The sequence below is a fragment of the Rutidosis leptorrhynchoides genome, chromosome 8 (genome assembly GCF_046630445.1).
Source record: "Rutidosis leptorrhynchoides isolate AG116_Rl617_1_P2 chromosome 8, CSIRO_AGI_Rlap_v1, whole genome shotgun sequence".
In the NCBI taxonomy this organism is placed as follows: domain Eukaryota; kingdom Viridiplantae; phylum Streptophyta; class Magnoliopsida; order Asterales; family Asteraceae; genus Rutidosis; species Rutidosis leptorrhynchoides.
This window is the reverse complement of record NC_092340.1, coordinates 286,542,568-286,614,656: the sequence shown is the minus strand read 5'-3', so window position 1 is coordinate 286,614,656 and position 72,089 is coordinate 286,542,568. Positions and strand designations below refer to the sequence as shown.

Here is a 72,089-nt window from a genome sequence, read left to right as displayed (position 1 = left end):
GGCCTTGGATTCAAGAACAATACCTCGAATAATACCCAATATTTCCTTAGCTTAAAGCGGTTTGAAACCCGAATTAAAAACACCCTCGTATATACCTTATTATTATTAAACTTAAATTTAAAATTAAAATTTTAATATAAATATAAATATTGAGAGATAAATGTGAAAAAATATCGTCGAACAAACTGCGTATTTATATTACTTTTCGATTTACTGTAGCTCATGCGATCGCATGAGTTTTCAGTGTTTTTGCCATGCGATCGCATGGCCGCCTTTTCCGTTTTTGTTTGCTAGTTCGTCGACATCAAATAGTGTTACTGTAGCAAAATAGTGTACTGTAGCAAATAGTGCTTACTGTAGCAAATAGTGTTTACTGTAGCAAATAGTGTTACTGTAGCAAATCACTGTAACACTGTAGCAAAATACGGTTCACTGTAGCACTGTAGCAAAATACGGTTTCACTGTAGCGAATAGTGTTTACTGTAGCAAATAGTGTTTACTGTAGCAAATTGTGTTTTACTGTAGCAAAGTAATTTTTACTGTAGCAAATAGGGTTTTACTGTAGGAAAGTCGTTTTTACTTGTACATATATATATACATACATATAATTGTTCATGAATCGTCGAGAGTAGTCAAAGGTAATTGTATATATGAAACAGTTCTAAAATTTTGAGACTCAATCTAACAGACTTTGTTTAACGTGTTAAAATAATAAATCGTATAGAGAATTGGTTTAAATTAGTCGAAATTTTTCGGGTCATCACACCACGCAACTCAGCATTTAATTCCATAGTTTTCGATAGCTTATTGTCTTGAAAAATCTTTTCGAGGAACGTCCAAGCAGCATGAGAATTAGCCGGTTCAGAGTTGAGTACTGGTTCAAGGAGTGACTCAGAAATCGTGTTGTATATCCAAGTGGTGATGACGGCATAGGCCTTTTTGCCATTCAGCCGTTGCTTGTTCTTCTGATGAGGACGTCCCAAGAATGAATTTTGAGATGTCAAACCCTTTACAATGCGTGGTAAAAAGGCATTTCCAATGAGCATAGTTAAGTTTCGAGAGATCTAGCTTGACGGGGTTGAGATGAGATATGGAGGTAACAGTATATATCTTATCATATGTTGTAACCATGATGATGATTATGAATAAAAAAGAAGAGCAGTAGGGTTATAACGAAAATAAAAATATTGATGATGAGAAACAGTAGGGTTGTGATGATGATAATGAAAAAGAGATATAGATTGATGAAGAAAATACAGTAGGGTGAGAGATTGAGGCGTAGGAGTTTGCTGCTGTTTTTTTTTTTTTTTTTTTTTTTTTGATCGATAGATTTAGGGTTAGGGTAAGGAAATCGCCTGACTTGATACCATGTTGAGAGTAATATGTCGATGTATTTCATTCCTTGTGCAGTGCAATATTACAAGACATATATAGGCATAAACCTAGCAGCTAGGAATGGGCTAGGCCCAATTATAATAATACATGGACAATGCAAATAGGCTAAATACTGACTAACATATATAATTAATTGTGTTTCTTGTAATAGTGTGGTGAATTGAAACTTCCTTTTAAGAAAAGGTGGCATCAATTATTTGGGTGGCTCTGCCGGCCTGTTTTTGGAACTCTACACAACCCTTATTTAAAGAATCTTTGTCGATAACTATCTTATCAATCATTTGTTTGCCATTAATTTTCTCTCAGAGTTCTTTCTCAAGCTAATTTTAGTGTGTTGATACTCTCAATCTGTTCATCAAATAAACTAGTGTTACTCTCACTTTTACTAGTCACCATTGTAACTCTTCTAAATGGTCAACATGTACCATCTTCTAATGATTTAGGTATATGTTTATATCACTATCAACTCACACTTACACACATTTTATGATGTTTCTACCAAATTTCATGCTTTATATAATTGGATCTTGATCTAGATATGATCCAATCTAATAATGTCTAGATACGCCTTTTGATTTAAAAACTGTATACTTATCATTTGGCTTATTAATTATCCATGAAATCTGTCCATCTTGGTGGATCAACACGTTGATTGTTCATGATCCATTTAGATCGACCCGTTAAAAGAAAGTTAAACAACCCAAAAGGGCTTCCGGCCTAGCGGTATCAATGGAACTTTTTATGAAATGTCCCGTTCATATCGATTATAAATGTTCCATATTAATTGATTTCGTTGCGAGGTTTTGACCTCTATATGAGACGTTTTTCAAAGACTGCATTCGTTTTTAAAACAAACCATAACCTTTATTTTATCGACAAGGTTAAAAAGACGCCACCTAGATTATCCAGAAATGATAATCTAAAAATATCACACTTACACACTACCAATACATATTGGTTTACAATATTAATATGTTACAACAAAATAAATCTCGAATGCAGTTTTAAACAATATTATACAAGCATGCTGATACCAAATCTTGTCCATATATTAGCATGCAACAGCGGAAGCTCTTAATAATCACCTGAGAATAAACATACTTTAAACGTCAACAAAAATGTTGGTGAGTTATAGGTTTAACCTATATATTTATCAAATTGTAATAATAGACCACAAGATTTCATATTTCAATATACATCCCATACATAGAGATAAAAATCATTCATATGGTGAACACCTGGTAACCGACATTAACAAGATGCATATAAGAATATCCCCTATCATTCCGGGAAATCCATCGGACATGATAAAACAACATCGAAGTACTAAAGCATCCGCAACCATGGATGGGGTTCGTTAGACCCAATAGATCTATCTTTAGGATTCGCGTCAATTAGTAGATCGGTTTACTAATTCTTAGGTTACCAAAAAAAAAGGGGCATATTCGGCTTCGATCATTCACCCATATAATATAGTTTCATTTACTTGTGTCTATTTCGTAAAACATTTATAAAACTGCATGTATTCTCATCCCAAAATATTAGATTTTAAAAGTGGGACTATAACTCACTTTCACAGATTTTTACTTCGTCGGGAAGTAAGACTTGGCTACTGGTCGATTCACGAACCTATAATAAATATGTACATATATATCAAAGTATGTTCAAAATATATTTACAATATTTTTAATACGTTTTACTGTTTTAAGTTTATTAAGTCAGCTGTCCTCGTTAGTAACCTACAACTAGTTGTCCACAGTTAGATGTACAGAAATAAATCGATATATATTATCTTGAATCAATCCACGACCCAGTGTATACACGTCTCAGGCTAGATCACAACTCAAAGTATATATATTTTTGGAATCAACCTCAACCCTGTATAGCTAACTCCAACATTACTGCATATAGAGTGTCTATGGTTGTTCCAAATAATATATATACATGGGTCGATATGATATGTCAAAACATTTTCATACGTGTCTATGGTATCCCAAGATTACATAATATATTAGAATACATGTATAATACAATATGAGTTAGCTAGGATATGATTAATATAGATTTGTTACCAATTTTCACGTAGTTACAACAAGCAAAAATATCCAATCTTGTTTTACCCATAACTTCTTCGTTTTAAATCCGTTTTGAGTGATTCAAGTTGCTATGGTTTCATATTGAACTTACGTTTATGAATCTAAATAGAAAAAATATAAGTTTATAGTCGGAAATATAGGTTACAATTCATTTTTGTAAAGGTAGTCATTTCAGTCGAAAGAACGACGTCTAGATGACCATTTTGGAAAACATACTTCCACTTTGAGTTTAACCATGATTTTTGGATTTAGTTTCATGTTCATAAGAAAAATCATTTTCCCAGAAGAACAACTTTTAAATCAAAGTTTATCATAGTTTTTAATTAACTAACCCAAAACAGCCCGCGGTGTTACTACGACGGCGTATATCCGGTTTTACGGTGTTTTCGTGTTTTCAGGTTTTAAATCATTAAGTTAGCATATCATATAGATATAGAACATATGTTTAGTTGATTTTAAAAGTAAAGTTAGAAGGATTAACTTTTGTTTGCGAACAAGTTTAGAATTAACTAAACTATGTTCTAGTGATTACAAGTTTAAACCTTCGAATAAGGTAGTTTTATATATATGAATCGAATGATGTTATGAACATCATTGCTATCTCAAGTTTAGTAGGTAAACCTACTGGAATGATGAAAAAATAACTTGAGCTTCAAAGGATCTTTGATGGCTTGAAAGTTCTTGAAATAGAATCATGACACAAAAACAAGTTCAAGTAAGATTATTACTCGAATTAAGATAGTTATAGTTATAGAAATTGAATCAAAGCTTGAATATGAATATTACCTTGATTTAGAAAGATAACCTACTGTAAATAACAAAGGTTTTTTGATCTTAGATGATTGCTTGGAACGGATTAGGAAACTTGGAAGTAAGCTTGTAAACTTAGAAGTGTTCTTGATGTGTTCTTGAGTAATTGTTTTTATGATGATTATAGGTAATAACCAAAGCTTGTATTTGATGATTTTTGCTGGAAAAATAGTAACTTAGACGTTCATGGAAGACTTTGTGTGTTTTGAGAGAGAATTGGGAAGAAAATTGGAAGTGAAATGGAGTAGGTGGTGAGTGGTGAAGGTGAGTGGGGTTAAAAGGAGTTCTTGTTTTTATTTCCTTGCTCATAAGTCATGCTAGTTGTCTAATTGTTAGTTCCACATGTTTGTTGACTATCTAGGGCTGCTAAGAGCTAAATTATTATGTGTATATACCAATAGTATATACGTCTAGGAGCTGGGTATTGTATGAGTACGAATACAGTTGCATACGAGTAGAATTATTGATGAAAATGAATGAGAATGCAATTGTAAGCATTTTTGTTAAGTAGAAGTACTTTGATATGTGTCTTGAAGTCTTTCAAAAGTGTACTAATACATCTAAATACACTACATGTATATACATTTTAACTGAGTCGTTAAGTCATCATTAGTCGTTACATGTAAGTGTTGTTTTGAAACCTTTAAGTTAATGATCTCATTTAATGTTGTTAACCCATTGTTTATTATATCTAATGAGATGTTAAATTATTACATTATCAAAATATTATGATGTATGAATATATCTTAATATGATATATATACATTAAAATGTCGTTACAACGATAATCGTTACATATATGCCTCGTTTCAAAATTCTTAAGTTAGTAGTCTTGTATTATAATGGTGTATCCTATCGTATACACGCATAAAAGGCATAATGGTTGCATAAAAGTAGCATCAGGAAGGCTGGAAACAACAGTTTTGTGGAGTTAATCATCCAGCGTTCTCCGTTGTACAGGCTGCTCCGTCATGCGTAAGCCCTGAAGGCCGCTTAGCGCGTAAGACCTGGCCGGAGAACGCCACCTTCAGCGTAAATTTCGGATCACGAATAACAGAACGTATCATCATCTGACACGTGTCCCCAAGTAATCTGGTGGATCTGACACTATAAATAGACCCCTTGGGTCGTCATTTTACACAGTTCAGATAATCTGACAACTTTGAGAGCTGAGACTTCACTTCTCTCTCTCTCTCTCTCTCTCTCTCTACTTTCTCTTACTAGAAGTCATCCGGCTAGCACTCTTACGCTCTACGGACGACAGATTGATTAAGCCACCTCACAAGTTTCTACACTTGTGAACCGGGTCTGCAGGGATTATTTCCCGAGGGTAAAAATCAATTGGCAACACTCCGCCCTTCCAAAGCTAGATTACTTCTAGTATCTTGTTGGCACACTAAGCCTTACCTCATAAGGAAATAGATGTTAACAATGGAACCATCCACTAATGCAAAGAACACATGAAACGGAAAAGGAACAAAAACAACTGAAGCTCCATTTGTACTTGAAGCAGTCAACAATCCATCAACTGACGACATGATAACTGTTGAAGATGTACCCGTTCAGCCACTAGATGGTACGATTGAAGAAACAGTTGCTGAAACTGCAGAAAGGCTTAAACATTTGGCAACTAATTCGGAGAAAAGGCCAGTAATCGAAGAAACGACAGCCAAAAGTACAGAAAGACTTTCAAATTTTGTTACTAATCCAGAGCGACGACCATTGATGCAACCACGGCGATGTCCATCATTTATACCTCTTCGGCGGATGGCGAATGGAAAAGACAAGCAAATAATGAAAAGGCAATCTATATCAAAATACAAGTTATCCAGGCTACTCGACAAGCTGGGCAGTCTTATTGATGATTCTGGGGATGATAACGACCTGAGCTATGATAATAATGACTCTGATGATGAAATTGACAAATATGAGTTCATGACAGAGAAGCAGGCAGTGTTGCTATTGAATGACATTCTTAAGCAAACAGCTCCGGCAAAATATAAGCAACGCTTAGCGCTGCCCGCCGTCCGTGCTGTGGCCGTGGACAATTTCTTTGCCCTCATTACTGGAGAGCAAGCCACCAAGCCACCAGCAATGGCAGAATCTACACAGTGTTTCATTGATCGAATTGCTAATTATCCATTGCCCAGAAATCTTGCTATACCAACAATTGGAGTTTATGATGGCACAATGGATCCGGAAGATTTTCTGACTATGTTTGAAGGTGTTATGAGGTTGCAGCATTGGGAGGATGAAACTGCGTGCCATATGTTTCCTATGGTACTGCAGAAAATGGCATGCGAATGGTTTGCTAGTTTGCCGCCAAGGAGTATTACTAGTTTTCTTGACTTGAGAGCAAAATTTGTGATGCAATACCAAAATCTCCGGAGCTGTACTCTGACACATCTTGACGCACACGAGATCACAATGCATCATAACGAATCTTTGAGCAATTTTATGAAGCGTTATACACTTGAAGCACAGAAGATCCCTGATTGTCCAGAATCACAGCTTGTATCTGGTTTCATTTTCTGTTTGGACCAGCGACGGTTTAGTGCACTTGTTCATGCATTACGGTATGACTTGCCAAAAACATTGCATCAGGCGTTGGAGGTTGCACAGAGGCATGTTCGAGCTAGTGAGCGTGGGTTGAACAAGTTTGATACTGGCAGTAGTAGCAAGCAACACAACGGAGGACGGTATTTTGACAGAAATCGGAGAAGGAATGACAATTCAAATGGAGGATGGAGAGGAAACAATCACCCTAATGATTTCCACCACAACAGAAGACCAATAGAAAGGCACCCGTTAATAATGGCGCTTACCAAAACTCCGAAAGAGATTCTCTTCACTGAACCAATTCGGACCACTTTCAATGCTCCAGCACCTATGGAAGAAAGGGAGGGTCCAAAGAGTGAGTTGTGGTGCGATTTCCATGAAGCTTGGGGCCATGATACGGACAATTGCAAATCTTTGATGAGAGAAATTATAGCGAAAATCAAGGCAGGAGAACTGAATCATTTGTTGCCTGGCAAACAGTACAGGAGGAATGATCCTCGCAGAAAATTTGCGTGGCAAAGGAATGATGGCAACAGAGGACGCCGTGGAGAGAACAGAAGAGAGCAGCATGGTGGAAGAGATAATCGGAACCAACCGCAGTACGGAGACCGGAACACGGAGCGCGAGACAACTCCAGAAGTTGTAATCAGGATGGTTTGGATCAACGACAGTCATTATGAAGAAGGTGAATCATCAAAATCAATTTGGACAGCTGGAGATATGCTCCAATTATCTTTCAGCCAATTCAGAATTGGGCGTTGTCCGTCCAACCAGTGATCATTTCAGCAGAGATAGCAAATAAGTTTGTTAACTGTATCTACACAGATGCGGGAAGTGAAGCTGACATCATTTACTGGCATTGCTTGAAGACTTTTCCAAGGCATGTGCAGAGCAGAGCTAGGCAAACGAGGTTGAAAGTTTCTGGATTAACGGGAGCACCGGTAAATGCCATGGGACAGATTCGTTTGGAAGTTGTTATGGGCACATTCCCATTGTTGAGAACAGAAACAATCGATTTCACAATCATAGATGGAAATTCTCGATTTAATGTCCTTTTTGGAAGGGCAGCGTTGGCTAAATTCAGAGCGATAACATCGACAGCTCATGCAGAGATCAGGTTCCCAACTCCTAATGGAGTAGCCGCCATACATTCGCAGTATGTGGCACCAGCTAGGGAGAGATTCACATTTGTGAACTTACCAAAAGGCAACATAAACTGGAGAAAGCATGATCGGTTGTTTAGTGATGATGAAGTTCAGGAGTTTTTCATTCCATAATCAAGTGTGTAGGCCGGATAGCGCTGGGCGCTCGGCGTGTGAAGAAGCAAATCTCAGCATGTTACCAAGTACAAAAGTTTATTATCAGAGCAGTTTTTTAGCATTTTTACGAAGACATTGTCTTTTACAATCATTGTATTCATGCCAAAATACGCATGTTTGGCATTTGAAGAACATATTTTCTCATTATATGAAGAGCAACGTTTATCAATTTACTGTGAACCATTGTGGTTATTTTACAGTGCATATGTTAGCAATTGCATACATTAAACATTCATGGCGTACTAATTAGGCTTGATCCACCTAAATTCGTCATCAATCGTTTATGTACTGCACAGTACCGAACAATAAATTTTATATTTTTCTTAAACAAAGTGCTGCCCGTGACAAATGTAAAACATTACATTTATAACCTGCCCACAGAAGGAGTGTATTTTTAAAATACCTCCGATGGCGGAAGCTTTTGTGCCGGCCAGTAAAGGCACAAGGGATCGGCTAGAAAACGTTTAAAGTTTTACTAGAACGCACCGAGGCATGATACAAAACTCAGATACTTGTCATGACAAACATTATAAAAAACTTACTTCACAGAACGAAGTTCTATATTTTATGTATGAAGGCAAAATAATTAGCAATTCTTCCTCATATACTTTATGACGGAAGGCGTAAGACGGAGAGTCTATTGATTTGTAATTATTCTTCTAAAACACTTCATAATTCTTCCTCATTAATTTTATGACGGAAAGCGTGTAACAGAATTTAGACATCATATTCATTTAGCAAAACTTAATACTACAAGGCGTCTACATATGAATTACCTTATACACTTTTTAAAATGATTTGCTCAATTATACACTGCACAATTGTGTATAGAAATTTTATGCTCAGGTGCATAATCGATTGGTTTTAAAGCATTAAGCATCAAAATATTTGCAACAAGCATGTAAACACACGTAGTCATCACAATAAAGTCAGTATGTATATAATGTCAAGGTCAGAAGAAAATTTATTACAAAACATTGTTTGATATTTTTACAAAAATCAATCAAACTGCACGCTAAGCATATCTTGAGCAGATGAATCTTCTTTGCTGCATACTTCATCATAAATGTTTATCTTCAAATTTATCAATTTGTCTTTAGTCTCATCAACCTTTTCCTGAGTACCAGGAGGCATAAGTTTGGTAATAGTAGCAGAAGGGGTCTGGTTGGGAGCAAGGCATTTAAATAGCTTGCCGGTCACATCAGCAATAGCATGGGAGCAGGCAGCATCAACATAATCATTGTAGGGATTCCCTACAAGACTGGATCCAAGCACCTTAGCTATCAGACCTGGTATACCCTTCTTAAGCTCAGCAAAATTACCTTCGCCTTTCTCCGCCCTCCGGAGAAGCTCAGCAGACTTTTTCCTCTCTGCATTCAGCTGCTTCTCCAGCTCACCCACTTTCACCTGCTCATCTTCAAGTTTTTTCTTCTCAGCATCCCTTTCCCCTTGCAGAACAACAACGACATCTTGAGCACTTTTTAGCTCAACTTCTTTAACCTTTATTATTTTCTGCGCATCACTTAAGGCACGCTCAGCATCAGCAGCTCTTTTACGAGCATTTGCACCTTCAGCTATGTCTTTACGGGCTATAGTAAGAATAGACTCTTGATGCTTCTGCAGTTGCAGCACAGAGTCCAGATGATTGGTTAGCAGTACATGAGCTGCCATAGTTGATTCCCTGAGTTGATCAGAACGGAGAGCGGTGAATTGGGGTTTCAGCTCAGGGATAACACAACCCTGTACAAGAAAAAATTTTATGAGTAATTTCAGGCAACTCACATCAATAAGTTACAAACGTATACATGCAGAAGGTCTTATCATTCATACCTGAAGAAGAGTTGCAAATTCTTTATCCTTAGTGGCAGGGTTTACAATGATGGCCTGCAATGCCTTCACATGAGCAGGAAGAGTTGGCTCTTGCACATTGGAGGATGTGATAGCTGGGTTAGTGATATTAGGAGGAGGAGAATGATAAGCAGAGTTGCCTTCTGGCCTATCTTCATGAAATTCAGATTCATCGAATGGAGTAAAGTTTGGGTCAGGCGTTTTCTGGCCCTTCTCTCCTTCACTTTCAAGAATCTCCTCCGACCTCCGTTCACCGCCCTCCGCGGCCTTCCCTTGGCTATCATCCGACTCTGCTAAAATCACTAACGAGAACAAATTAGCATTATGAATAAACATAACGGTTGTAAGCAAAAACATTTGAATTTTCAAGAAAGCACAGAATGGACATACTTCTCCTTCGTTTCTGCTTTTTGCCCTCCTCTGTACTCTTCGCCCTTTTAGAGCCTATGCTCTTCTTTATTGTCTTTTGGGTTGGAGGAGGAGTGGGGTTAGTTTCACCCGTGATGTCAACTGACCCCGATGTTTGTTGATCGGCAGTGGTGGTATCATCCGCTATCCGCTCAGTGTCTGTATGTTCAGACTCGGATTCACTGATTGAGCTGCTCACAGCAATTTCTTTCCCCTTTTCAGCAGTAGCAGCAGCATCAGCAGCAGCTTTAGTTTCAGCTGCAACTTTCTGCCTCTAGCTCTTCAGCAGTTTTGTCATGAGCAGTGACCTCTACATCATCATCAAGATCAGCGGATAAAAGAGCAGAGCGAACCTGCATCACGGAGTTGGCTGCAAAAATTACACATAAACAGCAATATAAGTAAACATGACAAACAATAGACACAAATCTATATATATATATAATAGGATGATCATATCACATCCTACCCTGGTTTTTCTCACGAAGTACTGGCACAGAATTTCTTGGCCATTCTTGACTCACTTTGCACAGCACAAGAATTCCCTCATACCTTTCGTATGATCTGGGCGGAAGACGGAGCTCTTTCAAGCTATTTACTATCCGCTGCTCTGAGGGAGAAATCTTAACGCCCTTTCCTATACCAGCATCAATAGCACCCCATTCCCGGACAATGGAGTACTCTTCCGGAATAACGGTCTCATCAACAAAGAAAAATGGACTTTTCCAGTCCTTCAAATTTGAAACTCTATTCGGACCAACAAAATGGTTATTTTTCTTACTATCAATAGTAAGCCAGCAATCACTAATTGTGCGAATTCTAAACAAAGAGATAAAAACTTTAATGCGAGGCTTTATATTAATAGCATTGCAGTACATTTCAAAAAGGATGATTTTTTGAAGGTCGTGGGGATGCATTTGACTAAGACAGGCCTTATAATATCTAAGAAGGCGAAGAAGAAAGTTAGTAAGGGGAACACGGAGGTTGCCGTGGGTAATTTGTAAGGTGTATAAAGTAATTTTCCCCTCAGGAGGGTTGTCAGCAGTTTGTCTATTGGTGGGAAGAACAGGGTTGTATTGATTGAGATAGCGGAAGGCAATCTTTAAGCCATCTAAATATTCACTTGTCAATGATGAAGCCATCGTACTAACTTCTGGAATGTCAGCGGTATTTGACGAAGAAGGCTTAGCATGCTCTTGGCCAGTACTCCGTGTAGAAGCCATGATAATACAATAAAAGATATCAACAAGAAGAAAATAGCAGTAAGATGAAGTGTACTGACCTTGGAAGACGGTAAACCTTAAAAAGTTGAAGATTGAAGAAGGCAATGAAGATTTGGGGGAGAAATATGCTTTTTAGATCTTGGCAAAAGTAAAAAAGTGATGGTAACAGGGTTATGACGGTTTTTATAGGGGTTCATCGGTGCAATTTTTATGGCCATGATTGAGACACGTGTATGGGTAAGTTTAAACGAAGGGTACGAAATAACACTTTTTACAGCTGGAGGCGCGTGGATGATCTCAGCCGTAAAAAATTAATCATAACAGCGTCAGTAAAATTCGTCTGCATTTAATGCCTAAAATGTTTTCCCCGATGCAAGTGGGCAATGAACAGGCTGGTTTGGCATGCGTTTTCAAAAGTTTAACGACTTAATCATTCTTCAAATGCTTAAGTCATTAAACTGGGGGGACTTAATGGTGTATCCTATCGTATACACACATAAAAGGCATAATGGTTGCATAAAAGTAGCATCAGGAAGGCTGGAAACAACAGTTTTGTGGAGTTAACCGTTCAGCATTCTCCGTTGTACAGGCTGCTCCGTCATGCGTAAGCCCTGAAGGCCGCTTAGCGCGTAAGACCTGGCCGGAGAACGCCACCTTCAGCGTAAATTTCGGATCACGAATAACAGAACGTATCATCATCTGACACGTGTCCCCAAGCAATCTGGTGGATCTGACACTATAAATAGACCCCTTGGGTCGTCATTTTACACAGTTTAGATATTCTGACAACTTTGAGAGCTGAGACTTCACTTCTCTCTCTACTTTCTCTCACTAGAAGTCATCCGGCTAGCACTCTTACGCTCTACGGATGACAGATTGATTAAGTCACCCCACAAGTTTCTACACTTGTGAACCGGGTCTGCAGGGATTATTTCCCGAGGGTAAAAATCAATCAGCAACACTCCGCCCTCCCAAAGCTAGATTACTTCTAGTATCTTGTTGGCACACTAAGCCTTACCTCATAAGGAAATAGGTGTTAACATTTTACATATGTAGTTCGTTGTTAACATACTTAATGATATATATAATTATTATTTTATCATGTTAAATATAGTGTAACAATATCTTAATATGATACATATGTATTTAGTAAGACGTTGTAATAACGATAATCGTTATATATATCGTTTCGAGTTTCTTAACTTAGTAGTCTCATTTTTATGTATATAACTCATTGTTAATATACTTATGGAGATACTTACTTATCATAATCTCATGTTAACTATATGTATATCCATATATATATATCGTCATGTCGTTTTTACAAGTTTTAACGTTCGTGAATCGCCGGTCAACTTGGGTGGTCAATTGTCTACATGAAACTCATTTCAAATAATCAAGTCTTAACAAGTTTGATTGCTTAACATGTTGGAAACATTTAATCATGCAAATATAGTTTTCAATTAATATATAATCATGGAAAAGTTCGGGTCACTACATTTTAACCTTGAAATTATGAGTTCGAGTCACGTTGTAGACAAAATAGTGTATGTGTTTATTGTTAGACCATCTTTATCCCCGATGGGCGTTTTGGCGTGTTGCTGGGTGGGGGTGAGGTGATTGATTGGCGTGTTGCCGAGTGGGGGTGGGGTGCTTGATTGGCGTGCTGCCAGACTGCTGTGTAATGGGGTGGGGTGCTTGATTGGCGTGCTGCCAGACTGCTGTGTAATGGGGTGGAGTGTTTAGTGACGTGTTGGGTGATGTGTTAAAATCTGATTGGAAGTTGGGTGAAAAGGAGGATAAAAACTAATTAAAAAGAGGGGGGATATCAACACGCTTGACGAAGAGTGTGTGTTGGGTTGAAGCACGCGTCGAGAATTCACCCCCAACACGCCGCGCTATTGCGTGTTTGCAGACGTGTTGGGCCAGCACATGCTGCAACACGCAGCGATAAACATGGTCTTAAAAAAATCAAACAATATGTTACGTACATTTTTTATTGGTAAGAAGGAACTCTCCTATAAACGAGCACATTGGCTTCCCCATAACAGGTAAACTTCGGACATCGAAAACCCATGGTAAAACATTTTCCACTGTAAATCCACAATTAGGCTTAAGAAGACATATGAATATCACCCGCGGGAGACGGACACGGGTCCTAATTACCCGCGACCCGCCCGCCAAGATTTTTCTTTACCCGCGGGTACCCGTTTACCCAATAACAGATAAATTTTTCTGACTGTACGCAACCCGCAGGTACCCGCGACCTGTGGGTAGACCCACGGGTAGATCCACCGATTTACAAAATGTGCACTCTAACTGACTTTTAGTCACGGATACCCACTACCCGCAGGTTTTACCCGTGAAGAATTATAAAAATACATTAAAAATTTTAAATTATACAAAATATAATTAAGTATATGTATGCGGGTAAACGAGTATACCCGTGGGTAGCTCAAACGATCATCACAGATTCACGGGTCGGGTTTTACTCGCTACGGGTGTATAATACCCGTGACCCGCCAACGGGTACAAAATTTTACCCGACCCGTGCCCACATGTACATTTTTCATAAATACCCGTCGTCACGGGCACGAGTACCCACTGATCACGGGTTTTTTCCCGTCCATTGCCATACCTAAGAAGACATTATCAAAGATTGAACCCGAGACGTTCATTAGGAGTCCTGGTGGCCACCTGAGCAAAGCACAAGTGGTTTTGAACAAGTCTAAACTATTTGGGTTAAAGATAATTTTAGTTTAAGCCTCGGGGTTTTATTTATCATATTTTCATCTTTTGCAGAGAATGATCATGAGCACTGAGCACATGTTAGGTTTTCATGCAATTCCAAGAAAGTTAAAGCTTGATCAAAAGGCAAGTTTATACTTAACACTAAATTGAAAACAAAACCAAAATAATATTATTAGCATATTGATAGCAATTTATGTTACTTAGGCTTTAAAACGAAACCAAATACTCGTATTAAATTAGGTAATTTTAGCCCAACTAGTTTACAAAGAAAAGGTGAAGCATTATAGTGTTATATAAAAATGTCTTAAAATCCATATAATTTGAGAAAGTATGTCTTGATGCATGACATATTATCAAAATGTAACAGTTAAAGTATAACTTAAACTTTGATCAGTGATGACAATACATGACTGTTTTTCTTAACCTTTTTTCATATGATTTCAATTAAATATATGGTTGGATTGCATAGGTTCAAAGCATAGAGGACAAGGGTTTAGTGTCTGATTACGAGGTTTTATCAGGTACTCGGTTGTAATCGACGGACTTTTTATCTTTTGATGAGTAGTTCGTTCAATTTTTAACATATTTATGTTTTTTCGGGAAAAAAAAAGTGCTCGAAAAAGCGACAAAACTAATGCCAATGAGTGACCTCTGGTTTTTAATGTTGAGTCTAAGTTAACTAACTTTTTTCATTTTTAATTTAATTGTAAACTAAGACTCAAAAGAGAACTGATTCAAATTATTTTGTGACAAAAAAAAAAAAAAAGGTTTTCTTTTGATCAGTTCCCTCCCGAGTCTCTAGTTTGGTCCACTTCCGTTGCATGTATTACCTTCAATGTCGTTTTTGTGTGACCTTGTTCGCTTTGTATTTTTCAGCCCAGAAAATGTTAAAACTATGTTTCGATAAGATAAAAAAAATCAAGCTTCACTTTTTAGATCATGCCCATATACAAAAGTATTGTGCGAAATCTACGAACTTTCATATACGAACTATCAAGTTATTTTAATTAACGTAATTGTAGTCAATGTGTATAGGTGAATTACACAATAGAGGAGGAGGAGGAGGAGAAAAAGAGGAGGAAGAAGAACACAAGATGAAGAAGAGACATATAGAGTGACTCGTGTGTTACACGATTTTTTTTTTTTTTTTTTTTTTTGAAAGGCAAACTCACACACCCACCTAAATCTAACTCGAATATATATACCACGAATTGTCCTAAACATGACTCGAACCCTCAACCTCAATGTTGTAAGGGTGACCTCGATACCGCTAAGCCATTGGCTCTTTGGTCTCGTGTGTTACACGATTACACTTCCCCCAAGCATCGGTCGCCTACACTGCTACACACGGCCTATAAATTGCAGGAGTCCAAGTGTGATTGATTCCCGCTTCTCTTCATCTATAACTTCTTTACAAGAACAAGACTTATTATTTACTTTAACGTTTAAATTAATTTTGTCTCAATATAGTAAAACAATATTATTTCGTAACAAACTTGAATTGCTTATATGGCATGTAATGAATTTTGAGCTTCAAAGTAAGTTAAAGGTTATAAGCCTATAACAAAGTACTAGCTCAGCTCAAAACCTAAAAATTTTTCTTTCTAATTTAAGGCGATCTCTATCCGGGAAAGAAGATTTGAATGTTGTGTTGGTTTTATTTTATTTTGTTTTTGGTTTTCTTACTGCTTTTCTTTTCGTTGGTATGCATGTCTTTCGATTTTGTATTTTTTCTTGTTCCGGTTATTTTGTTTATCGTTTTGCTCTTTCATTGTGGGTTGGGTTGCTTGGTTGTGTTAGTTTCTAAATCTATTGTCTTAGGTTTAGTTTCTTTCGGCCATATGTGGTTGTTTATTTTTGGTCCGGTCCCACGTTGTATTTCTTCTGCTTTTTTCATTTTTAAGTAAGTTCCGGGTGTATTTAAAGCTTTATATGTTCAAAAAAAGGGAAAAATAGTGAATGGGGTACGGCTAGTAGCAATGATTCCCAACTCTAGAAGTCAAGATAGGGTGGTTTCATGTTATGTTTAAAACAAGCAGGGTGGTCAGCCGCGCGTTGCGGCGGCCACCCCTCGTTTACGTAAAACTTTTTTGTAGCATCCAATTATATATTCTAATAAAAACATATTGAAGCAAAGCAGTTAACGTAACCTATAAGACAATAATTCGTTTTAACATATTAAACATGTGATACAATTGCAAAGAAACATATTGTCATATATTACTATATGAGTTGTAACAAATTAATTATCCTGAGCTGTTCAAATTATATTGTATAATATTTTTTTTTGAGATGTATCAAATTAATTGTTATAAATAATTATTATATAACACGTAAATAAATTTTTATACACGTAATAAAAATTACTCCGTATAAATTAGAAGAATGATTTAATAAGTTTTGAAAATTTAAGTTAGAAAAGAATGACCCAATTTTGATGTAATTTATAATTGTAATTATAATGTAATTTGTGTTACACATTAAAGGAATATTTTTATTAATGACTCCAAGTCTTTAATTGGAGCAAGGGCTATATCTATGTAGCCAGTATTAAAAAAAGTCATTTGGAAATCTACTCATCTCATTTTGCCTTTTCCATTTGATTTTCTGATCTCCGGTCTTCTTCTCAGGTAACCATTTACAATATCTTCTTAATATTTGCTCTATGAGTCTCTACATTTTTGTTGACTCTGCCTTCTCTCATGTGTCTCGCCTAAAACCTGATTTTTTTTCAGCGTCGTTCCGGCTTTTGGTATCCTCCGAACGTCCGAACTTTTCTTCTTTCTTTCCTTTCTCTGTCGCTGATATCTTTTGTTCCCACTGAAGAACACATCTATACTACATGGAAAAATTCAGAAAAAGTGGCGGGATAAATTTCCGATGACCTATGTGTGTGGCGTGTGGCAGTGCGCTTCAGACCGATTGCTGGTAAAAATTGTACGTTCGAAAATATGCTGCGAGTTAATTTGTGTAGGTGGTGTCTTTTTATTTCGTTAGAAAAATGAAAGTATTTGCGTTCAAAGTTTGGGGTGGGTTTATGAGGTTTTTTAGGTCTAAAAGCTATGTGGGTAGGTTCTAAAAGTTGTGTTGCCGAAAGTATGGCGGTTAGATGTTGTTGGAACAAAGACGAAAATAGTTTGAGATGAAAAAAAAACAGAAAAGGACAAAAAAGTTACTATTGAGGAATAGTAACATTGAATTTGCTCAATTGTAATATTATTAATATCATAGCTATGACAGTCTATGATTTTGGGTTTGGTTTGGTTTTATGTTTTTTGTAGTTTGGATAAGATGATCTTTATGATAGTCAAGATGCGGTTATTTTATGTAGTCGTTTTTGTTAACGGATATTGTTATTAGTCTATTATTGAGCTAGGTTTTTGCCATTGTAATGTCGTATATAATTTTTTGTAATGTTTATTGGGAGATCAATGAAAAATAATTTTTCAATATAGTATCAGAGTAGTATCTTAAAAAAAATTCTTTGTATAATTTTATTCCTAAAGGAAACTTAATTATGATATAGTTAGAGCATTTCATTACATACATATTCTAAAGATCAAATTTGAGTACCGTAGCGATTGACCTTTTGATGTTAATTCTTATTTGTTTTTAAAATCTAAGAATCAATCATAAACCTAGAGACGACATCAAATTATGAAAACTAGTCTTTTGGCCCGCGCTTTCGCTGCGGGTTGGTTTCGAAGGAAAAAAAAAAGTACTGTAGCTACAGTAGCGGGTATTCGGGTCGGGTGGGTGGAGCAGGTCAGGAGATCCGGATGGTATTGAGTTAGTGGTTTGGGGTATTGGGCAAATCATGTTTTGAAAAAAAAAAAAAAAAATTACTATTAACAAATGGTGCCAACCAATCATAGGTTGACACCACTTACCATAATTTATATGTATATAAATGCCTCCAATATATAAAGCTCAACGAAACAAGTGAAAAAAACCCGATACGATACATTGACCCGACACGTTTTTCCCATGTGACTTTATTTTCCCGACACATGGCCCCACGTGATGGTTTGTTTTATTTTATTTTTTTTTCATTTCTTTAAGCTTCTAATAGTTTAAACTAGAAAAAATTTGACCGCGCGTTGCTGCGATTGTATTCGGCGCGCAGTTGAATTTGAATATACCTTGTTTGGTACTTAATATATCTAATAGGTTGGGTTGTTTGTTGGACGTGTATGTATATGTATGCAATTTAGCCCGAAATATTTAATTTTTTTAACGATATCCGTTTCGCGTATAGTTAGTCACGTTGTGTTCGTAAAATTAATTCGAGTTGAAAGGTGGTCTCGGAAAAATTTAACTCGCACTGAGCGTGAATATATGGCCCGTTATTTAGTGTTTTTTTAACGATGTCTGTTTCGCATATAGTTAGTCCCGTTGGGTTCGTGAGATTTTTTCGAGTTGAACGGTGGCCTTGGAAAAATTTAACTCGCACCGAGTAAGAAGATGGGGTCCGTTATAAATTTGGGTGGAATAATTTTTATTTTAATAAAATTATATATTTACATTTTTTACCCCTGAAAAAGTGTAAAGTTGAGGGAGCGATGTGTAAATTGTGCGAAAGTTGGGGGGCTCTTCGTAGTGTGAACGCAAACTCAAAACGACATCGCGTTATAACTAAAACGACCAAAAACCCCCCATGACATTTAGTATATAGGGGTAACAAAAACCCCATGACATTTAGTATATAGGGGTAATTACTCTAAAATACATAATAATTATTTTGGTTTTTTAACCAAATTTTTTTAGTCATACAATGTTTCTTTCTGGTTAACAAGTAACTATTTTGAGGTCATTTGTAGACACAAATAATTAATGTGAAATTCATTTTTGTATTACTCAAAAAGGAATAGTTACCGTTTTTGACTATTGGTTGTATTTTAACTCTTTATTAATTGGTAAATCTAAAACAAAATGTCTTACTCTGTCGCATCAGGCGGGGTTCGTTTACTAGTTATCAACTTATCATCAAATGTAATTTTAACCATTTCCATTTAGCTGAGTGGTTACCTCCCTTTTGAATGTCTGTGAGGTCTCGAGTTCGAGTCGCAACTGGAGATTTCATAATGCAATTTGCTTTGCAATTCCTCATGGAGTCCTTCGTTGTTAAGGGTCTGCTTCCCAAAGATGACTACACGCAGAGCATGTCATATGACAGTCGTTCGGTGGAACGGATATGATCGGGTGGTGAGAACTCCTCTGGTAGTCCGTCGTCAGTGACTCCAATCTCGCTGTTAAAAAAAACCAAAAAAAGAAAGAAATTTAATTCTGGTAGTCCTTCGTCAGTGACTCCAATCTCGCTGTTATCAACTAATTCTGGTCTTAATTTAGTATTTGTTATTATTAGGGGCAAGTCATTGTGGGTCAAGCCCAAACATTGGTAAAAGTTCCAAAAGTTGGCCCAAAAAAATAACATGAGCCCCATTTTCTTCTATTCTCACTGTTTTAGACAAATATTTGCAGACCTCAACAACATTCTCTATCGCCATTTTCATGGCTTCCTTCTTGAAATCATTCAAAAAACCCAACAGATCACTCTCAATAATTCACCCTATTAACAAAAGACACACCTACTTTTTATCATCACTCTGCCACAAAACAAATCCACCATTATCATCACCAAAATCACCACCGGTAGCTAAAAAGGTACCATTTAAAATTACCACTCATGGGGTATCTAGGGAAGATCCATATCACTGGATGTCAAATACCCATGACCCGGATTTCATTAGTTACATTCAAAGTGAAAATAATTACACAGAAGCTTTTATGGCGGATACACACAACCTGCAACGCACTCTGTTTACTGAAATGATTAACAGAATACCTGATAAAATTTCCACCCCACCTGAAGTTTGGGGTCCCTGGTAATAAAAAAAAATATTTTTTTTACTAGTTTCATTTATTTCTGTAGTTGAATTGGATACTTGACTAATTTGTAGATATATTGTTATAGATGGTAGATTTATAATTTCAATTTGTATGTGTTTTGTTATTGGATTTGACCTGTAATTGTAATTTTAAGAGGGTGTACTTGAAGGTATTGCAAATTGAGCTCAAATGTGTGCATTTTTATGTGATATGTTTAGTCATATAGTAGGATGGATGAGTCAATTTTTTTACTTTTGGGAGTCAAAGTGGAATTTTTAAAAGTCCATTTTTTGACTTTTGGGAGTCAAACTACGATTGAAGAATATGTGATGAATACATTCAGATGCTACATAACTAGTATGAATGATTGCTTTAGTGAATTCTTATAAATTTTGTATCTTTAATTCCATAAAGAATGTGAAGGTTACTATGTTTGACACTAAAGTAAAGAAACATGATTTGTTTTTATGTTTTTTTGGTTGTCGTGTTGATTAGGTTGTATTATCAGTATATACCGGAGAAGAAAGAATACCCTGTGTTATGTCGTAAGTTGGCAGTTACAAGTTCAAATTGGGTAAAACATATGATCAATAATGCAACAAGAGGATTTGTTAGTGAAGAAATATTGCTTGATTGGAATGAAATTGCGGACGAATATGGTAAGTCAGATCGTTTACTGCTTCAACTCTAAACTTAGATAACTGCATACATCCTGTTTGAATATGGTAATTAATATTTGTTATGAAATTGCTTGATTGGATTGTTTCTTTTGAAAATGACACTGATTTTGAACAAATGTAGTTTATTTCAAAGTCAAAGTCAAACTTAGTAACGATCCTTCGTTATGTTCAGGGTATGTTCATGTGGGTAGCTGTAGAATATCACCAGACCATCGTTTTCTCGCGTACACTATCGACGTAACTGGTGACGAACGATTTATTCTACAAGTTAAGAATCTTGAACGTGGGACCATTATTCCAACGTTAAGAGTCGAAGACGTTGTTAGTTTGGCGTGGGCCCAAGATAGTTGTACATTATTTTATACCGTTTGTGATCAGAGCCAACGACCATATAGGCAAGAATCAACCTTTATTATAAACACAAATCATTTCATTAAATTTCAATAAGTGAAGTCTCTAAGTTAAAACTGCATCTTGAATGAACAGGGTACAATATATAACATTCGGCTCGAATCCCGTTAGTGATGTCATTGTATATACCGAAAAAGATTCTAGCTTTTGTGTCGACATTACAAGTACAAAGGATGGGAAATTTATATCGGTGAATTCAAACTCGAGGACTTCATCAGAGGAAGGAACTAATCTATATCACATTATTAATATTTAATGTGCATACTTTTGTTTTTTGTAAGACAAACTGATGAGTTTTATTCATTTTTGATGTTATGTTACAGGTGTATGTAATAGATGCAAATAACCCAAAAGACGGGTTGCGAAAGATTCACGATTGTGTTTCGGGTGTACAATTATTCTTGGAACATCATAAAGGATTGTTCTATATCCTAACAAATGCACCTTTGGCATGTGAAAAGGAGTTATTAGTTGGAAAATATTACTTAGCTCGTTGTTGTGTTGACGATGTACAGTCAACTAGTTGGCAGGTATTTGTCTATTTATATTTCCTGGAGAGGTGGTAAAATGGGCGGGCCTTAGAATGTATCTACAATATATATGTTACATGTCAAAACTCAATAGGGTAGGTTGACTTGTAACAGTTTTTGTCCACTAGAAATGTTTTTGCAAAAAAACAAAAGCGTCAATTATAATGAAAAGGCTGCACTTATTCAATTTATAATCTGATTTATTTTAAAATTTGATGCAGTAGGTTTTATGCATGAAATATAAGTTTTAGGAAACTTTTAACCCATGTTGCATGCTTCATTTCTGAGCTGATATTTTTACTTTACCTGTTTGATCCGTAATAGATAATACGTAATCTGAAATGACCCATTCTAACTGGGTTGAAATTGCCACATCTGGTATGTTCTCATTTAGAAAAATATTTTTTGTTTAAGCTGTTATGTTGAAAAGGTCTTTCATGTGCTAGAAACTAATTGTACCAACTGACGATGCTAGCATACAAGACATGGACGTTTTCGATGAGCATCTTGTACTTTACATCAACAGAAAGGATTCGTCTATAATTTGTTCCATCAAAATGCCGATTCAATCTAACAATGAGGTACGTAGATACAATCTTTACGTGTCACCTAAGTTTTTAAGTTAATTGATCGAAATGCGTTATTATATATTTTGTTATTGCAGATGAATAAGGAGATTGATGATCTTGATCCATGGTATTTTCCTATGCCATCGAACCCATGTAACATTGTTCCGGGTTCGAATCACGACTATATGAACTCCGTATATCGAGTCGTACTTTCATCTCCCGTGGTATAAACTGTATTTTACTTCTTTTACCTTATCACAAATTGTTTTTGTAGCTTTACTGTTATTATAGTGCTCTATTTCAAAGAGTTAATTTTAATCTTTGAGACCATGGTTGCAAACGGAGGTTGCGGCGGTTTGGTGACTAGCCCGTCCATTTTCGCCCAAAAAGCGTTTAATTAGTCGGTCAATGCTAAAAGGTCAGGTCAAAGTTGGGAAAAGTCGGTCAAAAGTCGACTTTTTGTCTTGCCTTGTTCTAGTGTGAACGATATTCTCAAAGTATGACATAGACAATAATATATACTCTGTCCGTATTTATTGTCCAGTATTGTTTTACGGATGTCCCAAATTAATTGTCCACTTTCATAAATAGACAAGAATTAAGAGTTAAAGTTCATTAATACCCCTATTGTATTGTATGTATGTAAGACAAAAAAAAAAAAATAGGTAAAAAGTAAGGGTAAAACTGTGAAGTACAAAAAAAGTATAATGTAATGGTGATCCTAAAACTGTGTGTTTATGTCTAGGGACAATTAATATGGAATGGAGGGAGTAATAATTAATAGTTACGAATGACAAGAACAAACTATATCTATGCATACCGAAATTTTTTACGACTGTTTTAAATCGAGTAACGGATAATGTGCCATTAATTCTATCAAATTGGAGGTGTTAGAATACTAACTAATTTCACTTTTTAAACTGCAGATGCCTGATTTAATAGTTGATTATAACATGTCAAAAAGAATATTTTCTATTGTGCATCAAGATGAGGTATTGGGCATTTCTTCCAAACCTAAAGACAACGACATACGTGAATGGGTAAACGATGTTTCGGATTCGTATTTATGTGAAAGAAAAGAAGTAATTTCCCATGATGGCACACTCATTCCTCTAACAATCTTGTATTCTCGCGGAGCCCACAATACGGGTCAATCGCCTGGGGTCATACACGGGTATGGATCGTACGGCGAGGTTTTGGACAAAAGTTGGTGCGCTGAGCGACTGAGTTTACTTGATCGAGGTTGGGTCGTTGCATTTGCTGATGTTAGGTATACTTGACCTGTATTTTCTTTCAAAATTTTAGTGTAATCTACACTTAGTGGTTATATTGACCCATTTTAAATACAAATGGGTCAATATTGATTATGTATACTTGACCCGTTCCAAATCCACCCGATCTTCTCATTTTGTTTTCACGGTTGTCTTATTTGTGCAGAGGCGGTGGTGGTGATCCATCATGGCATAAAAATGGGAGTGGATTCAACAAATTAAACTCCATAATTGATTTTATTTCATGCAGAGACTATCTGATTAAAGAAGGTTACGTGTGTAAAAACAAACTTGGTGGTGTTGGGCATAGTGCAGGTGGTCTTCTTGTTGCTGCAGCCATTAATATGCGTCCTCAATTATTCAGAGCTGCAATCTTGAAGGTAATAATCCCATTCATTTTTTTTTTTAACGGCAATTTTTGCATCAACGGATCATTTATTTCAACAACCCTCATCATATGCACGTAACACACACGTTCGGGCGGAAAATAATCACATTCATTTTACCTCGTTTTCTTTCAATTATGCAATACAATACAATATTATATAAATTTGTATTTAGATTTGAAAATATAACTGGGAATTTTTTGACAAGGTTCCGTTTCTGGATATCTGCAATACATTATTGGATCCAAGCTTGCCGCTAACAGTATTAGACTATGAAGAATTTGGAAATCCTCAGATAAAATCATATTTTGATTCAATTATGAAATATTCTCCGTACGATAATATATCTACTAATAAAGGAATGTGCTATCCTGCAATGCTCGTGACATCATCTTTTCATGACTCAAGGTACACTAGCTTCTCAGTACATTATTAGAAATATTGCATAATTTTATGTATTGCGTGTTATGACTCGAGTGATTAATGAGTGCAGAGTTGGAGTATGGGAAGCTGCCAAATATGTGTCGAGAATACGCGAAAACACGTGTTTTAGTTGTTCTCGTTCAGTGATTTTGAAGACGAATATGAGTGGGGGCCATTTTGGTGAAGGCGGACGTTCTGGACAGTGTGAAGAACTCGCCTATGAATACGCTTTCTTAATGAAAGTTATGGTGTAGTCAGATGGTAAATCATAGAGATTTTGAATGAGTAGTTGCATCACTTAAAAGTAACACTAACATTCCAACTTAACTAGAAGATGCTTTTAGTTTGCTTCTTGATTGTGGCGATCCCCTTTTTCTGTTCTTGATTCGTACCTGATGTAACATCCCGCCTTTTTTCGGTTACTTTCCGTTTAACTATTTTAAAGTCCGTTATATATTTATAACATCTTTCGTTAATACGCGTTTTAAATTATCTCGATTAGGTAATTCACGCACCCGATTCAAACTTGAGGGACTAAACTTGCCAAAATTCCAAAATGGTGACTAGGTCAAAGGAGTCAAACTCCTCTCATCCATTCATTTCATCTTCTCCATCTTTCTTCTTCTTCTTTTTCTCTCAAAAACACCAACAAGAATTCATCATCTAAATTCGGATTAGGAAGTTAGCAACAAAACAAATTACAAATTCGTGATCCTTGCATCTTCCTCTTCGATTCCATACCGATATCATTACATTTGGGTAACTTTCTAAAATCACTAGATTTTGTGTTCTTGATGTTTTTAACTTATAAAAGTGTTAATTAGTGTCTATGGCTCAAGTCTAACATGAATATATGAATTGTATGCTCGATCTTGTTGTTTTGAAGTAACTAGCATGAACTTGAATTTTGGTGTGTTGTTCTTGAGTTTTGGATGATCATATGTTGTTAGATGTTAAAAGTTCATGTTCTAATTGTGTTCCTAGTATCACTAGCTTCAATTTGATGTGTAGGTTGCTTTAGAAAAGTTCATGAACTTGATTTATGATTTTGGTGAATTTGGGTTAGGGTTTGATGAACTTGAAATGGACTTTTGATGCATTGAATGCCATGGATTATTATTGGTAAGTGTTTAGTTGGATTGTATGCTTGATTACCTTCGAAACGGCATATCATTCATGTAAATTGGTTGCCCGAATCATTGAATTGCATTTATGAACTTGTATGCGGTTAATGTTAAGCATTAGATGTGGTTTTGGTTGTTGTAATAGGTAGATTGATTGATGAAATGTGTTTAGTTGTTTTCCTCGTCAAATTACCTTCCCAACGGTATAAGATACTTGTCTTGATTGTTTGCGGATCATAAATTGTGTTTGTTTGGATTTTGGTTCGTGCACTTGAGACTTTCAGCAAACAGAACCTGAATACTAATCTGGACGCCGTCCAGATATTAGGATGCCGTCCAGTTCTTCGATACTGGACGCCGTCCAGATATTGGGACGCCGTCCAGTCCTTTAATACTGGACGCCGTCCAGAAAATCTGGACGCCGTCCAGTTACACTTGAAGTTTCTGTTTCGTTTTACCATTTTTTGAAAAATGTTTACTATGCTACGCACCTCCGATTCACATGTAACTTGTTCTAACGTGCTCATATATGATTAAAAACCTCAGAGAAATAGTTCGGGACCCGACCCGAACGTGTTGACTTTTTCGTTGACTTTGACCCGATCAAGTTGACTTTTAATCAAACTTAACCAAATGTTTGTGCAAATCGTTCTAACATGCTTTTATACTCGTATCTTGCATGAAACATGACAATTTGACTCACATGTTGTAGTATTCGAGTCGTAACGAGCCATAGAACTAATTGAACATCTTTGACCTATCGTGTTTACCGTTATTGATACAACCTATTGTTTAGGTCAAGACTAGCATTGTTCTTTGCACACGTTTACTTGTTGAAGTACTTTACTACTCGTGCACTCAAGGTGAGATCATAGTCCCACTTTTACTCTTTTGAAACTTACATTTGGGATGAGAAAACATAAACGTTCCTTTTTAACTAAGTGAACACAAGTACAGGAAAACAAACATTCTACATACGAGTTTAGAACAAAAATCCTCAATTCGATTATCATTAGTTACACTTGCCGGGTGTAAGCGAGAACTTATGTTATATGGCCATATGGGTTTGACAAACCCTCATTCAAACGGTTCGCTACCGTTTACGAATGAAATATATTTTCGAGAAACAGTGTATGTTCTAGCACTAAGGTGATGGGGTTCTATGGAAGGAATGTTAAGCATTGATAATTGGGTGCTCGTGATAACAAATTTTTGGAATGGTTAACTATTATTGAAATGTTATAAATCTTGTGGTTCATTTGTACTTACTTACTTAAACCTATGATTTCACCAACGTTTTCGTTGATAGATTTCTATGTTTTTCTCAGGTCCTTGAACGATACATGATACATGCTTCCGCTCATTATTTTGATACTTGCATTGGATGTCGAGTATATATGCATACATGGAGCGTCTTTTGGCTACTTTTAAATTGTGTCGCATAAGTTTCATTTGTACTTATAACTTTGTAACGTAACTTGTGGTGGAACTATTCTTGTAAACTTTGAACAATCTTTACATTTGAAATGAATGCGACATGTCTTTTGGTCAAACGTTGTTTTAAAGACTTATGACCACGTAACGGGACCTAAGTAGACGGCGCCGTCAATGACGATTTTGTCGGGTCGCTACACCTGAAGCTAAGCCGGACTCAAGACACATGGCAACAGCAAAACACAACTGTTTCTTCATATGAAACGACCACACTTGTTGCTATCTTTAAACAAGCCATATTATCCATCACAAAATTGTACCAATTGATCTTCAACACATAATTCTTGGTACTTTGCATATCCCATGTCAAAAATTAATAAGCATCAAAATTCTTCAACACATATGTGTCTTAATAAGTAAATAAATAAAAAAGTGGCGATCCTCAGACACCATATCTTATAAGTTTTGTTACCACTCTTGGAAGAGGGAAGTTAATCCTTTCAATTAGCATCAAATTTTTTTCAACGTTTGCTAACTCGAAATTCATTAGTTAACGAAAGAAAGCAGCACTAGAAATTCATTTATGAAAGTTGACCCTCTTGGTAGCTAGCAATTGATGCTGTATTAGATGTATATCCATAATATGTTCTTTGTTTCGCCAGATTAACCATCAATTTGAGTATACTGTTATATATGCATTATATTAATGAAAAAAATCTACTAAATGTGTATTAAAACAGGGGCACATTAGTGTGGAGTTTGGGGAATGGCTTAATACATTATAGGAAATTGATAGCATTGAGTGTGTACATTATAGGAAATTGATAGCATTGTGTGTGAGGATCACCTCTACCTCTCAAATATATGTGGACACCGAAATTTAGGAAGATATGTATGGTTTCCCTATAGTTAGATAAATTGATAAATAGACTTTGTGACAATTTGAGATATTGATATTTTAGATTAGATGCGCAGATAAAATTAATTATTAATAACTGATAGTTATTCTGAATATCAGTCCATAACTAAACCTTTAATTATCCACTAATCTTTCATGCATTGTAGTATTACATGTCATCAAATTACCCCAACAGATCCTTCTTCACTATTCTCCACGGGTTTATTCAAACAAGCAATCGCAAAACACAGTCGATTTTCAACACGAAACGACCACACTTGAATCAATTCACCTTCCTGTAAATCAACCTTATTCTTCTCCCAAAAATCAAACCAACACCTTTTCAACACATAATTCTTACTACTTGACATATTCCACACCTTAAACCCCATCGATTCCTCGTACATTCGTAAATTCGGGCCCACCAATGAAACATCTATCTCCATATTCATATCAAGATAATGTTTCTCATCTTCGGTCAAAAAGTCATGCGTCAGCATTTGCAACTTTGGCATATTCAACCGATTTAGATTCCTTCTAGTATCAGATTCAGTAATATGTTTTTGAATCAACACATTCATCTCTGAACCATTCATCTCGTTCTCGATAAACTCCTTTAACCGCCTCGTTACTTCGTTATAAACCAATGGGACTGCTTCTTTACGATTAATTATGTTTCTTAACCTTTTGTTACAATAATTTTCTTCTACGGATGACATTCTTGGTGAACGTTTATTTGGTTTGTTTTTTTCTTTAATTTTGTCACACAACTCATTCTCTTTAGCTTTAAATAATTCCATCTTTTCGTTCACGAGTTCTTGAATCTTTCGAATGTATTTTTCGTCTTCTTCGTTCTTCGTATCGTCATAATCATGATGTTCGGTACCACCAGAACAAATTCCGTTGCTTGTTGATAGACCACAATTGTACTTTGATCGCCTAATTGGTGCCATGAAGATTAGATATCAAGAAATAATTGAAGTATTGAATAAACAAAATTTGAGTAGCTAGGGTTTAGAATATGGGTTGATAAATTAAATGGTGTATTTGTTTGTGTTTATATAAAGTGAGGACCGTTTAATTAGGATTTATTACGCGTACATGTAAATAAACGAAGTTCGTGAAATTTTGTGGTTTCCGTACGCTTTTGTACAGCTGTAATTTTTTTTAAAAAGGTATGAAGGTATAAAACTTGATTCATGGTGTACTAGCTTCTATAGCTTTTGTTGTGATTTATTCATGTGGTTATTAAGGATATATTATGAATTATGAATATCTTAGGTAACTGATTATTAATATCTTTAAAAGGATTTGGAGTAGTCTCACCTTATTTATATACGATTATTTTGCTTCCGTACAAGTTTCTATAGATTCTCGTTATTTATTTATTTAAATTTTTATTGAAAATAATAATAAAATAATTTTATAAATAATATATCCGAAGATAAGTCAAACAAATAAAGGGACCACCAACGGAATGGGAATACAACAAGTAAGCTAGCTAATAAAACAATGCTAAATCCTAAAACCATAAAATTGGAAACACCTAAACCATTCCAAACAACATAACAAAACATTAGGAGAACGGTGATGCCCGCCAAGTCACCGAAGATCATATAACTGAACACTCTAATAGCCACCAAACTTTACGAAACGTTTCAAAAATGATCCGAACCTCGAAAAAAACCTGTCCCACCCCGAACAACCACAACCAGTGGTCACCACCAACAGGGTGATGAACCACCAATTAAGAGCAACAAACTCTACGCATGGAGAGGAGATGAGGACCATCACGCAAAAAATAACAGCTGGTGGCTACCACCAACATGGTGGTGCGCCACTAGCCACCACTGCAAATGACAGCTCTGGCCAACTCTACCACAGAGAAATCACAGAACGATCGTAACAAACGTAACAAACTGATCACTAAATTTGTACATGAACATATTTTACTATATATACAAGTAATAAGTAATAGATGAATCGTTAAAAGTTAGATATGGTTTCCTATAGTTAAATAATAGACATTGGAAAAGATTCAACATAATGGAAATATCAATTAGATGGCAGATTAACTATTCTAAATTGATTTATATTTAAAAAATTGACTAAAAATATTAAGACAGTACATATAGAGATAGAGAATAGGAAATAGTAACTAATTAAGCAAAAAATTACAAGGATGACAGCTAAGAAAGAATGAACATTAAACTGTAAAATATATAACAGATCAACTAATCCTTTATGCACGCATGCCATATATCGTTAAACCTGATCAACATATCCCTCTTCATTAATTCTCCACCTTCATATTCGTCACCGGTTTATTCACACAAGCAATCGCAAAACACAGTTGTCGATTTTCAATACGAAACGACCACACTTGAATCAATTCACCTTCCTGTAAATCAACCTTATTCTTCTCCCAAAAATCAAACCAACACCTTTTCAACACATAATTCTTACTACTTGACATACTCCACACCTTAAAATCCATCGATTCCTCATACATCTGTAAATTCGGGCCCACCAATTGAACCTCTATCTCCTTATGCATATCAAGATAACGTTTCTCATCTTCAGTCAAAAAGTCGTGCGTCAGCACTTGATTCATCGGAATATTCAACCGGTTTACATAACTTCTTGTATCGGATTCAATAATATGTTTCTGAATCAAAACATTAATCTCTGAACCATTCATCTCGTTCACGATAAACTCCTTCAACCGCCTCGTAACGTCGTTGTAAACCAATGGGACAGCTTCTTTACGATTAATTAAGTTTCTTAACCTTTTGTTCCAATAATTTTCTTCTACGGATGACATACCTCTTGGACGTCTCTTTAGTTTATTTTTTTCATTAATTTTTTCAAATAACTCTTTCTCTCTAGCTGCTGCAAATAATTCCATCTTTTCAGTCGCGAGTTCTTGATTTTTGGTACAGATTCCTTATCGGTTCGATGAAGATAAGAAATCAAGAAAATATATATCGAAGTAACGAATAAACAAATTCGATCGAATAGGGTTTAGAATATAGCTGGGTATATACGGTGTATTATGTTTATATATGGTAAGCTACGCTTAATTAGGTTTATTACTTGTAAACCAAGTTTGTTGAAATTTGTAGTTTCCGTACTATTAGCTGTAATTTTTAACAGGGGTATGAAAAGTATATAACTGAATGCATGGTGTACTAGTTTCTATAGCTTTTGTTGTGATTTATTTGTGTGGCAAATTATGTATATCTAAGGTAATTAACTTACTTCAATAATATTTCCTAATATTTTGGATCTCTTCGATACAGAAAGTGAGATTAACCATGTGGTAGGACAAGAAACTAACTTTAATAAGAGTAGAATCAATGGTAAACAATTCGTCAATTCGGTGAAAAAAGCTCACTTTTAAAGAAGAAAATGCAAAACTTAGATGCCTTAATAAAAAACCACGAGGTTTGCCTCATGGAATACCAGGGGTCTCGGAAACAAGTCGAGAGGTTGGCGGTATCCATATGATTCGGTTCAAGTTAATGCATCGGGTAAATCGGGGGTATGGTGTCAATTTGGAGTACCGATTTCTTCAACTTAATAAAGTGTTGGAATAAGAAGCATTGGATTGCTTCTACTTGAGGTACATTCCAACAAATTCAATTGTTCTTATTACATATATTTTCGATCCACAGCAAGAAAATGGAAATATATTGTTTGGTCACAATTAACCAAAATTGCTCACTATTGGCCGGTACGATTGTGTTATTTGGGAGAGCATATCGCGGTTTGTAGTCCGGAAGAATGATGGCGTGAAGTTGTGGATACTAATATTATTGCTTCGTTCAAACAATTTCATTTATAATGCTTGTTTGATTGATCAACATCTCTCTAGTGAGGAATTTATCTCAAAGGCATTCTTTTACTTCCAATTATTTTCTAAGTTAAGGGTGTGCTGCTTGATTGAAGAAGAGACTATCGAACTTCTTTATTTCTCTCTAAATGGTCTTTCAACATTTGGCCCATGTTATTTCGTTAGTGGGGAATTTTAGGTGAGTTTTACCGTGATCGGTTGAAGACTTCTCGTTTGATTGGCATTATGACATGGGATTTAAAGCTTCTAAGTATTGGAAGTTGATTGGATCCGCTACAATATGGGACATTTGGATTGCTCGAATCAACATTAATTTCAATGGCAATTTCACAAGTCGCTCGGTCATCATTCGAAACTTCAAGTTGAAGGTCTCCCTATGAGCTTCTAATCTCAAATTGTGTAATGGCTTTCAAACTTATGTTTGAGATCTAAATCCCTTCTTGTTATGTTTGTAGGCTTATAATGCCTCTTTGTTTTTTTCTTTCAATTCATGATTGAGCTAGTAGTATCTTTTGGTAGTGTCTTCATTGTTTTAACGAAGAACTCAACTTATTTCAATATATTTAATTTTTCTTCGTAAAAAAAAATATATAAAAAAATCTAAGGTAATTAAATATCGATATCTTTAAAAGCATGTGGAGTAATCTCACGCGCTTGGTAACTAAATGGGAACTCAAGATATATACACGTACTATACTGTATACAGTACTGTATTTTATACACCGGCCGTATATACGAGTATATCGCTTCCGTACAAGTTTATATACTAACATTTAATTATTTATTTATGAAAAAATTACGCCGTTGCTACCTGTGGTTTGTTCACTTTTTCATCACAACACCTAAACTTTTATTTTTGCGTGGTTGGTAGTTTTTTGTAACTTGCGTAGTTGGTACCAGTGGCGATTCTAGAATCAAAACTCAATGGGGTCCTAAAAAATTATTCGATAACTTATTTGTACAAAATATTGAATGTGTCGGGTCAAATCGGGTCTGGTCGGGTCGCACTTAATAAAACATAAATATAAAATTGGATACTACTCGCAAAAATTTAAGGTTCATATTTTTTATTTTTGTCATTATAACAACCATCATAAAAAAGGATATCATTTATACGAAAAGGGATTTGATATTTCTACAAATATTATCTTCTATTGTCATTATAACAACCATCATACAAAAGGATATCATTTATACGAAAACGGATTTGATATTTCTACTATTATCATATATTCAAAAATATCATATATTCAATCCACTAAATACTACTCTCTCCGTCCCAAATTAATAGTCTTGTTTTGACTTTTAAAGTCTTATTTTCTCAATTTTGACTTTAAATATCTTTCTTTGTGTTATATAATCTTTTACGAAAATTATATGAATAGATTGAGTTTTAGATGTGCTTCTTACTGGTATAACTTTCATAAAATATTATATAACGTAAATAAAGATATTGATGGTCAAAGTTGTAAAATAAAGACTTTGAAAAGTCAAATTATGACCATTAATTTGAGACGGATGGAGTAAAAAAGTAAGCTTTTACTTTGTTCAACGAGGTTTCATACAATAAAATCCATTCATAATTGCATCATTACTAATACCATTTACACATATTTCTCAATATATGCATGTAGACAATCATTCATAAATTGATCTTAACATGTTATTAATAGTTTTCAAATTCAAAATCAAAAGACAATTTTATTGATACATCATTACCAAAAGATTACAGTACCGAAAGATAATTTTATTGATACATTTGTATCAAAAAGATCAATCATTAAAAAAAAAAAACTAATTATAAACATATATACATGATACATCAATAAAATTAAAATATATACATGATACATTAGTACTAAAAAATTTCAATTGTAAACATATATACTTCAATATTAGAGTAGTACCAAAAATTTAAAATTATAAACATAAACATAACATATATACTTAAATGAAATATCAATCATTCGAAGAAACTAATGCTCCGTAATAAACATATATACGTGATACATCAATTAAGCTATATTTTATTTAGAAAATGAAATTTTATTGTTTTTAATCAATATCGAGCAATACATATACGTATGTACATTTATACAAAAGGAATAATGCAACCTCGTGAATGTACAGATACTTACATAATGATGGATGACTCGAATGAAGAAGGAAGAATACGAAATTAGGAATGACGGAATGAAATCACATATGATCATCGTTGGTCGCTAGTTACAAATGAAAATAGGAAATTGGATAGGGCTAAGTTTATTTTTGTTTATTTTTTAATATTTAAATGGCCCAAACGATAACACTATAAACTGACTAATTTTATACTCTCCTCCGTCCCATATTAATAGTCCAGTATTCCATTTTGGAATGTCCTAAATTAATAGTCCACTTCCATAAATAGAAAAGAATAAGAAGTTTAACTTTTATTATGCCCATAATGCCCTTAATGTGTGTGGATAGGATCAAATGAGAAAGAAAAGGTAAGGATAAAATTAAAAAGTAAACAAAAAGTACAGTATTTTTATGACATTTTCTTAAACTGTGTATTTTTTTTGTCTGTGGACTATTAATATGGGACGGAGCGAATATATTTTAGTAGTTCAAACTATGAATTTTTAAATTCTAAAAATATATGGGTCCTATTATTATATTTAGTGGTGTCCTATATATAAAAAATATTTTTTTGGTGATAAATTTCGAAAAACTAATGGTGTCACAGGACCTCATCCGGATACACCTACACTCGCCACTGGTTGGTACTTAAGGATAAATGCCGTGAACTATTAACGTTTAAACCCTCACATGTGCCGCATGTGAGGGTAATATGGTCCGTTCCAATATTTTAATCCATTAAAAATCGAAATATATGAGGAAAAGGGCTGCTGGAGCTTGACATTCCAACTAATTATTTTCAACAATCACATATGCATACTGTATTATGTTATGAATGAATTCCATTGCTTCATTTTTATAAGAAAACAACAACAACAACAACAACAACAACAACAACAACAACAACAACAACAATACCCAATCCCACAAAAGTGGGGTATGGGAGAGGTGGGTGTAGACAATCATTCCTCGTACCCTAGATTAGAAGGAAGTCGCTACTCCACCCGCGAGTATAGAACCCGCGCCTAGATAAGGTCGTCCCTCCCTCTACTCTAGAGCAAAAGAGATTGCTTCCAAAAAGGACCTCCAGCCAGATGTGCTCATAAAAACGAAATAGATAGGGCAAAAGATACGTACCTGTAAGGGTTATGTGCGCCTAGCAAGATGCAACCAAACACAGTAACCAAAAAGGGAACACAAATAGCAGTATTGCACAACAGTAGGGCAAATAGCATGAATCATATAGAGCACAAAGCCATTTAAAATCAAGTAGACATACAGACAAACAAAATAAATAAATAAATATATATATATATATATATATATATATATATATATATATATATATATATATATATATATATATATATATATATATATATACACGCACCACACATAAGCATGGATAAAAACCCATGCTTAAACATATATACATATAGATAAATTCGTAGATATATATACCTAGGTACAGAAACAAGACAGACAATCATACATACACCAATACATGTTACTTAGATACATAGATACATATATAGATACACACATATGCAACGGTACATGTATATAGCCTAAATACATATAGATAGATACAGGTGCATATATACTATGTGGAGGGGTATATATAGTGTAACTATAGAATAACTAGTTATAGTTATGTATGTAGTTGTACAATAAATGTAATAAAAACATTGAGAGAAAAAAAAAAAAAAAAACTTACTCAATTATCCTAATTCTACTCCTCCACAGGCTCCTATCAAAAGTCATGTCCTCCGTCAGTATAAGCTCTTTCATGTCCAGCTTCAATCTATCCTCCATCCTACGTCTAGGTCTACCCCTTCTCCTTACGCCGTCAACGGCGAGGGTCTCGACTCTCCTAACCGGGGCTAAAATTGGGCGCCTCCTGACATGCCCAAACCAACTAAGTCGTCCTTCCCTAAGTTTGTTGATGATGTTCCCAACTTCCAATTTCTCCCTAAAAACTCCATTTGGTATCATATCTAGCATGGTCTTACCACACGTCCATCTAAGCATCCTCATTTCTGCCACCTCCATTCTCCTCTCTTGGGCCTTCGTCATTGGCCAACACTCTGATCCGTACAACATGGCTGGTCTGATTGCCACCTTGAAGAATTTCCCTTTCAGCTTAAGGGGCACCTTCTTGTCGCACAACACCCCTTTCGCAGCCCTCCACTTCAACCATCCTACACGTATACGATGCGTCACGTCCTCATCTATCCTTCCCGAATTGTGAAGCATCGAGCCTAAATATCTAAAGGACCCTTGCGGGGGTAAAATCTGATCCCCAATTCGGATATCCACTATATCGTCGTGTTCCTCTTCACTCTTCTTGAAATCACATCTAAGGTACTCCGATTTAAGTCTGCTAATCCGTAGGCCATTTGATTCTAAGGCAATCCTCCATTGCTCAAGCCTTCTGTTAAGCTCATCCTGGGAATCCGAAACTAATACAATATCGTCGGCGAAAATCAGGCACCATGGGATGTTGTCTTGTATCCTATGAGTCAACTCGTCTAGGATCAAAGCAAAAAGATAAGGGCTAAGGGCAGATCCTTGATGTAGGCCTACCTCAACAGGGAAAAACTCTGTGTTTCCTACCGCCGTGCGTACGCGAGTCTTCGCCCCCTCGTACATATCTCTAATAGATCTTATATATCTACTTGGGACACCCCTAACATTAAGCGTCTTCCAAATCAGCTCACGCGGGACACAATCATAAGCTTTTTCCAAGTCTAAGAATGCCATGTGTAGGTTCTTTTGTTTTTCCCTACACTTCTCCATAAGGCTTCTAACTATGTGAATCGCTTCCATCGACGAGCGACCTGGCATGAAACCGAATTGGTTCTCTGAAACCTTTGTCTCGGGTCGGAGCCTCGTCTCCATCACTCTTTCCCAAAGCTTCATAGTATGACTAAGTAACTTTATGCCTCTATAATTACTACATATTTGCGCATCTCCCTTGTTCTTGTAAATAGGAATAACCTCACTGAGTCTCCATTCCATAGGCATATTTGCGCTTCTAAACGTCGTGTTGAAAAGGTTTGTCAACAATCTAACCCCATCGCCTCCTAGGCACTTCCACGCCTCAATCGGAATTTGATCCGGTCCTACTGCTTTGTTTCTCCCCATCTTTCGTAGGGCCAATCTAACTTCCTCCTCGTTAATCATCGTGCAGAAACAGTTGTTTTGAAACTCCCGAACCTCGTGGGATTCACCGTTCCGCTCTGGTCTTCCCCTACCGAAAAGAGATGCAAAATAATCTTCCCATCTTTTCCTAATAAGATCTTCTCTTACTATACTTTGACCCGCTACATCCTTGATATATTTGATGTTACCTAAGTCCCTGCTTCTTCGCTCCCTAGCTTTGGCTATCCTATATACGTCATTAGCTCCCTCTTTAGAGTCTAGTTTCCTATATAAATCTTCGTATGCTTTGTCTTTTGCAATTGCTACGGCCTTCTTTGCTTCTCTTTTAGCTTCTTTATATCTTTCTTCTACCCTAGTTCTCTCTTCATGTGACCCTTCTCCAAGAGTAATGAGCTCCCTAAACCTCGCCTGCTTTAAAGCGACTTTCGTTTGGACATCGTCACTAAGCCACCACGACTCTCTTCTACTCTTATGGGCTCTCGATGTCCCTGTAGCCATTCCTAAGGTCTCTTTTGCCACATCTCTGATAGTGGACGCCATGCGATTCCATAACTGGTCTGCTTCTGTAGGGGCAACGTTATCCCCTTCTACACTCAATCTCTCAACAACATTCGCTCTAAAAGTCTCCGCATTCGTTCCATAGAGGTTCTTCCAAAGGATTCTAGGTTGTACAACCCTAGCCCTCCTGCCAACTCTTCCCTTAGTGACTAGGTACATGACCAGCAATCTGTGCTGGGAGGAGCACGTCAAAGCTGGAAGGACCTTACAGTCCCTACAGGTCCTACGTTCCCCTTTACGAAGAAGCAAAAAGTCAATCTGGGTGCTACGATCCCCGCTATGGAAGTGGCTAACTGAGCATCCCTCTTCTTGAAGAAAGAGTTTGCTACCACCAACTCGTGGGCAATGGCAAACTCAAGAATTGAGCGCCCCTCTTCATTTCTAGGACCAAACCCAAAGCCCCCATGGGCTCCCTCATAACCTTCTGTCTCCGCTCCTATATGTCCATTCAGATCGCCACCTATAATCAGTCGATGGTCCGCTGGGCACCCCCTCACCACCTCATCTAACAATTCCCAGAAACTCTTCTTTTCGGCATCACCTAAACCCGCATGAGGTGCGTATGCACTAATGACCGTGAAAGTCTCCTCCTTGATAATTAAACTAACCGACATAATCCTATCGCTAAACCTGCCCACGTCAACGACGTTATCTATATGTAGTTTACCTAAAAAGATACCTACCCCGTTCCGTGCTATCCTAGAACCCGAGTACCACAACTTATAGTCCTCAATCTCTATCGCCTCTTCACCCTTCCATCTAGTCTCTTGAACACACACAATGTCTACATTACTCTTACGAAAGGTATCAACGAGCTCAATCCTCTTACCAGTCAAGGTTCCTATATTCCAGCTACCCACTCTAATCCTACCAAGGGTGGCTACCCTACAACCACCTCTAACCCCTCTAGGCCTACCCGCCCCTAAATTAGGAGAACATGACCTCAAGTGACCATAAGTACGCGTAGGATCTATATTACTTTATTCACTAAAAAGGTGACCCAGTACAAGTAAAAAAAAAAAAAAGTTAAATTCGTATAAAAAACTAAGAAAAACAGTGTCCAATTATTAAGTGTAAGGGTATGGGAATATCTATATTACCAGTTAATTAAAAACTAAATAAATGAAGATGGTATAAGTCAGTTTCAGATTCAATTGCTACCAGCAAAAAATTATGGATAACAGTAACAGTAAAAAAAAAAAAAAAACAAAATAAAGAATAATAATAATACTTAATAATAATAAATAATAGTGAATGATACAGATAATAATTAAGTTAAAGTTATACAAATTTACTAGCTCTAAAAACTAATAATATAATACAAATTAATATAATACGGAGTATATAAGTAGCATAAATAATTAAAGGGATAGAAATTAAACACCAGGAAAGGCTATAATGGAGACTATTATGTTTATATAAAGATGATAATGATAATATAAATTGAAATCACCTTCGACTATAAAGGATGTACCAAAGACAAAAGGGTTGAACAATTTAAAGGAGTGTATAAAGGGATAGAAACAAGAACCAGTCGGAAAAATAATTTTCCGGTATCAGTTGGCCGACGAAAGTACAATTCCGGCAAAGAGCTTCTAGCGGCGCGTGGATATCCCGTTTCCGGCAAAACAGGTTTCGTTGGGATCGCAAAAACAAATTGGATTAATTGCTAGTGGAGGTGTCTTTTAATCTACAATTGTTTATCGTATAAATCTAGAAGTTAAGAGTATAGATGCTTTTTTGTTTTAAGAACCGTTGGGAGAGAACAAGTAGGAGAGAGAGTTTTTATATAACGTCACTTTTATAAGAAAACAAATATTACTGTAATATATACAACATATTCACAATCAACTATGAATAAAAATATCCATATTACCCTCACATGTGTGGCACATGTGAGGGTTTAAATGTAAATAGTTCACGGCAGGTATCCTTAGGTACCAACTACGCAAGTTACAAAAAACTGAGGTACCAACTAAGCAAAAATAAATGTTCAGGTGTGATGAAAAAGTGAACAAAACATAGGTACCAACGGCGTAATTTTTTCTGTATTTATTTACTTACTTTTTTTTTCTTCAAAATAAATAAAATATTATAAATAACATATATGAAGATCAATAAAGTACAAAATCGAATTATCAAAAATCAAATATCTTGCCTACAACAACCTCGAAAAAGGGACAAACAAGCTAAGTCAAACAAATAAACGGACAAAAGGATCGATTCAAAAAAAGGTTATCTTCAATGGAAGGCTCGGTTACTTTCAATTGGTGGTCATTTTAGCCTAATAAAATCGGTTATCGGAAACTTAGGTATTTATTACTTATCCATTTTTAAATGTCCTAAAAAGTTGTAAAAGATTTGGAAGCTAGGATTGAGATGTGCATGATTCTGGGGTGGAGATGATGAAGTGAAAAAAATGTCTTGGTTAAAGTGGGATTTGATTTTGTCTTCTATAGACAAAGGAGGTTTAGGCATTGAGAGTTTAGTCATTTAACTAGTGAAAAGTGTTGAAGCTATTTGAATCTTCGGATCCATGTTCTAGCGAATTCGTGACGTTCGGGTGTCTATTTAGTCGAACCAATCAAGAATGATTGATTAGATCGAAGCATAGAGTCGTTAATTCGACTTGTGGATTTTTCGGATCTGTTTTGGTAGAGAGAAACACGCCTGGAACCTAATAGGGTGATTAGCCACAAATGACTACATAATCTCCTTTATATACTCGATTGGGCCGACAGTCGATCGACTGGCCCAACTTGTTTGATTGATCCGAACTCGGGCATTTTATGCACCAACAAAAAGACCCGTGAAATTATGAGATTGTAAAGGAAAAATAGTTAAATGATATGTTATAGTTGACTACATACTTCAAACGCCGTTTGAACTAATTCCTATTTAGTTATATAGAAATGAGTAGACTCGAAAATACAACCTAAAATGAGAATAATTAAAAAAAAAAATCAATAGACAGAAGAACCAACCCGATAGGTTTGTATTGACCTATTCGGTGGATTCTATCTTGTGCTTGCTGCTCCACAGCCGAATTCCACCACGGGTCCATTAAGAACGCCCGACGATTAAAAAATCAAGCCAAATAAACAAAGATTGAATATCAAAAAATTTCAAAACTACTAAAGACCATATAAGATGTGATGTTGAATCTGAGTTCTTACATGTAAGGCAACTGTTAGATTTAAGGCAACACCTCCAGCTTTTAAGCTCATCAAAAAGACCCTGCACTCTCCATCGTCTGTGAATCAGGTAATTGCTGAATCTCTAGCAGCCATGCTCATGGATCCATCTAAATGCACGCACTTCACACCATTCTGCGACCTCAAAACATTCAAACTTATTCTTGGCATTTTTGGTCAAACTTCACCATACTTATCATAAGCTTCTATTGTATTAAATGAACTTTAGGCACTTTCTTAATAACACCTTTTAGTGTATAAAAGAAATTAGGATTATGAATCATCATATTGGTGAAGTTTATGCAAAACTTGAACGGATATTTGGTCAGTAGTATCCATATTAAATATAGTTTGGTACTGAAATCTTACCATTAAGATAAACCTGCTTGAAATATGTTCCAACTTCCAAACATGTTTCAATATGATAATCAATAATCAATTTAAATTCCACTTCCAAACCATTATGAAACAACACAAAAGAAAAAAGAAAAAAACACTACTGTAATTACATAACCAATTTCATTCAGCACAAATCCATATTTCAACCAATGAAATCTAAAACACTATTATCGTTTTTGACTTGTGGTTGTATTTTTACTATTTATTACTTGGTATATCTAAAAGAAAACGTTTTATTCTGTCGCAACAGGAGGGATTCATTTACTAGTTATCATCAATTGTAATTTTAATTCTTTTAACCATCTCTATTGAGCTGAGTGGTTACCTCCATTCTGAATGTCCGTAAGGTTTTATAATGCAATTTGCTTTGCAATTGATCATGGAGTCCTTAAATTGTTCAGAGGTGCTTCCCAAGAGTGACTACACGCAGAGCTTGTCATATGACAATTGTTCGTTAGAACATCCTTGACACGTAGAACAGATATGATTGGGTGGTGAGAACTCCTCTGGTGGTCCCGTCAATGACTCCAATCTCACTGTTTAATATATATAATTTTTTTTTTAATGATATATCAATAAGTTCTGGTCTTAAATTGTCGTTAGGGGCAAGTCGTTATGGATCAAGCCCAAACAATCTAAAACCTCCAAAAGTTGGCCCACAAAAATAGCATGAGCCCCATTTTCTATTCTCACTGGTTTTAGAAAAATACTAGTTGTGGAGCCCTCGCTTCGCGCCGGGGCTCCGTTTTGAATGCAAGTTAAAAAAAAAGTTTGATCTATTTTGTAAAAAAGAATTTTTTTCGACATCTAATATTGACGGGTTGTTCCTTTTGTGAAAGTTGTTTCTTTTAACATTCGGTTTTTTTTTAAGTTAGTTGATCTATTTTGTAAAAAAGAATATTTTTCTGCATCTTTTGGTAGCATTGAAGGGTTGTTCTTTTTATGAAAGTTGCATTTTTTATCGTTGAGGAAGAAAAGAAGAAGAAGAAAAACAAAAGTTAGTTGATTTTTTTGTAAAAAAGAATTTTTTTCGATATCTTTTGTTAATATTGAAGGGTTGGTTCTTTTACGAAAGTTGATTCTTTTATCGTTGGAGAAAAAAAAAAAAAAAAAGTTGAAATGATGAAAATAGCCTGGTTACTATTGATTATATATAGATAATTTGCAGACCTCAACAACAACACTCCATCGCCATTTTCATGGCTTCCATCTTGAAATCATTCAAAAAATCCAACAGATTACTCTCAACACTTAACCCTATTAATAACAAAACACACACTTCCTTTTTATCATCACTCTGCCACAAAACAAACCCACCATTATCATCACCAAAATCACCACCAATCGCTAAAAAGGTACCATTTAAAATTACCACTCATGGGGTATCTAGGGAAGATCCATATCACTGGATGTCAAATACCCATGACCCGGATTTCATTACTCACATTCAAAATGAATATAATTACTCAGAAGCTTTTATGGCGGATACACACAACCTGCAACGCACTCTGTTTACTGAAATGATTAACAGAATACCTGATAATATTTCCACCCCACCTGAAGTTTGGGGTCCCTGGTAATAAAAAAATATTCTTTTACTAATTTCATTTATGGATATTTGACTTATTCGTAGATATATTGTTATTAGTAGTTGATTTGAAATGTCAATTTGTGTGTGTTTTGTTATTGATATTTGATCTGTACTTACAGTTTTAAGAGGATGTACTTAAAGGTATTGCAAATTCAGCTCAAATGTGTGCATTTTTTGGGTGGTATGTATAGCCATTTAGTATTACCTCCGTCCCCAAAAGTAGAAATTGAAAAAAGTCTAATTTTGACTTTTGGGAGTCAAAGGTAGGAATGAAGAATATGTGATGAATACGTTTAGATGCTACATAACTAGTATGAAAATGATTGCTTTAGTGAATTCTTATAAATTTTGTATCTTTAATTCCATATAGAAGAGAATAGAATGTGAAGGTTACTATGTTTGTCATGAAACATGATGTGCTTTTTTTTTTTTTTTTTTTTTTTTTTAATATTTATTGATTGTCGTGTTGATTAGGTTGTATTATCAGTATATACCGGTGAAGAAAGAATACCCTGTGTTATGTCGAAAGTTGGCAGTTACAAGTTCAAATTGGGTGAAACATATGATCAATAATGTAACAAGAGGATTTGTTAGTGAAGAAATTTTACTTGATTGAAATGAAATTGCAGACGAATATGGTAAATCGAATCGTTTACTACTTCAACTCTAAACTTAAATAACAAATATATGTTATGAAATTGCCTGATTGGAATGTTTGTTTTGAAAATGACTGATTTTGAACAAGTGTAGTTTAATTCCAAAAGTCAAAGTCAAACTTAGTAACGATCGTCCGTTATGTTCAGGGTATGTTCATGTGGGTACCTGTAGAATATCACCAGACCATCGTTTTCTCGCGTACACTATCGATGTGTCCGGTGACGAACGGTTTCTTCTACAAGTTAAGAATCTTGAACGTGGGACCATTATTCCAACGTTAAGAATTGAAGACGTTGTTAGTTTGGCGTGGGCCCAAGATAGTTGTACATTATTTTATACTGTTTGTGATCAGAGCCAACGACCTTATAGGCAAGCAACAAGCTTTATAAACAAAAATCATTTCATTAAAATTAAGGTAGTGACGTCTCTAACAATCATCATTATAACTTATAAATGCATCTTGAATGAACAGGGTACAATACACAACATTGGGCTCAAATCCAGTTAGTGATGATGTCATCGTATATACCAAAAAAGATTCAAGCTTTTGTGTCGACATTACTGTTGGAAGCTTTGACGAACCTAACACACTCACTACAGAGGACCTAGATTATACTACACTCACTACACCAACACTTGACGTTGGTTAGCCTTTAATTTTATAAATTCTTAGTGCACAATAGTACTTAGGCGACAGTGTCGACCATATATCATTTAGGCGGTATAACCGACCATATATCACTTAGGCGGCAGAGCCGACCATATAATAAAAATAACACAAGTGCACTAAGAACTCAAACACGAACTAAGGCTTAACCGGAAAACTTAACAAAGAATACTTTTATTAATACAAAGAAACAATTACAATATTATGGACTCAACTCACACTCTTACTTCTTCACAACTTCTACTTCTAACTCTTCTTCACTTCTTACTTCTTCTCTACTTCACACTTCACTTACTCACTCCTTACACAACTTACTCACAAATGAAATCACCACCCATATTTATACTACTCCATGGAAACTTCTACACACTAGATTTTTTCATGGATAAATATCTAGATATTTTACCACATAAAAATGTCTAGATTTTTACATTTTAACATCTAGATTTTTCTTCATTAATATCTAGATATTTCTTTTACATTTTAATATCTAGATATTTACATACATTACTAATTCCATATTATCTAAATTTGCATTGCATTTTAACAGTCCCTTCAATGCAAATTTTCTTCCATTGGTGACTTGCAGACCATTCCAAGTGCTTCTCTGAATTTTGTAAACTTTGGTTTACTTAGGCTCTTGGTGAATATATCTGCAACTTGTTCATCTGTCTTTGTTGGCACCATATTGATCTCCCCTTCAAGAACCTTTTCGCGAACATAGTGATAGTGCACTTCTATATGTTTTGTTCTCGCATGAAAGACTGGATTTTCTGCTAGACGTATAGCTGATAGGTTATCGCAGAAAAGCTTTACTTGATAATCTGCTGATTGATGTAGATCTTCCATTAGTTGCTTCAACCACATAATTTCATGTGTTGCTGATGCCGCCGATCGATATTCTGCTTCAGTGCTTGATAAGGATACTGTTGCTTGTCTCTTGCTGCACCATGATATTACTCCCGATCCAAGACTAAACATGTATCCAGTTGTTGACCGTCGTGTATCATAGTCTCCAGCATAATCGGCATCACAATATCCAATCACATGACATTCTTTTGTTTTCCTGTATAAAATGCCAAAGTTAATAGTGCCTTTAACATACCTTAAGATGCGTCGTACAACATCAAGGTGAGGCTTCTTCGGATTGCTCATGTATCAACTAACCACTCCAACTGCATAAGATATGTCTGGCCGGCTTAGTGTGAGATAAATAAGAATTCCGACCATCTTTCGATACATTGTAACATCTTGAAGACTTTTTCATTCATCTGCTCGTAGTTTTGTATTCGGATCCATCGGAGTTGAGATAGATTTGCAATTAAGCATTCCGTACTTTTGTAAAAGATCTCGCGCATATTTCTGTTGTCCCAGAAATAATCCTTCTCTTTTCTGCTCTATTTCGAGTCCAAGAAAATGTTTGAGTTCTCCAAGCTCCTTCATATGAAATCTGATAGACAGATTCTCTCTTGTTCTTTGCATCTCCTCATAGTGATCTCCCGTGATGATTAAGTCATCCACATATACTAGCACTATGGCTAGTTTTCCTTGATTTTGTTTCACAAATAAACTAGAATCTGAAGGAGCAACTGTAAAACCACTTTGTACCAAGAACTCACCAATTTTCCCGTACCAAGCTCTTGGAGCCTGCTTTAAGCCATATAGTGCCTTCTTTAATTTGCAGACATGCTCAGGATGGATCTTGTTCTCAAAGCCTCTTGGTTGCTCCATATAAATGTTTTTGTCGAGTTCTCCATGTAAGAAAGCGTTCTTGACATCCATCTGCCATAACTTCCAAGATTTGCTAGCAGCTAAAGCTAGTAGAACTCGAATTGTTGTGATCTTTGCCACCAGACTAAATGTTTCTTCATAATCCAGCCCATATCGTTGAGAAAAACCTCGAGCAACAAGTTGAGCTTTATACCTTTCAATAGAGCCAGCAGATCGAGTCTTCACCTTGTAAACCCACTTACAAGATATTGGTTCCACATCTTTTGGCTTTGGAACTAAATTCCATGTCTGATTTTCTGTTAGTGCATTAATTTCTTCTTCCATTTCTTTTCGCCATTCTTGACTTTGTGCTGCTTCTTCATAAGTGGAAGGCTCAATAGGTATTGATTCATCCACATGAGCAGCATTGGCATACCTCGGATTAGGTTGCCTCGGCCTTGTTGATCTCCGTAATTCTTGCACATGCTCCTCGGCATCCATTTGGCTTGGACTAACCTCTTCGGATGTAGATTGATGTACCCCAGTTTTCCATGGACTCGTTGATGATGTAGCGTGAGGGTACGAAATAGTATTATTTTTAATACAAAATACTACAAAATATGACACAAGTTTTATTAATTTACGGATGGGATATACCTAAACCTTGCTACAACACTATAGGCAGTGTACCTAATCGTAGAGTAGTGTAGTTTTTAGTAAGTCCGGTTCGTTCCACAGGGAGCTGGTGATACTTACTATATTTTTAAAAACTATATTTATACAAAATATATATAATTATATAAGTAGTAATATTATTATAAAAGGGGGGTTTTACCGTTTAATGACCGGTTTGTCGATTCTATATTTTAAGCGCAAAGATAAATGACGATAATTAAAGTGCGTAAAATAATGACAATAAATAAAATGACAGTAAATAAAGATACGATGAGAAATATAATAAAAGAATTATGCTTATTTAAACTTCCGTAATCATGATGTTTGACGTGTTGATTTTAATTTATTACCATGGGTTAATTGTCCTTTGTCCTGGTTTATTTGATACGTCTATCTGGTTTTTGTCCATAATAGTCCATCGGTCATAAATATAAAGTGCGAGTATCCTCGTCAAATTACCCTTATACCCGAAGTCAAATATTCCAACTGATTAAGGATTTAAACTGTGACGCAGTTATCACTTCTGTCAACAATTACACCAGTTATCACTGTATGTAATCCACCCCTGTTTTAATTAGTTTATGAATATTAATTCATCCACTTGATCAGAATGAATAATCAATTACCCAACCCAATTGATTAATTAAATGATTATAACTGATTCCATATGAACATCACTAAATAGGACAACCATAATCATTATTAATTATTAGGTTAATTAATTTGAAGATAGGTTCGACAGACTCCAATGAGTTGTCACTCAATTAGACAATACCCCCCATCTATTAATAGTCAATAGTTCAATTTCCACAAGTGTCGGTCTTTTGCCCAAACCTTAATTATGGTCCAAAGTTCAATAACCCCTTCTTAATATTTTAGCCCAACATCACGATTACTTCGGCTCAAATAAGCATAATAATAACTTAGTTACGATACATTAATGTAAAAAGGTTGAACATAACTTACAATGATTAAAAATAGCGTAGCGTTACACGGACAGAATTTCGACTTACATACTCAAACGATCTCTATCATAAATCTTATTATTATCATAATTTAAAATTAAAATTAAGATTATTGTTATATCTTATTGAGTTAACATTATGATAGAGATATAGAATATAGATATTGATAATTGATATTGATAATAGATAGATGGATCGATAGAAAATTGATAGAAAAAGGTCGTCCCTTATTTTGATCGTAAATCATCGCCTTATAGGCAAAATATGAAATTGAATTTTCATTTACGACCCCTGAACTATTATCAATTAACAACTTTTTATTATTTAATATTATTCTTATTATGAATTATTTAAATATTATATTTTATTCTTGTGCATAGTTGACTCGTAATTTTTACACCGTTGCGTCGAGCGTTGAGAGTTGGTTCATGTCCCAGTTCCGGATTTTCGAACGTCCTTGCGTACTATTTTATATCGTGTACTTTGCGTTTTGTAACTCGTACTCTTGTCATTTTTAGACGTTCTTCATCAATAATTTGAACCTTTTTGATTGTATCTTGTACTTTTGAGCTTTTTGGACCTTTGCGTCTTCAAATCTTCGTTTTCGCCTTTTATCTTCGCACTTATTTAAAATAAACGAATATTACTCGAAAATGGAACAATTGCAACTAAAATCTTGTCTTTCTTGGGGGATTTTGCTATGAAATATATGTTCCTTTTTAGCCTTATCAATATCCCCACACTTGAGCGTTGCTTGTCCTCAAGCAATACAGTCTTGAAATAATATAATACATCACACGAATCACTTCTTTATTCTTCACACTTTGTACATCAGTGATTTTGATAGAGCGGTATAAACAATGATATTAACAATAGAACCATGGTTAAAGGTGGGTGTGTCATCCACAGTTGCCTTGGGTGTAGGACAACGACACTTGCAATCAAATAGCCAATTTACTTTCGGTTTCCAAAGCAAAGTGCACATTTGAAAGGCGGTTTACAGTCCCACATGACTATAAAAATTTAGATCCTTTAGGAAATAGGATCTTTATGAAAACATTTGATCTTTTGAAAATTCAATCTAGCTTTTACCCTAGATAAGTTTTCTGATTTGATCCACCATTGGTGTTGCAAAATATATTTGTGGATCAATATTTTGGCTAAAAACATTTAGGTTCGTGTAATCCACTGCTATCCCGGTATCGGAAAGCACACATCCAGTTTACTTGTTCCGTATATTACCTTTCGGTAAACTACCGTCCGGTTGTAAAGGAAAGCGATGAACAAGAAACTGTTAAGGCAATGTCCCGTGACATGCAGATGATTATGGTCTTTTAACGTGTCGGATGCTAGAACTATCCTTGGTAGGAGCGATAGTAAAGATCATCCTATGATTTTTCGGTCTGGCACAAGGTCCTGTCTCCGACCATGCTATGCAACCACCGTTCTTACGGTTGACACCCGATTTGGTTCAGGTGACCTAATGAATTCCAGGTGAATTTCTTAGAATTTTACGTTCAATGGTAATGAACGCATTGAAAATGGTTTTTCAGAAAACAAATCGGTTTGTATTTTTGATCAAAATATTTTCTCGTTCATGCTCGAGTTTAGATATCATCGAATTCCATGAGTTTGAATTCTCAATCTTTAAGGTCAATCTCTAGGATTGAGTATTATCAGTCTTAAAAGCTGATTTTTAATCTTTAAGGAGATTATCCTTTTCTGGGGATCTGATTCATTAGTCTTATCAAGCTAATTTGCACGGTGCCTCCCCATTGTACGAGATAAATCCTTCTCATGGTTAGGATAAATCTGACCACTTGGCGACCCTGTTTGATGCTGAGGTCCGTGGATTTCCTGCTGATTTTAGTGATGACTTTTCTAGATTTTTCGTCAACCTACAGCTGGTCTGGACGACAACTTCATGACCTAAATCAAGAAGCGCGTGTCTTTTTCGGAAGACTTTACTTCCTTTTAATGATGGAATTGATTCATCGTGTAGATCCATCTTTCTTTCAAATGTATTACAGTAAACCGGGTAAAACTGATTAGTATCGTCCAAAGCAAAAGTACCTGCAATAATCTTGTACAAAAATATGTGATATATGTTTTAAATTGAATAACTTGGTACATTCTTCCCACACTTAGTTTCTTTCTTTGCCTTTTTATTTTCTTCTATTTCATTTTAAATGAATTCAAGCGTTTTAGGGTGTTTCTCAATTTATGTCCTTTTCGAGGTAACGATAATTTCAGTATTATCACCTAGTTTTCATCGTTCATAAATATGTATAAACATGATTTTGAGTTCATTTAATTGAAAATTTTTCAAATTTTCACAAAATTTGGCAAATAAACTAAGTGTAAACCCGAGAGAATTTATAACCCTTCCCCACACTTGAGATCATGCAATGCCCTCATTTGCATGAAATCAGACTATAATTATAAATTCAAGAGGGTGATTAGTGTAGAAAAGTGATTAAAAATACTCAGTTTGTAAGCATATTATTTTACATCACATTTGATATTTTGCGCCTTGTCATCAAAATTAGTAGCTTTTTGTTGAACTTAATGACAGTCTTTGAAAGTGCGCTGTTTTATCCTGTTGTGTACATAACATAAAATACAAACATATATACATATTTTTGAAGTTTGGTATATAACCCCTACGTTCAAAAATTAATATAATATATATATTTTTTTTGTTGCATACTTTAGATCAATAAAATTAAATGATAACAAAATTTGTCGCCCCGCCCTCGGGTAAAGCAATTTCGGCTCAACGACCTAGTCTTTAACTCACGACGAATTTTAGAAATCATTTTTTAAACTTAATGAATTAAAGTAAATTTTATTTTTAAAAACTTAAATTAAAATGCATATTAATTTCATAAAAAAACCTACAAAACAAAAATTCAGAATGGAGGGAGAAAACTAGTTCTTTAGTGTCTGCTAGCGGAAAAGACCAATCGGGTTCCATTCTCGGAACTACACGAGAACAGAACAACTAACTCTAGATAGCATTTTCTTTTTAGAACATTTGAATCTCCCCACACTTAGGTAGCCGTGGTGTCAAAATTGTGATTAACTTCATCGTTAATTTCTCTTGGTCCATAATCAACTTGCATATCCGTGACTTTTTCTTTAAGCCATTGGTCGGATTCCTGTGTAATATCCACAATTTCAACTAGTTTCTCCTTTTCTTTAGGTGATAGATTGGATACTAACCGGTTACATAACTTAAAGTTCCCCTTGGTTCTAGCATCGCGAATCCGTTTAAAAAGTTTCTTCATTGAACTATTAATAACGGGATCATTTAATTTCGTATCAACAACGGGGTTCTTTGTTATCATGTCATCATTAGGTGTTACTTCATTTTCCCCACACTTAGGCGTTTCATTATTGCTAAGTATTACCGTTGGAGTTGGTAAAAGCACATGGTTCTTACCAATTGTTTTTACTGGTTCAACGGTTTTGGCTGGTGGAGATTTAGACTTTCGAATCATAAAGGTGATCGATTTGTCACCACTTTTAAGTGTCATTCTTCCATTTCCTACATCAAATAACGCCTTGGTGGACGCTAAGAATGGCCGACCTAAAATTAGAGGAATGTTTGGGTCCTCTTCTATGTCAATGACAATAAATTCGACTAGAAAGGTTAAATTGCCTACTTGAACGGGTAGGTTGTCAGCAATTCCAACTGGGTGCTTAATGGTTTGATCAAAGAGTCGAACACTCATATCCGTTGGACTTAACTTACCTACACCTAATCTCTTATATAAGGAAAGAGGCATAACACTTACACTTGCACCTAAATCTGCTAGTGCATCATACATGACACAATCACTAAGTAGACAAGGAACAATAAATTCACCCGGATCACCTACCCTAGGTGGAGGTTTTGGTGGAACTGTCTTCACCGGGTTTACTTCTACGGCTTTTGTTTCTTGTACTTTCTTATTCTTTTTATTCTTCTTCTTTCCAGAGGTATCACAATCTTTATTACCTATTACTTGCTCATACTCAACTCCTTTTCTTGGAAACGGGATGGGTGGTTTGTATGGTGCCACCACTGGCTTTACATACTCGGGTGGTGGTGGTGGTGTAACTTCTTCATTGTTACTTACATCTAAAACCTCCCCATCTTCTGGAGCTGGTTTTTCAGAATTTGTTGACACCATATTAACATTCTCTTTCCGAGGATTTACTTCAGTATTACTCGGTAGCTTTCCTTGTTCCCTCTCACTCATCATGCTAGCAAGAGTACCTACGTGTTTTTCTAGATTCAAAATGGAAGCTTGTTGAGTTCTTAATGACTGATCAAACCTCTCGTTCGTTTGGGTTTGAGTTTCAATAAATTGTGTTTGAGATTCAACTAGCTTGAATACCACGTCTTCCATATTTGACTTTTTCTCTTCGGTTTGTTGTTGTGGTTTATATAAGCCAGGTCTTTGTTGATTGAAAGTGTTGTTTTGAGTTGGTTGGTTATTCGGACCTTGTTGGTTATACCAGTTATTTTCGGGTCCTTTTGGATTGTAAAGAATGTTTTGATTTCGATTGAAGTTTAGCTTTGGCGGTTGATAATTATTTTGATAATTATTTCCAGGCCTTTGGTTCATATAGGAAACATTCTCTCGTTGTTCCAATGTTGGTTCAATGTGACAATCTTTCAATAAGTGTGGTCCACCGCATAGCTCACAACTGATTCATATTGCGTGAATATCTTTATTCATCTTTTCCATTCGTCTTTCGAAAGCATCTATTTTTGCGGAAACGGAATCAAAGTCATGGCTAGAATCGGCTCTAGCCGCTTTAGATGATCGAAAGATATCTTTTTCTTGATGCCACTCATGTGAGTGGGAGGCTGTGTTATCAATAATTTTGTAAGCTTCTGTTGCGGTTTTCTTCATAATGGAACCACCAGCTGTTATGTCGATGTATTTTCTTGTAGCGATGTCTACGCCTTTATAGAAGATTTGCACTATTTGAAAAGTATCTAATCCGTGTTGAGGACATCCTCTCAACATCCTTCCGAATCTTGTCCACGCCTCATATAATGTTTCATTTGGCTTTTGCGCGAACGTAACAATTTCTCCTTGAAGTCTCACGGCTTTAGATGCCGGAAAGAATTGTTTAAGAAAATTTTCAACTAAAACATCCCATGTATCAATCGCCCCTTCAGGTAACGATTCTAACCAATCTTTGGCTTCTCCCTTTAAAGTCCAGGGAAATAACATGAGATAAATTTGTTCGTCTTCCACTTCTCGGATTTTGAATAGTGTACAGATCCTATTAAACGTACGAAGATGTTCGTTTGGGTCTTCATTCGGCGTACCACTATATTGGCACTGATTAGTTACCATGTGTAGAATTTGTCCTTTAATTTCATAATCTGGAGCATTAACTTCTGGTTTAATAATGGCGTGACCTTGGCCAGTGCGCTTAGCTCTCATTCGTTCTTCCATACTTAGAGGTTCTAGATTTTCCATGATTGGATTTGTTGTATACGAATCACTAGAGGATTCTGATTTAACGGTTTGGTGTTCAGGAGGAATAATTAGTGGTTCAGGATCTTGGAATTGTCCTTGAATATCTTCCGAGTTCTTAGTTGTGAAGTCGGGTTCAAAAGATGGATTATCGGAAATTTGCGTTGGAGTTCTTGGTCGACTAGATGACGATTCTAAAGAAAAATCAACGGCGACAATATTGGCTAGATGTCTTGATCGAGTTACAGGTGGTGAACGTATGACAGGTGGTGAACGTTTTGCTCGGTGCATTCACAGAATATCCTATTAGTTATAAAAAATAATAAGAAAAACTTAAATAAGCTATCCAATTAATAGACTTTTCTGATTTTTGCCCACGTTTCGAATAGCCAAAAGATGCAGCAGAGGGGCAGGATTCGTTTGGTCTCAATATAATTGAGGACTGTTTGGCTCCAATAACCCGGTCCACGTACAAATCCAACTATTACTACGAACCAGAAAAATGTCAACGTCTATTAACTTAACCGCTTAAATAATTTTTCTTTCCGTTTAAGAAATTAGAATAGAAGTAGATAAAATTCTATGTCCTATAACTAGAATGACGAGAAATAAGAAAGAAATAGATTGCGCGTCGAAAAATGTCGAAAAATAAAAGGTCGAAAAAAAAGCGTCGAAAAATAAAAATAAGAAAGTAGCGCGAAAAACGGCGTCGCAAAATTCTAAAGCACCTATATCTTAGTCTAAGGAATAAGCACTTAAGGGATTTTACGGCAAACCTAAAAATTCTAGAAATAAAAATAACTATGGCAAAACTAAACTTAATACTAAAAATTGTAACTAGAGTCTAAAAATCTAAAGGTAATAAAACTTAAATTTTTTTTAAATTTTTTTTTTTTTAAAAAAACGAGATTTTTTTATTATTATTATTTTTAAATTTTTTTCTGTCGAGCAAAGTAACAAAATAAATGGTGGAGATTTTGTTCACAATATAAAGATGTCAACATGTATATATATATAATCAACACTTGCCTTTATCATCATTTAACTCTCCACCTTGTTCCACATACTTTATTGAAAACATGATGCATATTAAGTCCCCAATTAGTTAGAATATTTAACTTCGGGTATAAGAATAATTTGACGAGGACACTCGCACTTTATATTTATGACTGATGGACTGTTATGGACAAAAACCAGACGGACATATTAAATAATCCAGGACAAAGGACAATTAACCCATGGGCATAAAACTAAAATCAACACGTCAAACATCATGATTACGGAAGTTTAAATAAGCATAATTCTTTTATTTCATATTTAATTTCCTTTATTTTATATTTAATTGCACTTCTAATTATCGCATTTTTATTGTTATTGTTGCACTTTTAATTATCGTACTTTTTAATTATCGCAAGTTTATTTTATCGCACTTTTATTATTCGCAATTTCATTATCGTTATTTACTTTATGCTTTAATTTAAGTCTTGTATTTATTTTTAATATTTTACATTTGGTTTTAACTGCGACTAAAGTTTTAAAATCGACAAACCGGTCATTAAACGGTAAAAACCCCCCTTTATAATAATAATATTACTTAAATATATATATTTGTATTTTTACAATTATTGTGTGTAAAAAAATATAGTGTTATACTTCACGAGCTCCCTGTAGAACGAACCGGACTTACTAAAACTACACTACTCTACGATTAGGTACACTGCCTATAGTGTTGTAGCAAGGTTTAGGTATATCCCATCCGTAAATTAATAAAACTTGTGTCATATTTTGTAGTATTTTGTATTAAAAATAATACTATTTCGTACCCTCACGCTACATCATCAAGTTTTTGGGCAAAAGACCGACACTTGTAGAATGTTAATATGGTTTCAACGAATTCTGAAAAACCAGCACCAGAAGATGGGAAGGTTTTAGATGAGAGTAACAATGAAGAAGTTACACCACCACCACCCGAGTATGTAAAGCCAGTGGTGGCACCATACAAACCACCCATCCCGTTTCCAAGAAAAGGAGTTGAGTATGAGCAAGTGATAGGTAATAAAGATTGTGATACCTCTGGAAAGAAGAAGAAGAAAAAGAATAAGAAAGTGCAAGAAACAAAAGCCGTAAATATAAACCCGGTGAAGACAGTTCCACCAAAACCTCCACCTAGGGTAGGTGATCCGGGTGAATTTATTGTTCCTTGTCTACTTAGTGATTGTGTCATGTATGATGCACTAGCAGATTTAGGTGCAAGTGTAAGTGTTATGCCTCTTTCCTTATATAAGAGATTAGGTGTAGGTAAGTTAAGTCCAACGGATATGAGTGTTCGACTCTTTGATCAAACCATTAAGCACCCAGTTGGAATTGCTGACAACCTACCCGTTCAAGTAGGTAATTTAACCTTTCTAGTCGAATTTATTGTCATTGACATAGAAGAGGACCCAAACATTCCTCTAATTTTAGGTCGGCCATTCTTAGCGTCCACCAAGGCGTTATTTGATGTAGGAAATGGAAGAATGACACTTAAAAGTGGTGACAAATCGATCACCTTTATGATTCGACAGTCTAAATATCCACAAACCAAAACCGTTGAACCGACAAAAACGATTGGTAAGAACCATGTTGTTTTACCAACTCCAACGGTAATGCTTAACAATAATAGAACGCCTAAGTGTGGGGAAAATGAAGTAACACCTAATGATGACTTGATAATAAAGAACCCCATAGTTGATACGAAATTAAATAACCCCGTTATTAACAGTTCAATGAAGAAACTTTTTAAACGGGTTATTGATGCTAAAAGTAAGGGAAACTTTAAGTTATATAACCGGTTAGTATCCAATCTGTCGCCTAAAGAAAAGGCGAAGCTAGTTGAATTTGTGGATATTACGGAAAAAGCTGGTCAATGGCTTAAAGAAAAAGTCACAGATATGCAAGTTGATTATGGACCAAGAGAAATTAACGATGAAGTTAATCACAATTTTGACACCACGGCTACCTAAGTGTGGGGAGATTCAAATGTTCTAAAAAGAAAATGCTATCTAAAGTTATTTGTTCTGTTCTCGTGTAGTTCCGAGAATGGAATCCGATTGGTCTTTTCCGCTAGCAGACACTAAAGAACTAGTTTTCTCCCTCCATTCTGAATTTTTATTTTTTTTAGGTTTTATTTGAAATTAATATGCATTTTAATTTATGTTTTATTGTGATTTTAAAAAACAAAATTTACTTTATTTCTTTAAGTTAAAAATATGATTTTTAAAATTCGTCGTAAGTTGAACACTAGGTCATTGAACCGAAATTGCTTTACCCGAGGGCGGGGCGACAAATTTTGTTATCATTATTTTTAATTTTATTGATCTAAAGGATGCCAAAAATATTATATATTATAAATTTTTGAACGTGGGGTTATGTACCAAACTTCAAAAATATGTATATATATGTTTGTATTTTATGTTATGTACACAACAGGGTAAAACAGCGCACTTTCAAAGACTGTCATGAAGTTCAGCAAAAGCTACTGATTTTGACAAGACGCAAAAAATCAAATGTGAAATAACAATATGTTTGCAAACTCGGTATTTTTAATCACTTTTCTACTCTAATCACCCTCATGAATTTAAATTATAGTCTGATTTCATGCAAATGAGGGCATTGCATGATCTTAAGTGTGGGGAAGGGTTATAAATTATCTCAGGTTTATACTTGGTTTATTTGCCAAATTTTGTGAAAATTTGAAAAATTTTCAACTAAATGAAGTCAAAATTATGTTTATACATATTTATGAACGGTGAAAACTAGGTGTTAATACCGAAATTATCGTTACCTCGAAAAGGACATAAATTGAGAAACAACCTAAAACGCTTGAATTCATTTAAAATGGAATAAAGGAGAATAAAAAGGCAAAGAAAGAAACTAAGTGTGGGGAGAATGTACCAAGTTATTCAATTAAAAACTATCTATCACATATTTTTGTACAAGATTATTGCAGGTACTTTTGTTTTGGATAATACTAATCAATTTTACCCGATTTACTATAATACTTTTGAAAGAAAGATGGATCTACACGATGAATCAATTCCATCATTTGAAGGAAGTAAAGTCTTCCGAAAAAGACACACGCTTCTTGATTTAGGTCAAGAAGTTTTCGTCCAGACCAGCTGTAGGTTGACGAAAAATCTAGAAAAGTCATCACTAAAATCGGCTGGAAATCCACGGACCTCAGCATCAAACAGGGTCGCCATGTGGTCAGATTTATCCTAACCATGAGAAGGATTTATCTCGTACAATGGGGGGGCACCGTGCAAATTAGCTTGATAAGACTAATGAATCAGATCCCCAGAAAGGATAATCTCCTTAAAGATTAAAAATCAGCTTTTAAGACTGATATTACTCAATCCTAGAGATTGACCTTAAAGATTGAGAATTCAAACTCATGGAATTCAATGATATCTAAACTCGAGCTTGAACGAGAAAATATTTTGATCAAAATTAAAACCGATTTGTTTTCTGAAAACCCATTTTCAATGCGTTCATTACCATTGAACGTAAAATCCTGAGAATTCATCAGAATTCATTAGGTCACCTGAACCAAATCGGGTGTCAACCGTAAGAACGGTGGTTGCATAGCATGGTCGGAGACAGGACCTTGTGCCAGACCGAAAAATCATAGGATGATCTTTACTATCGCTCCTACCAAGGATAGTTCTAGCATCCGACACGTTAAAAGACCATAATCATCTGCATGTCACGGGACATTGCCTTAACAGTTTCTTGTTCATCGCTTTCCTTTACAACCGGACGGTAGTTTACCGAAAGGTAATATACGGAACAAGTAAACTGGATGTGTGCTTTCCGATACCGGGATAGCAGTGGATTACACGAACCTAAAAGTTTTAGCCAAAATATTGATCCACAAATATATTTTGCAACACCGATGATGGATCAAATCAGAAAACTTATCTAGGGTAAAAGCTAGAATGAATTTTCAAAAGATCAAATGTTTTCATAAAGATCCAATTTCCTTAATGGATCTAAATTTTTATAGTCATGTGGGACTGTAAACCATATCGTTACTACCATTGTTTATACCGCCATATCAAAATCACTGATGTACAAAGTGTGAAGAATAAAGAAGTGATTCTAGTATTTCAAGACTATATTGCTTGAGGACAAGCAACGCTCAAGTGTGGGGATATTGATAAGGCTAAAAAGGAACATATATTTCATAGCATTATCCCCCAAGAAAGACAAGATTTTAGTTGCAATTGTTCCATTTTCAAGTAATATTCGTTTATATTAAATAAGTGCGAAGACAAAAGGCAAAAACGACGAATTGAAGACACAAAGGTCCAAAAAGCTCAAAAGTACAAGATACAATCAAAAAGGTTCAAATTATTGATGAAGAACGTCTAAAAATGACAAGAGTACAAGTTACAAAACGCAAAGTACACGATATAAAATTGTACGAAAAGGCGTTCGAAAATCCGGAACCAAGACATGAACCAACTTTCAACGCTCGACGCAACGGTGTAAAAATTACAAGTCAACTATGCACAAGAATAAAATATAATATTTAAATAATTCATAATAAGAATAATATTAAATAATAAAAAGTTGTTAATTGAGCATAGTTCAGGGGTCGTAAGCGAAAATTCAATTTAACATTTTGCCTATAAAAGGCAACGTATTACGATCAATTAACACACACCTTTTTCTATCTTTTTCTTATTTATCAATATCAATTATCAATATCTATATTCTATATCTCTATCATAATGTTAACTTAATAAGATATAACAATAATCTTAATTTTAATTTTAAATTATGATAATAATAAGATTTATGATAGAGATCGTTTGAGTATGTAAGTCGAAATTCTGTCCGTGTAACGCTACGCTATTTTTAATCATTGTAAGTTATGTTCAACCTTTTTATATTAATGTATCGTAACTAAGTTATTATTATGCTTATTTGAGCCGAAGTAATCGTGATGTTGGGCTAAAATATTAAGAAGGGGTTATTGAACTTTGGACCATAATTAAGGTTTGGGCAAAAGACCGACACTTGTGGAAATTGAACTATTGACTATTAATAGATGGGGGGTATTGTCTAATTGAGTGACAACTCATTGGAGTCTGTCGAACCTATCTTCAAATTAATTAACCTAATAATTAATAATGATTATGGTTGTCCTATTTAGTGATGTTCATATGGAATCTGTTATAATCATTTAATTAATCAATTGGGTTGGGTAATTGATTATTCATTCTGATCAAGTGGATGAATTAATATTCATAAACTAATTAAAACAGGGGTGGATTACATACAGTGATAACTAGTGTAATTGTTGACAGAAGTGATAACTGCGTCACAGTTTAAATCCTTAATCAGTTGGAATATTTGACTTCGGGTATAAGGGTAATTTGACGAGGATACTCGCACTTTATTTTTATGACCGATGGACTATTATGGACAAAAACCAGATAGACGTATCAAATAAACCAGGACAAAGGACAATTAACCCATGGTAATAAATTAAAATCAACACGTCAAACATCATGATTACGAAAGTTTAAATAAGCATAATTCTTTTATTATATTTCTCATCGTATCTTTATTTACTGTCATTTTATTACTCGCAATTTTATTTACTGTCATTTTATTTATTGTCATTATTTTACACACTTTAATTATCGTCATTTATCTTTACGCTTAAAAATATAAAATGGACAAACCGGTCATTAAACGGTAAAAACCCCCCTTTTATAATAATATTACTACTTATATAATTATATATATTTTATATAAATATAGTTAAAAATATAGTAAGTATCACCAGCTCCCTGTGGAACGAACCGGACTTACTAAAAACTACACTACTCTACGATTAGGTACACTGCCTATAGTGTTGTAGCAAGGTTTAGGTATATCCCATCCGTAAATTAATAAAACTTGTGTCATATTTTGTAGTATTTTGTATTAAAAATAATACTATTTCGTACCCTCACGCTACATCATGTTAATAGTCAATAGTTCAATTTCCACAAGTGTCGGTCTTTTGCCCAAACCTTAATTATGGTCCAAAGTTCAATAACCCCTTCTTAATATTTTAGCCCAACATCACGATTACTTCGGCTCAAATAAGCATAATAATAACTTAGTTACGATACATTAATGTAAAAAGGTTGAACATAACTTACAATGATTAAAAATAGCGTAGCGTTACACGGACAGAATTTCGACTTACATACTCAAACGATCTCTATCATAAATCTTATTATTATCATAATTTAAAATTAAAATTAAGATTATTGTTATATCTTATTAAGTTAACATTATGATAGAGATATAGAATATAGATATTGATAATTGATATTGATAATAGATAGATGGATCGATAGAAAATTGATAGAAAAAGGTCGTCCCTTATTTTGATCGTAAATCATCGCCTTATAGGCAAAATATGAAATTGAATTTTCATTTACGACCCCTGAACTATGCTCAATTAACAACTTTTTATTATTTAATATTATTCTTATTATGAATTATTTAAATATTATATTTTATTCTTGTGCATAGTTGACTCGTAATTTTTACACCGTTGCGTCGAGCGTTGAGAGTTGGTTCATGTCCCGGTTCCGGATTTTCGAACGTCCTTGCGTACTATTTTATATCGTGTACTTTGCGTTTTGTAACTCGTACTCTTGTCATTTTTAGACGTTCTTCATCAATAATTTGAACCTTTTTGATTGTATCTTGTACTTTTGAGCTTTTTGGACCTTTGCGTCTTCAAATCTTCGTTTTTGCCTTTTATCTTCGCACTTATTTAAAATAAACGAATATTACTCGAAAATGGAACAATTGCAACTAAAATATTGTCTTTCTTGGGGGATTTTGCTATGAAATATATGTTCCTTTTTAGCCTTATCACTCGTTTCCTTAGAGTACGATCCTTCTCCTTCTTTAATTGGATCCGATATGTGCTCTTTATGTTCTTCTTTCTCTTCTGGAACTTCTTCTAATCCATGAGATTCTGGAAGCTCTATCTTTTGAGGTGACCACCCTGAAGAAGCTTCATCAAATACCACATTTCTTGAAGTATAACACTTTCCAGTATTTGGATCACAACATCTCCATCCTTTTCTTGATTCATCATAACCGACAAAAATGCATCGAATTGCCTTCTTATCAAATTTGCTTCGTAGATGATCTGGTACGAAGACGTAGCATACACATCCAAAAATCTTGAGATGGTTGACGGTTGGCTTGATCTTCCATAATCTTTCATATGGTGAAATATATCCCAACTTTGTTTGTGGGAGTCTGTTAATCACGTACGACGCCGTCCTCATACATTCGGCCCAAAATCTACCTGGTACATTCTTACCATGAAGCATACTTCGACAAGTTTCGGCAAGGTGGCGATCCTTGCGTTCCGCCACTCCATTCAGCTGTAGAGTATTGGGGCAAGTTAATTGCCTTCTAATCTTGCGCTTATCAAGATAGATATTGAACTCGGTTGATAAATATTCTCCTCCATTATCTGTGCGTAAGCATCGAATCTTAGTATTGAGCTCACTTTCTACCTTGTTCTTGAACTCTTTAAACTTCAGAAAAGTCTCCGACTTCTCCTTCATGAAGTAAAACCACACATATCTTGAGAAGTCATCAATGAATGTCACCATATATTTCATTCCTCCAAGTGATGTTTGTTTCACTGGGCTGAAGACATCTGAGTGTATGAGCTCTAGTGGTGTCTTGGACTGATGCGCTGACTCCTTGAATGGCAATTGGTGAGCTTTGCCAAATTGACATCCAGCACATATTGTATCTGTTCGGATATCAATTTGAGGAAGCCCATTTACTATGCGTTTCACCATCATCTCCTTTAACTTATTGTATCCCACATGCCCAAGACATTCATGCCACAGATCAGCCGTCTCATTCTTTCGAGTCTTATCCACATAAGCTGTTTCAGCAGATAATACATAGACCGATTCTATTCTTCTTCCATGCATAACTGGATTGCCAACCACCTTTACTCTCTTTAATACGGACACATCTTCTGTTCCAAAGAGCACATAGTTCCCTTCTGCTGTCAATTGTGGTACTGACAGTAAATTCTTCTTTAGGCCAGGGACAAGATACACCTTCTCGAGTTGGAGCTTTTGAGAGTCGCCTTCATTTGGAATTATTGTCTTTTCAATGTGAGAAATAGACAACCTTGAATTGTTGGCTGTCAACACGACTCTCCTTCCTTTGTAATCCTCCATTTCTTGCAGCTTTGTCCCATCGTTGGTCATATGATTTGAGCACCCAGAATCGATGATCCAATCATCTTTGTAGTTTATTTTTGACTTTAAAGTTGTTGTAAGAGCTTGATCATCTATGTCAGCTTCAACAGAGAGTCCAGCTTCTGCATCCCATGTTTTCTCATTAATGGTTGCTTCGAATGTGACCTCTTTCTTCTCATCTCTTGCGGCGGACACATTTCCTTCGAAAGTTCGCCTTCTGGGGAATCTACAATCTCGAGCAAAATGACCCTTCTTGCCACAATTGAAGCATTCACCATTCTTTCTCTTATCATTTTCCCCGTATTGTTGGCGATGATCTCTTTTCCTTGTTGAGCTCCTCCTGAAGCGTTGCCTTTTGATTTTGGGTGACCCATTCCACCCATATGTCTTACTTTCTTTCATCGCCTCTTGTCTTCGAGATGTTGCTTTCTTCTTATTGGTGAAAAGTGCATCTTCTCTGTCTTTTATGGTTACTTCATTCATCTGCTTGGCTAATGCCTCTTGATTAGCCAATAAATTCTCCAGCTCTATTAATGATGGTTGAGTAGGCCATCCTCTCACAGCGGCTATAAATCCATTATACTCGGATCTTAAGCCATGGATGATAATTCTCTTCATCCTTGCATCACTCACTTTCTCTTCAGGAGCAAGCTGAGATATCCCACGGCAAATAGATTTCACCTTGGTGAAATACTGGGAAATAGACAAACTTCCTTGTGAGATACCTGCGAGCTCATTTTCCAAGAGCTGGAGGCGTGCTTCATTCTTCTTTGAAAATAACTTTTTCAAAAGTTTTCCAAGCTTCCTTTGGTGTTTTCTCGTCACGGATGTGCTCCAATAGATCCTCCTCGATTGTAGTCTTCAATATAAATAAAGCCTTCCCGGCCTTGATGTTCCATTTTCTCAAGGCTTCGGCATTTTCTTTCAGTGGAGGCGTTGTGTCACTGCCAGCAACTATTTCCCATAAATCCTGTCCTTGTAGGTAGGATTCTATACAAGTCCGCCAATAACCATAGTTGTGGTTATTGAGACTCTTGATTCCACTACTCGTACTTGCAAGATCTACCATCATGACGTCCAACGTCCAATAAGCTTGGTCCATGACCGATGAGCTTTCACAGTTCCTAACTATGCTCCGACAGAATCTCCCTTAGAGCCTTGGTGAAAACAAGTCGATGTAAACGTCCAACGTTTACCGATGAGTACCTCCACTAGCAATGGTCCCGAACGACCCGCTCTGATACCAATTGTTGGAAGCTTTGACGAGCCCAACACACTCACTACAGAGGACCTAGATTATACTACACTCATTACACCAACACTTGACGTTGGTTAGCCTTTAATTTTATAAATTCTTAGTGCACAATAGTACTTAAGCGACAGTGTCGACCATATATCATTTAGGCGGTATAACCGACCATATATCACTTAGGCGGCAGAGCCGACCATATAATAAAAATAACACAAGTGCACTAAGAACTCAAACACGAACTAAGGCTTAACAGGGAAACTTAACAAAGAATACTTTTATTAATACAAAGAAACAATTACAATATTATGGACTCAACTCACACTCTTACTTCTTCACAACTTCTACTTCTAACTCTTCTTCACTTCTTACTTCTTCTCTACTTCACACTTCACTTACTCACTCCTTACACAACTTACTCACAAATGAAATCACCACCCATATTTATACTACTCCATGGAAACTTCTACACACTAGATTTTTCCATGGATAAATATCTAGATATTTTACCACATAAAAATGTCTAGATTTTTACATTTTAACATCTAGATTTTTCTTCATTAATATCTAGATATTTCTTTTACATTTTAATATATAGATATTTACATACATTACTAATTCCATATTATCTAAATTTGCATTGCATTTTAACAATTACGAGTACAAAGGATGGGAAATATATATCGGTGAATTCAAATTCGAGGACTTCATCTGAGGAAGGAACTAATCTATATCACATAATTTATGTTTATTGTAGATAATTTTATTTTTTGTAAGTAAATTTGGTGACATTTATTAAATTTTGATGTTATGTTACAGGTGTACGTAATAGATGCAAATAACCCAAAAGACGGGTTGCGAAAGATTCATGATCGTGTTTCGGGTGTACAATTTTTCTTGGAACATCATAAAGGATTCTTCTATATTCTAACAAATGCACCTTTGGCTAGTGAAAATGAGTTATTAGATAGAAAATATTACTTAGCTCGTTGTTGTGTTGATGATGTACAGTCAACTAGTTGGCAGGTAATTTTTCTGCTCATATTCTCTGAAGGTGGAACAATGGGCGGGTCTTAAAACTTGTCCACAGCATTATATGTTATGGGTCAAAACTCACCACGGCGTCTTGTGCAAGATAGGCCATCGAACAAAGCACAGAATTTTGAGAGGGCCGAAATTTTAAAAAACCCTGTATATATACTTGTTATGTTATCACTAGAAGTAGGTCAAAGAGAACTTGCAACAAATTTTTTTTTGGAAACAATTGATAACTTATTTTGCTATTTATAGTGATAACTTTTTAGTAGTATTATCCTTGTACTGAAAAATTAAACATTTCTAAAGGGCCCATTTTTATATCTCGAACGTGGACTTATAAATCAATGGGACGGCCCTGCTTGAAATTGTCAATTAGAGATGTTTATTTTTCTGAAGAAAGCATCAATCATAATGAAAACCTCCACTTAAATCAATTGCAATCTAATATATTTCTAAATATTGTTGGAAAATTAGTTAAAAACAAGTGTGTTTTTCACCAACTTTGGACACAAATTAATATATGATAAATTTATATATATTAATAATCATTTAGTGGGTTTTGTAGTCCTTGACGGGGGCTTTACAACGACCTAAAGTGTGTCCAAAAAGGATTAAAGGTGAATGAGATATCGAGTCTCAAAGTTGCTAGTTTTGTGCAAAATTAACTTGAAGAATAAGTTAAGTGTTTTTGTCCCACATCGGTTGTAGGAGCAAACCTAAGGCTATAGTCTTCACTATAAATAAAGGTTTTAGGCTTGTAGAAATACACACCAATAACTAGAGAGCACAAACACAATTAGTTTTTCTTTTTCAGCCGCAACAAGGTCTCCCCGTTCCGGTTACCTTTCAGGCAAGTGTTCAAGTCCGGCAGTACGCTGCTTCGAGCCGGTGTACTCTGGGAACAGACGTCGAATCTGTTTAAGGGAATTGTGTCAAACACAAGCCCGGTTCAACCCTTCAATTCTGTTAGATCGTCAAATCGGTTAGATCGTTCTATCTTTTTCGTTCTTATTATGATTATTTATTATACATATTGTCTATCTCATTATTACGTTTATGATAATATGTATAATAGTTTCAGTTTCGTATATATTTTACGTACAAACTTAAACAGATTCGTATACGAAATTGATAATTTGGGTTATTAATATTGTTGGTGATAAACTGTTTTGATATGCCACGATTGTTATATCTGACTTTACGGTTATGTTCATCACTAGTTTTGTGAGTACATGTTTATATGATTGGGTTTAATTATTTTCATGGCTGTATAACATGGGAGTAGATAACGTAACACCTATTTAATTAATTAGTCTGTGGATGAATGCATATATTGCGATGAGATTTGGACTATTATGACTTGTTCACATCTATTTTAATCGGATATATTATTATATACGGAGTATACATTTTCAAGGTACTGTTTTGTAAATAGATTATTAAACGATCTTTAGTTTCTTGCTTTGGATACTACTATTTTAATTCGGACCATAAGTGAATCTTTATAAAACGATTTGATAAAACCGTATCTTGATTTGCGATGGTATAATTGTTTCGGTACAAAGTATTTGTAATACGTAATAGGGACATGTTAATTTTATCTAAAAACTGCTTATATGTTTTTTTTACTGGGCCTGCTTTTATGAACAACTTTTGCTTTGTAAAACTACCGACCTCAAGCATAATTCGTTGGTGGAAATACGTTTGTGTAAATTAATATGTCTATTATTATAATTGTGTGGATGGATAAGTCTAATGGATCTTGAAACTATTGTCCATCCATTATGATAATTACAACCGTTTTAAATTTGTTAAGTTACCTTAATTGTTGATTACAAAATATTGTTTTATAAATTGTGTTGGTATTTCAATTTATATAAACTAATAAACTGTTAAAACTTGCTATAGATTTTAATACAACAACAACAACAATACCCAATCCCGTACATGCGAGGTATGGAGGAGGTGAGATGTAGACAATCCTTCCTCTACCGTAGAGTAAGAGAGAAGTCGTTTCTTTAACCATGAGTCGAGGCCCATAGGAAGAGAAAGTCATTCCCCTCTCTACTCCAGGGCAGAGAGATTGCTTCCGTGGGAATCTCCGGCTAAAAAAAAAAAAAAAAAAAATTTAAATAAATAAAATGAAAAGAAAAAGAGACTCCATGGAAATGGTTTAATCAAATTTCCATAGGTTTTAAATGCTGCCTGAAAATCAATTTAGGCTCAAAGCGACAGTCAAGACGCCACTATATCGATGCTTGTTGTTGCCTCAATAAATTGAGCCAAAAAAAACTCGAAAGGCATGCCAGGTGGAAGTTGTTGCAAAAGCAAAGAGCCAACCACCCTTAACAAAACAAACACCACTCATGCACCTTTACGGTAGACATCCCCGAAGCCACACAACTAAAGGGAACCAACCAAGCTCACGAGCAAAGAGGGTCGTCCTCAGCCATAATAGCCCCAAGATGCACCGAACGATGCGAAGCACCAAAATCATACATACATACATACATACATACATACAAGCATGCATACATACATATTCGTACATACACACATACACAAACCTATATACACGCCTACATACATCCGTACACATACGCACATACATACATACGTACATACATACCATGCACACCTACATAAGCATACATATTACATATATACATAATTATTTACATACATACATCCATACATCCATACATACATACTTACAAAAGCGTATACATACATGCAAAAACAAACATACCTACAAACAAAAGCATACGTCCATACATAGACCTATAAACCTACATCATACATACATACATACATGCAAAAACAAACATCATACTTAATACATACATAGAAGCATAAACAAACATCATACATCATACATCATACATCATACATACGTAGATACATACAAAAGCATATACATGCATGCAAAAACAAACATACCTATAAAACCTACATCATACATACATAGATCACTAAGAAAGAAGATACATAAGCATACGTCCATCTTTGTATACCTGCGAACAAAAAGCATACCTACAAACATAAGCATAAATACATACATTCCAAAAACCTACATACATATAAACATCCGTAGACATTCGTACATACATACGAACAAACAAACAAGCATGCATACATACACAAACATACAAAAAAACATACTGATATAATAATAATACAAATAGTACATAAAGATAATAAGGAAGAAAGTACTAGTAGTAGAAATAAAAGTATCAGTAACTAATAATTAATAGAAATAGTAATAGTATTAATATTGATAATACTAATACTAATAATAAGAAATAGTAATAGTAATATGCTAATAATGGTAAGTAGTAATATTAATACTAGTAATAGTAAAAGATTATAATAATACTGAGTACAAAAATAGTGAAAGTATTCATAATAATAATAATAATAATAATAATAATAATAATAATAATAATAATAATAATAATAATAATAATAATAATAATGAAAGTAGTAGTAGTAGTAGTAATAATAATAATAATAATAGTAATAATATTAATAATAATAATAATAATAATAATAATAATAATAATAATAATAATAATAATAATAATAATAATAATAATAATAATAATAATGATACAAGAAATAATATTGCTAATACACAATAAAAATAATAATAATAATAATAATAATAATAATAATAATAGTAGTAGTAGTAGAAAAGCACTACAAATAATAATAATAATAATAATAATAATAATAATAATAATAATAATAATAATAATAATAATAATAATAATAATAATAATAATAATAATACGCACCCTACTCGACTATTCTTATTCTAGCCCTCCACGCATTCCTATCAGAAGTCATGTCCTCAGTCAACAAAAGCTCCTTCATGTCGAGCCTTAGTCTATCCACCCACCTCCAAGTAGGTCTACCCCTTCTCCTTACGCCGTCGACCGTGAGTGCCTCGACTCTCCTAACCGGGGCAGTTCGTGGTCGCCTCATCACATGCCCAAACCATCGAAGTCGTTCTTCTCTTAGCTTGTCGATAATGCTTCCGATTCCAAGGTTTTCCCTAAACACACTATTTGGAATCATATCTAACATGGTCCTGCCACATGTCCACCTAAGCATCCTCATTTCAGCCACCTCCATCCTTCTCTCTTGGGCCTTTGTCATTGGCCAACATTCTGATCCGTACAACATGGCAGGTCTAATTGCCACCTTGAGGAATTTCCCTTTCAATTTGAGCGGAATCTTCTTGTCGCACAAGACCCCTTTCGCTGCCCTCCACTTCAACCAACCTACCTTAATACGATGGGTGTGACGTCCTCATCTATCCTCCCCGATTTATGAAGGACCGAGCCTAGATATCTAAACGAATCTTGTGGGTGCAAGATCTGGTCCCCAATGCTAATGTTTACTCCAGCGTTTTGTTCATCTTCAACACTGTTGAAATCACACCTAAGATATTTCGTCTTTTGTCTACTGATCCTTAGACCATTTTGTTCTAAGGCCTCCCTCCATTGTTCTAGTCTTCTCTTAAGCTCTTCTTTGGAATCCGCTATAAGCACAATATCATCGGCAAAAATCAGACTCCATGGGATATTCTCTTGTATTCCTCTAGATAGCTCGTCAAGAATCAAAGCGAAAAGGAAAGGGCTTAGGGCAGATCCCTGGTGCAAGCCTACTTCTATCGGGAAATACTCTGTGTTTGCCACAGGCGTCCGAACGCAGGACTTCGCCCCTTCGTACATATCCATAATTGCTCTAATATATTTACTTGAGATACCTCTACCATTAAGGGTCTTCCAAATTAACTTTCGCGGAACACAATCATAGGCCTTTTCTAAGTCTAGGAAGACCATCTCTAGGCTCTTTTGCTTTTCCGTATACTTCTCCATAACGCTTCTTATAATATGAATTGCCTCCATCGAAGAGCGCCCTGGCATGAAACCAAATTGGTTTTCCAAAACTGTAGTTTCGTGTCGAAGTCTAGTCTCAATCACTCTCTCCCAAAGCTTCATGGTATGGCTAAGTAATTTTATGCCTCTGTAATTACCGCAGATTTGGGCATCCTCTTTATTTTTGAAGATGGGAATAATCTCGCTGCGTCTCCATTCAGAGGGCATTTTATAGCTTGTAAACGTCTTATTGAAAAGACACGTCAACCACCTAACACCGACATCGCCCAGGCACCGCCACGCCTCTATTGGAATCTGGTCTGGTCCAACAGCTTTGTTTCTACCCATCTTTCGTAGTGCCAATCCTACCTCTTCCTGGCTGATCCTCCTACAGAAATTATTGTTCTGGAAAAGTCCTATACCCCAGTCCCGCGTATCCTGTTGGCGCCCGGCTCCTCCACCAATGAAAAGAGATGAGAAATACCCTTCCCATCTTTTTCTAATTTCGTCTTCCTTCACTATGGTTTGACCGGCTTCATCTTTGATAAACTTGATGTTATCAATATCCCTCCTCCTAGGCTCTCTAACTTTTGCAATCCTGTAGATATCATTAGCTCCTTCTTTAGATTTTAATGTGTCTCTTTATCATTATGATAATTATATATATGTCATGTATATATATAATCTATGGCTATTTATAATCAACTGATGAATGGACTTTTATACGAAACTATGAGTACATTATATTTATATATAAATATAATATGCGTCTGTCGGTATACGTAGGTATGCTGATACGAATGTTTTCGATTATATATTTATGTTATATGCGGTATGAAAATTGTTGATTGCTTTATCGATACAAATTGTTAATTGTTTAATTTTGAATGTTTGCATGCCTCTAGATATTGTTTATCCATATAAATTATGATGATGACTCATTCATGATTAAAATTATGAAGTTTGCATCGTGGATGTTAGATATGGACCATATGGTTAAATAATGATATGTTCGTATAACATGTATCTATTTGAAACGGATTGCATATGAGCATATGTTTTAACATATTTATGGCATTGATTTGCGTTGTAAATGGACTAGATATATTCTATATATAGAATGGATATTGATGATGCTCGTGAATTTTTTTTTTTTTTTTTTTTTTTGGATGTAAAATATATTCTTGTCATGAATATTCAATTCATCACATTGTTAGATAGGATATGTGATCTATTTAACTTGACGAGAAGGAATGGAATGACACACAAAGCAATTTATAATCTTACTATTTTCAATATATATAGTTGTTATATAATTGATATACTATTGTTGATTGTTCTGTTTCTATATCTATTGTGACTATAGATAACAATAGTCTAAATTTAATGTTATAATCGTTATACGGATAAAAGTTTTGTGGAGTCATGATGATTAATTGGGTTGATCTTTACTTTTGCTACTAGTATTATTGCTAGTACGATTGTTGCACCGCTTCTTAGCGCGGTTCTTACTCATGTTGTGAAACTTGAGAAGTTCACTTGTGTGAATTTTAAACGTTGGCAGGAAAAGATGTTCTTTTATCTGACCACGTTGAACCTTACGAGGTTCTTGGCCGAACCTTGCGAGGTTCTTGACTGAACCGCTTCCCAAGTTGCTGAAGGGGAACATGATGCTCAAATTGAGAGCGCGGTTCGGGTTTGGAATCATTCGGATTCCTTATGCCGCAACTATGTTGAATGACATGGTTGATTCGTTCTATAACGCGTATTCGAACAATTTTTTGGACTGTTTCCGAACTGTTCTCGAACATGGTTTTGAAAGGGTTTTAGGAGTGCGTCCGAAACGTTTCTGGACTGTTTCCAGACTGCATTCGATACTAGTTATGGACTGTCTTCGGGACAGTATTGGGACAGTTTTAGACTGTTATTAAATCGGATTTAAACTTGTTTGTTTAACAGTTGGGCTTAAACATGTTTTGTTTAACCGGTTTTGTTGAAACAGTTTAGTTTAATCGTTTAGTACAAACTTTTTGGTTTTAACATGTTGTTTGCATGTTTGTGGTTAGACCTGCTTAGTTTAACTGTAGGGTTGAAACCTGTTCGGTTTATCCGTTTGAGTTTAAACTTGTTTGGTTTACTTGTTTAGGTTGAACCTGCTCGGGTTACCTATTAGGTTGAAACCTGTTTGTTTTACCTATTTGGTTGAAACCTGATTGGTTTAACCTGTTTAGTTGAAACTTGCTTGGTTTAACTCGGTTTGTTCACGATAAACTGGAACTTTAATTTTGGCTTGAAAACTCAGATTAGTTCAGTTCATAGTTCAGTTCATGTAGTACTAGTTGTTTTGTTAACAACTTAGCAACTGAAACAACTTGTTTTGTTGAAACAGTTTAGTTCAGTTCAAATTTCAGATGATCTCTGAAGTTAACTTGGTTTGTTCTAATATCAAGGAATGGTGAACTTATACTAGGGTTATCCGTCATGTATGTGTTATCATGAGTCTGCCATTGATGATATTAATGGCAATGAGATTATTTTTGCGAAAATGAACTCTGCAAAGG

The 72,089-nt window shown here is 35.2% G+C and overlaps 5 protein-coding genes across 6 annotated transcripts; 2 read left to right on the top strand and 3 right to left on the bottom strand.

The window, feature by feature from the left end:
* Positions 1-19,902: 19,902 nt before the first annotated feature.
* Positions 19,903-24,958, top strand: LOC139861295 (uncharacterized). Of its 2 annotated transcripts, none has more exons than XM_071849671.1 (11): positions 19,903-20,294; positions 20,794-20,957; positions 21,151-21,373; positions 21,465-21,610; positions 21,714-21,919; positions 22,366-22,500; positions 22,584-22,712; positions 23,415-23,758; positions 23,926-24,139; positions 24,354-24,553; positions 24,639-24,958. In XM_071849671.1, the coding sequence occupies exons 1-11, from the start codon at positions 19,921-19,923 to the stop codon at positions 24,820-24,822; spliced, it is 2,319 nt and encodes a 772-aa protein (XP_071705772.1). In that variant the 5' UTR covers positions 19,903-19,920; the 3' UTR covers positions 24,823-24,958. The 2 variants fall into 2 exon arrangements, with proteins under 2 accessions (XP_071705772.1, XP_071705773.1); XM_071849672.1 differs by having other exon boundaries at positions 21,465-21,637; positions 21,711-21,919.
* Positions 24,959-30,317: 5,359 nt separating this feature from the next.
* Positions 30,318-30,932, bottom strand: LOC139864287 (B3 domain-containing protein At2g32645-like). The gene has a single exon (XM_071852865.1). It carries the CDS (start codon positions 30,930-30,932, stop codon positions 30,318-30,320), a length of 615 nt encoding a protein of 204 aa, XP_071708966.1.
* Positions 30,933-36,804: 5,872 nt separating this feature from the next.
* On the bottom strand, positions 36,805-37,880 carry LOC139864286 (uncharacterized). Its single transcript, XM_071852864.1, has 3 exons — positions 37,537-37,880; positions 37,074-37,389; positions 36,805-36,927 (listed from the first exon to the last, which is right to left on the bottom strand). Exons 1-3 carry the CDS (start codon positions 37,878-37,880, stop codon positions 36,805-36,807), a joined length of 783 nt encoding a protein of 260 aa, XP_071708965.1.
* Positions 37,881-37,909: 29 nt separating this feature from the next.
* Positions 37,910-40,785, bottom strand: LOC139864285 (uncharacterized). Its single transcript, XM_071852862.1, has 2 exons — positions 40,725-40,785; positions 37,910-38,643 (listed from the first exon to the last, which is right to left on the bottom strand). Exons 1-2 carry the CDS (start codon positions 40,783-40,785, stop codon positions 37,910-37,912), a joined length of 795 nt encoding a protein of 264 aa, XP_071708963.1.
* A 1,938-nt stretch (positions 40,786-42,723) lies between these two features.
* LOC139864284 (uncharacterized) lies at positions 42,724-64,681 on the top strand. The gene is made up of 6 exons (XM_071852861.1): positions 42,724-42,890; positions 43,025-43,168; positions 43,380-43,433; positions 43,535-43,543; positions 43,656-43,902; positions 64,424-64,681. Exons 1-6 carry the CDS (start codon positions 42,724-42,726, stop codon positions 64,679-64,681), a joined length of 879 nt encoding a protein of 292 aa, XP_071708962.1.
* Positions 64,682-72,089: the final 7,408 nt, after the last annotated feature.

Coding starts and splice junctions, on each gene's coding strand:
- LOC139861295 (XM_071849672.1), top strand. CDS start 19,921: ATGGCTTCCTTCTTGAAATCATTCAAAAAACCCAACAGATCACTCTCA. Junction 21,638..21,710: donor TAATCTATATCACATTATTA/ATATTTAATGTG, acceptor ATGTTATGTTAC/AGGTGTATGTAATAGATGCA. Junction 22,713..23,414: donor TCGTACTTTCATCTCCCGTG/GTATAAACTGTA, acceptor TTTAAACTGCAG/ATGCCTGATTTAATAGTTGA.
- LOC139864287 (XM_071852865.1), bottom strand. CDS start 30,932: ATGGAATTATTTGCAGCAGCTAGAGAGAAAGAGTTATTTGAAAAAATT.
- LOC139864286 (XM_071852864.1), bottom strand. CDS start 37,880: ATGTACCTAGTCACTAAGGGAAGAGTTGGCAGGAGGGCTAGGGTTGTA. Junction 37,390..37,536: donor CTCATTACTCTTGGAGAAGG/GTCACATGAAGA, acceptor TGACGTATATAG/GATAGCCAAAGCTAGGGAGC. Junction 36,928..37,073: donor AGTGCCTAGGAGGCGATGGG/GTTAGATTGTTG, acceptor AAAGTTACTTAG/TCATACTATGAAGCTTTGGG.
- LOC139864285 (XM_071852862.1), bottom strand. CDS start 40,785: ATGGACCCGTGGTGGAATTCGGCTGTGGAGCAGCAAGCACAAGATAGA. Junction 38,644..40,724: donor AGATAGAATCCACCGAATAG/GTCAATACAAAC, acceptor CTCCTAATTTAG/GGGCGGGTAGGCCTAGAGGG.
- LOC139864284 (XM_071852861.1), top strand. CDS start 42,724: ATGTCAAATACCCATGACCCGGATTTCATTACTCACATTCAAAATGAA. Junction 42,891..43,024: donor CCTGAAGTTTGGGGTCCCTG/GTAATAAAAAAA, acceptor CTGTACTTACAG/TTTTAAGAGGATGTACTTAA. Junction 43,903..64,423: donor GTTGTACATTATTTTATACT/GTTTGTGATCAG, acceptor GTTATGTTACAG/GTGTACGTAATAGATGCAAA.